This window comes from Engystomops pustulosus, unplaced genomic scaffold (assembly GCF_040894005.1).
Source record: "Engystomops pustulosus unplaced genomic scaffold, aEngPut4.maternal MAT_SCAFFOLD_110, whole genome shotgun sequence".
NCBI classification, from domain to species: domain Eukaryota; kingdom Metazoa; phylum Chordata; class Amphibia; order Anura; family Leptodactylidae; genus Engystomops; species Engystomops pustulosus.
Genome location: NW_027284992.1, coordinates 162327 through 234415, shown reverse-complemented (window position 1 = coordinate 234415; position 72089 = coordinate 162327). Strand labels below are relative to the sequence as shown.

Here is a 72089-nt window from a genome sequence, read left to right as displayed (position 1 = left end):
GGCCTCTCGGGGTATATATTATATATAGCAGTGTATACGGCGTGCTGACGGCCTTTCGGGGTATATATTATATATAGCAGTGTATACGGCGTGCTGACGGCCTCTCGGTGTATATATTATATATAGCAGTGTATACGGCGTGCTGACGGCCTCTCGGGGTATATATTATATATAGCAGTGTATACGGCGTGCTGACAGCCTCTCGGGGTATATATTATATATTGCAGTGTATACGGCGTGCTGACGACCTCTCGGGGTATATATTATATATTGCAGTGTATACGGCGTGCTGAAGGCCTCTCGGGGTATATATTATATATAGCAGTGTATACGGCGTGCTGACGGCCTTTCGGGGTATATATTATATATAGCAGTGTATACGGCGTGCTGACGGCCTCTCGGTGTATATATTATATATAGCAGTGTATACGGCGTGCTGACGGCCTCTCGGGGTATATATTATATATAGCAGTGTATACGGCGTGCTGACGGCCTCTCGGGGTATATATTATATATAGCAGTGTATACGGCGTGCTGACAGCCTCTCGGGGTATATATTATATATAGCAGTGTATACGGCGTGCTGACAGCCTCTCGGTGTATATATTATATATAGCAGTGTATACGGCGTGCTGACAGCCTCTCGGGGTATATATTATATATAGCAGTGTATACGGCGTGCTGGCGGCCTCTCGGTGTATATATTATATATAGCAGTGTATACGGCGTGCTGACGGCCTCTCTGGGTATATATTATATATAGCAGTGTATACGGCGTGCTGACGACCTCTCGGTGTATATATTATATATTGCAGTGTATACGGCGTGCTGACGGCCTCTCGGAGTATATATTATATATTGCAGTGTATACAGCGTGCTGACAGCCTCTCGGGGTATATATTATATATAGCAGTGTATACGGCGTGCTGACGGCCTCTCGGGGTATATATTATATATAGCAGTGTATACGGCGTGCTGACGGCCTCTCGGGGTATATATTATATATAGCAGTGTATACGGCGTGCTGACGACCTCTCGGGGTATATATTATATATAGCAGTGTATACGGCGTGCTGACGACCTCTCGGGGTATATATTATATATAGCAGTGTATACGGCGTGCTGACGGCCTCTCGGGGTATATATTATATATAGCAGTGTATACGGCGTGCTGACGACCTCTCGGGGTATATATTATATATAGCAGTGTATACGGCGTGCTGACGGCCTCTCGGGGTATATATTATAAATAGCAGTGTATACGGCGTGCTGACGGCCTCTCGGGGTATATATTATATATAGCAGTGTATACGGCGTGCTGACGGCCTCTCGGGGTATATATTATATATAGCAGTGTATACGGCGTGCTGACGGCCTCTCGGGGTATATATTATATATAGCAGTGTATACGGCGTGCTGACAGCCTCTCGGTGTATATATTATATATTGCAGTGTATACAGCGTGCTGACAGCCTCTCGGGGTATATATTATATATAGCAGTGTATACGGCGTGCTGACGGCCTCTCGGGGTATATATTATATATTGCAGTGTATACAGCGTGCTGACAGCCTCTCGGGGTATATATTATATATAGCAGTGTATACGGCGTGCTGACGACCTCTCGGGGTATATATTATATATAGCAGTGTATACGGCGTGCTGACGACCTCTCGGTGTATATATTATATATAGCAGTGTATACGGCGTGCTGACGGCCTCTCGGGGTATATATTATATATAGCAGTGTATACGGCGTGCTGACGGCCTCTCGGGGTATATATTATATATAGCAGTGTATACGGCCTCTCGGGGTATATATTATATATTGCAGTGTATACGGCGTGCTGACGGCCTCTCGGGGTATATATTATATATTGCAGTGTATACGGCGTGCTGACAGCCTCTCGGGGTATATATTATATATTGCAGTGTATACGGCGTGCTGACGACCTCTCGGGGTATATATTATATATAGCAGTGTATACGGCGTGCTGACGGCCTCTCGGGGTATATATTATATATAGCAGTGTATACGGCGTGCTGACAGCCTCTCGGAGTATATATTATATATTGCAGTGTATACGGCGTGCTGACGGCCTCTCGGGGTATATATTATATATTGCAGTGTATACGGCGTGCTGATGACCTCTCGGGGTATATATTATATATAGCAGTGTATACGGCGTGCTGACAGCCTCTCGGGGTATATATTATATATAGCAGTGTATACGGCGTGCTGACAGCCTCTCGGGGTATATATATATATAGCAGTGTATACGGCGTGCTGACGGCCTCTCGGGGTATATATTATATATAGCAGTGTATACGGCGTGCTGACAGCCTCTCGGGGTATATATTACATATTGCAGTGTATATGGCGTGCTGACGGTCTCTCGGGGTATATATTATATATTGCAGTGTATACGGCGTGCTGACAGCCTCTCGGGGTATATATTATATATAGCAGTGTATACGGCGTGCTGACGGTCTCTCGGGGTATATATTATATATAGCAGTGTATACGGCGTGCTGACGGTCTCTCGGTGTATATATTATATATAGCAGTGTATACGGCGTGCTGACAGCCTCTCGGGGTATATATTATATATAGCAGTGTATACGGCGTGCTGACGGTCTCTCGGTGTATATATTATATATAGCAGTGTATACGGCGTGCTGACAGCCTCTCGGGGTATATATTATATATAGCAGTGTATACGGCGTGCTGACGGCCTCTCGGGGTGTATATTATATATTGCAGTGTATACGGCGTGCTGACAGCCTCTCGGGGTATATATTATATATTGCAGTGTATACGGCGTGCTGACAGCCTCTCGGGGTATATATTATATATTGCAGTGTATACGGGGTGCTGACGGCCTCTCGGAGTATATATTATATATTGCAGTGTATACGGCGTGCTGACGGCCTCTCGGGGTATATATTATATATAGCAGTGTATACGGCGTGCTGACGGCCTCTCGGGGTATATATTATATATAGCAGTGTATACGGCGTGCTGACGGCCTCTCGGGGTATATATTATATATAGCAGTGTATACGGCGTGCTGACGGCCTCTCGGGGTATATATTATATATAGCAGTGTATACGGCGTGCTGAAGGCCTCTCGGGGTATATATTATATATAGCAGTGTATACGGCGTGCTGAAGGCCTCTCGGGGTATATATTATATATTGCAGTGTATACGGCATGCTGACAGCCTCTCGGGGTATATATTATATATAGCAGTGTATACGGCGTGCTGACGGCCTCTCGGGGTATATATTATATATAGCAGTGTATACAGCGTGCTGACGGCCTCTCGGGGTATATATTATATATAGCAGTGTATACGGCGTGCTGACAGCCTCTCGGGGTATATATTATATATAGCAGTGTATACGGCGTGCTGACAGCCTCTCGGGGTATATATTATATATAGCAGTGTATACGGCGTGCTGACGGCCTCTCGGGGTATATATTATATATAGCAGTGTATACGGCGTGCTGACGGCCTCTCGGAGTATATATTATATATAGCAGTGTATACGGCGTGCTGACAGCCTCTCGGGGTATATATTATATATTGCAGTGTATACGGCGTGCTGACAGCCTCTCGGGGTATATATTATATATTGCAGTGTATACGGCGTGCTGACGGCCTCTCGGGGTATATATTATATATAGCAGTGTATACGGCGTGCTGACGACCTCTCGGGGTATATATTATATATTGCAGTGTATACAGCGTGCTGACGGCCTCTCGGGGTATATATTATATATTGCAGTGTATACGGCGTGCTGACGGCCTCTCGGGGTATATATTATATATAGCAGTGTATACGGCGTGCTGACAGCCTCTCGGGGTATATATTATATATTGCAGTGTATACGGCGTGCTGACGGCCTCTCGGGGTATATATTATATATAGCAGTGTATACGGCGTGCTGACGGCCTCTCGGGGTATATATTATATATAGCAGTGTATACGGCGTGCTGACGGCCTCTCGGGGTATATATTATATATAGCAGTGTATACGGCGTGCTGACGGCCTCTCGGGGTATATATTATATATAGCAGTGTATACGGCGTGCTGACAGCCTCTCGGGGTATATATTATATATAGCAGTGTATACGGCGTGCTGACGGCCTCTCGGGGTATATATTATATATAGCAGTGTATACAGCGTGCTGACGGCCTCTCGGGGTATATATTATATATAGCAGTGTATACAGCGTGCTGACGGCCTCTCGGGGTATATATTATATATAGCAGTGTATACGGCGTGCTGACAGCCTCTCGGGGTATATATTATATATAGCAGTGTATACGGCGTGCTGACAGCCTCTCGGGGTATATATTATATATAGCAGTGTATACGGCGTGCTGACGGCCTCTCGGGGTATATATTATATATAGCAGTGTATACGGCGTGCTGACGGCCTCTCGGGGTATATATTATATATAGCAGTGTATACGGCGTGCTGACGGCCTCTCGGGGTATATATTATATATAGCAGTGTATACGGCGTGCTGACGGCCTCTCGGGGTATATATTATATATTGCAGTGTATACGGCGTGCTGACGGCCTCTCGGGGTATATATTATATATAGCAGTGTATACGGCGTGCTGACAGCCTCTCGGGGTATATATTATATATAGCAGTGTATACGGCGTGCTGACAGCCTCTCGGGGTATATATTATATATAGCAGTGTATACGGCGTGCTGACGGCCTCTCGGGGTATATATTATATATAGCAGTGTATACGGCGTGCTGACAGCCTCTCGGGGTATATATTATATATAGCAGTGTATACAGCGTGCTGACAGCCTCTCGGGGTATATATTATATATAGCAGTGTATACGGCGTGCTGACGGCCTTTCGGGGTATATATTATATATAGCAGTGTATACGGCGTGCTGGCAGCCTCTCGGGGTATATATTATATATAGCAGTGTATACGGCGTGCTGACGGCCTCTCGGGGTATATATTATATATAGCAGTGTATACGGCGTGCTGACGGCCTCTCGGGGTATATATTATATATAGCAGTGTATACGGCGTGCTGACGGCCTCTCGGGGTATATATTATATATAGCAGTGTATACAGCGTGCTGACAGCCTCTCGGGGTATATATTATATATAGCAGTGTATACAGCGTGCTGACAGCCTCTCGGGGTATATATTATATATAGCAGTGTATACGGCGTGCTGACGGCCTCTCGGGGTATATATTATATATAGCAGTGTATACGGCGTGCTGAAGGCCTCTCGGGGTATATATTATATATAGCAGTGTATACGGCGTGCTGACGGCCTTTCGGGGTATATATTATATATAGCAGTGTATACGGCGTGCTGACGGTCTCTCGGGGTATATATTATATATTGCAGTGTATACGGCGTGCTGGCAGCCTCTCGGGGTATATATTATATATAGCAGTGTATACGGCGTGCTGACGGCCTCTCGGGGTATATATTATATATAGCAGTGTATACGGCGTGCTGACGGTCTCTCGGGGTATATATTATATATAGCAGTGTATACGGCGTGCTGACGGTCTCTCGGGGTATATATTATATATTGCAGTGTATACGGCGTGCTGGCAGCCTCTCGGGGTATATATTATATATAGCAGTGTATACGGCGTGCTGACGGCCTCTCGGGGTATATATTATATATAGCAGTGTATACGGCGTGCTGACAGCCTCTCGGTGTATATATTATATATTGCAGTGTATACGGCGTGCTGACGGCCTCTCGGGGTATATATTATATATAGCAGTGTATACGGCGTGCTGACGGCCTCTCGGGGTATATATTATATATAGCAGTGTATACGGCGTGCTGACGGCCTCTCGGGGTATATATTATATATAGCAGTGTATACGGGGTGCTGACAGCCTCTCGGGATATATATTATATATAGCAGTGTATACGGCGTGCTGACAGCCTCTCGGGGTATATATTATATATAGCAGTGTATACGGCGTGCTGACGGCCTCTCGGGGTATATATTATATATAGCAGTGTATACGGCGTGCTGACGGCCTCTCGGGGTATATATTATATATAGCAGTGTATACGGCGTGCTGACGGCCTCTCGGGGTATATATTATATATAGCAGTGTATACGGCGTGCTGACAGCCTCTCGGGGTATATATTATATATAGCAGTGTATACGGCGTGCTGACAGCCTCTCGGTGTATATATTATATATAGCAGTGTATACGGCGTGCTGACAGCCTCTCGGGGTATATATTATATATAGCAGTGTATACGGCGTGCTGGCGGCCTCTCGGTGTATATATTATATATAGCAGTGTATACGGCGTGCTGACGGCCTCTCTGGGTATATATTATATATAGCAGTGTATACGGCGTGCTGACGACCTCTCGGTGTATATATTATATATTGCAGTGTATACGGCGTGCTGACGGCCTCTCGGAGTATATATTATATATTGCAGTGTATACAGCGTGCTGACAGCCTCTCGGGGTATATATTATATATAGCAGTGTATACGGCGTGCTGACGACCTCTCGGAGTATATATTATATATAGCAGTGTATACGGCGTGCTGACGACCTCTCGGGGTATATATTATATATAGCAGTGTATACGGCGTGCTGACGACCTCTCGGGGTATATATTATATATAGCAGTGTATACGGCGTGCTGACGGCCTCTCGGGGTATATATTATATATAGCAGTGTATACGGCGTGCTGACGACCTCTCGGGGTATATATTATATATAGCAGTGTATACGGCGTGCTGACGACCTCTCGGGGTATATATTATATATAGCAGTGTATACGGCGTGCTGACGACCTCTCGGGGTATATATTATATATAGCAGTGTATACGGCGTGCTGACAGCCTCTCGGGGTATATATTATATATAGCAGTGTATACGGAGTGCTGACGGCCTCTCGGGGTATATATTATATATAGCAGTGTATACGGCGTGCTGACGGCCTCTCGGGGTATATATTATATATAGCAGTGTATACGGAGTGCTGACGGCCTCTCGGGGTATATATTATATATAGCAGTGTATACGGAGTGCTGACGGCCTCTCGGGGTATATATTATATATAGCAGTGTATACGGCGTGCTGACGGCCTCTCGGGGTATATATTATATATAGCAGTGTATACGGCGTGCTGACGGCCTCTCGGGGTATATATTATATATAGCAGTGTATACGGCGTGCTGACAGCCTCTCGGGGTATATATTATATATAGCAGTGTATACGGCGTGCTGACGGCCTCTCGGGGTATATATTATATATAGCAGTGTATACGGCGTGCTGACGGCCTCTCGGGGTATATATTATATATAGCAGTGTATACGGCGTGCTGACGGCCTCTCGGGGTATATATTATATATAGCAGTGTATACGGCGTGCTGACGGCCTCTCGGGGTATATATTATATATAGCAGTGTATACGGCGTGCTGACGGCCTCTCGGGGTATATATTATATATAGCAGTGTATACGGCGTGCTGACGGCCTCTCGGGGTATATATTATATATAGCAGTGTATACGGCGTGCTGACGGCCTCTCGGGGTATATATTATATATAGCAGTGTATACGGCGTGCTGACGGCCTCTCGGGGTATATATTATATATAGCAGTGTATACGGCGTGCTGACGGCCTCTCGGGGTATATATTATATATAGCAGTGTATACGGCGTGCTGACAGCCTCTCGGTGTATATATTATATATTGCAGTGTATACAGCGTGCTGACAGCCTCTCGGGGTATATATTATATATAGCAGTGTATACGGCGTGCTGACGACCTCTCGGGGTATATATTATATATAGCAGTGTATACGGCGTGCTGACGGCCTCTCGGGGTATATATTATATATTGCAGTGTATACAGCGTGCTGACAGCCTCTCGGGGTATATATTATTTATAGCAGTGTATACGGCGTGCTGACGGCCTCTCGGGGTATATATTATATATAGCAGTGTATACGGCGTGCTGACAGCCTCTCGGGGTATATATTATATATAGCAGTGTATATGGCGTGCTGACGGCCTCTCGGAGTATATATTATATATAGCAGTGTATACAGCGTGCTGACGGCCTCTCGGAGTATATATTATATATTGCAGTGTATACGGCGTGCTGACGGCCTCTCGGTGTATATATTATATATAGCAGTGTATACGGCGTGCTGACAGCCTCTCGGGGTATATATTATATATAGCAGTGTATACGGCGTGCTGACAGCCTCTCGGGGTATATATTATATATAGCAGTGTATACGGCGTGCTGACGACCTCTCGGGGTATATATTATATATAGCAGTGTATACGGCGTGCTGACGACCTCTCGGGGTATATATTATATATAGCAGTGTATACGGCGTGCTGACGGCCTCTCGGGGTATATATTATATATAGCAGTGTATACGGCGTGCTGACGGCCTCTCGGGGTATATATTATATATAGCAGTGTATACGGCGTGCTGACAGCCTCTCGGGGTATATATTATATATTGCAGTGTATACGGCGTGCTGACGACCTCTCGGGGTATATATTATATATAGCAGTGTATACGGCGTGCTGACGGCCTCTCGGGGTATATATTATATATAGCAGTGTATACGGCGTGCTGACAGCCTCTCGGAGTATATATTATATATTGCAGTGTATACGGCGTGCTGACGGCCTCTCGGGGTATATATTATATATTGCAGTGTATACGGCGTGCTGACGGCCTCTCGGGGTATATATTATATATTGCAGTGTATACGGCGTGCTGACGGCCTCTCGGGGTATATATTATATATAGCAGTGTATACGGCGTGCTGACGGCCTCTCGGGGTATATATTATATATAGCAGTGTATACGGCGTGCTGACGGCCTCTCGGGGTATATATTATATATAGCAGTGTATACGGCGTGCTGACGGCCTCTCGGGGTATATATTATATATAGCAGTGTATACGGCGTGCTGACGGCCTCTCGGGGTATATATTATATATAGCAGTGTATACGGCGTGCTGACAGCCTCTCGGGGTATATATTATATATAGCAGTGTATACGGCGTGCTGACGGCCTCTCGGGGTATATATTATATATAGCAGTGTATACGGCGTGCTGACGGCCTCTCGGGGTATATATTATATATAGCAGTGTATACGGCGTGCTGACAGCCTCTCGGGGTATATATTATATATAGCAGTGTATACGGAGTGCTGACAGCCTCTCGGGGTATATATTATATATAGCAGTGTATACGGCGTGCTGACGGCCTCTCGGAGTATATATTATATATTGCAGTGTATACGGCGTGCTGACGGCCTCTCGGGGTATATATTATATATAGCAGTGTATACGGCGTGCTGACGGCCTCTCGGGGTATATATTATATATAGCAGTGTATACGGCGTGCTGACGGCCTCTCGGGGTATATATTATATATAGCAGTGTATACGGCGTGCTGACAGCCTCTCGGGGTATATATTATATATAGCAGTGTATACGGCGTGCTGACAGCCTCTCGGGGTATATATTATATATAGCAGTGTATACGGCGTGCTGACAGCCTCTCGGGGTATATATTATATATAGCAGAGTATACGGCGTGCTGACGGCCTCTCGGGGTATATATTATATATAGCAGAGTATACGGCGTGCTGACGGCCTCTCGGGGTATATATTATATATAGCAGAGTATACGGCGTGCTGACGGCCTCTCGGGGTATATATTATATATAGCAGTGTATACGGCGTGCTGACGGCCTCTCGGTGTATATATTATATATAGCAGTGTATACAGCGTGCTGACGACCTCTCGGGGTATATATTATATATAGCAGTGTATACGGCGTGCTGACGGCCTCTCGGGGTATATATTATATATAGCAGAGTATACGGCGTGCTGACAGCCTCTCGGTGTATATATTATATATAGCAGTGTATACGGCGTGCTGACGGCCTCTCGGGGTATATATTATATATAGCAGTGTATACGGCGTGCTGACAGCCTCTCGGGGTATATATTATATATAGCAGTGTATACGGCGTGCTGACAGCCTCTCGGGGTATATATTATATATAGCAGTGTATACGGCGTGCTGACGGCCTCTCGGGGTATATATTATATATAGCAGTGTATACGGCCTCTCGGGGTATATATTATATATTGCAGTGTATACGGCGTGCTGACGGCCTCTCGGGGTATATATTATATATAGCAGAGTATACGGCGTGCTGACAGCCTCTCGGTGTATATATTATATATAGCAGTGTATACGGCGTGCTGACGGCCTCTCGGGGTATATATTATATATAGCAGTGTATACGGCGTGCTGACGGCCTCTCGGGGTATATATTATATATAGCAGTGTATACGGCGTGCTGACGGCCTCTCGGTGTATATATTATATATAGCAGTGTATACGGCGTGCTGACGGCCTCTCGGTGTATATATTATATATAGCAGTGTATACAGCGTGCTGACGACCTCTCGGGGTATATATTATATATAGCAGTGTATACGGCGTGCTGACGGCCTCTCGGGGTATATATTATATATTGCAGTGTATACGGCGTGCTGACGGCCTCTCGGGGTATATATTATATATAGCAGTGTATACGGCGTGCTGACAGCCTCTCGGTGTATATATTATATATAGCAGTGTATACGGCGTGCTGACGGCCTCTCGGGGTATATATTATATATAGCAGTGTATACGGCGTGCTGACGACCTCTCGGGGTATATATTATATATAGCAGTGTATACGGCGTGCTGACGGCCTCTCGGGGTATATATTATATATAGCAGTGTATACGGCGTGCTGACGGCCTCTCGGTGTATATATTATATATAGCAGTGTATACAGCGTGCTGACAGCCTCTCGGGGTATATATTATATATAGCAGTGTATACGGCGTGCTGACAGCCTCTCGGGGTATATATTATATATAGCAGTGTATACGGCGTGCTGACAGCCTCTCGGGGTATATATTATATATAGCAGTGTATACGGCGTGCTGACGGCCTCTCGGTGTATATATTATATATAGCAGTGTATACAGCGTGCTGACAGCCTCTCGGGGTATATATTATATATAGCAGTGTATACGGCGTGCTGACAGCCTCTCGGGGTATATATTATATATAGCAGTGTATACGGCGTGCTGACAGCCTCTCGGGGTATATATTATATATAGCAGTGTATACGGCGTGCTGACGGCCTCTCGGTGTATATATTATATATAGCAGTGTATACAGCGTGCTGACGACCTCTCGGGGTATATATTATATATAGCAGTGTATACGGCGTGCTGACGGCCTCTCGGGGTATATATTATATATAGCAGAGTATACGGCGTGCTGACAGCCTCTCGGTGTATATATTATATATAGCAGTGTATACGGCGTGCTGACGGCCTCTCGGGGTATATATTATATATAGCAGTGTATACGGCGTGCTGACAGCCTCTCGGGGTATATATTATATATAGCAGTGTATACGGCGTGCTGACAGCCTCTCGGGGTATATATTATATATAGCAGTGTATACGGCGTGCTGACGGCCTCTCGGGGTATATATTATATATAGCAGTGTATACGGCCTCTCGGGGTATATATTATATATTGCAGTGTATACGGCGTGCTGACGGCCTCTCGGGGTATATATTATATATAGCAGTGTATACGGCGTGCTGACAGCCTCTCGGGGTATATATTATATATAGCAGTGTATACGGCGTGCTGACAGCCTCTCGGTGTATATATTATATATAGCAGTGTATACGGCGTGCTGACGGCCTCTCGGGGTATATATTATATATAGCAGTGTATACGGCGTGCTGACGGCCTCTCGGTGTATATATTATATATAGCAGTGTATACGGCGTGCTGACGGCCTCTCGGTGTATATATTATATATAGCAGTGGATACGGCGTGCTGACGGCCTCTCGGGGTATATATTATATATAGCAGTGTATACGGCCTCTCGGGGTATATATTATATATTGCAGTGTATACGGCGTGCTGACGGCCTCTCGGGGTATATATTATATATTGCAGTGTATACGGCGTGCTGACGGCCTCTCGGGGTATATATTATATATAGCAGTGTATACGGCGTGCTGGCGGCCTCTCGGTGTATATATTATATATAGCAGTGTATACGGCGTGCTGACAGCCTCTCGGGGTATATATTATATATAGCAGTGTATACGGCCTCTCGGGGTATATATTATATATAGCAGTGTATACGGCCTCTCGGGGTATATATTATATATAGCAGTGTATACGGCGTGCTGACGGCCTCTCGGGGTATATATTATATATAGCAGTGTATAGGGCGTGCTGACGGCCTCTCGGGGTATATATTATATATAGCAGTGTATACGGCGTGCTGACGGCCTCTCGGTGTATATATTATATATAGCAGTGTATACGGCGTGCTGACGGCCTCTCGGGTGTATATTATATATAGCAGTGTATACGGCGTGCTGACAGCCTCTCGGGGTATATATTATATATAGCAGTGTATACGGCGTGCTGACGGCCTCTCGGTGTATATATTATATATAGCAGTGTATACGGCGTGCTGACGACCTCTCGGTGTATATATTATATATAGCAGTGTATACGGCGTGCTGACAGCCTCTCGGGGTATATATTATATATAGCAGTGTATACGGCGTGCTGACGGCCTCTCGGGGTATATATTATATATAGCAGTGTATACAGCGTGCTGACGGCCTCTCGGGGTATATATTATATATAGCAGTGTATACGGCGTGCTGACGGCCTCTCGGGGTATATATTATATATAGCAGTGTATACAGCGTGCTGACGGCCTCTCGGGGTATATATTATATATAGCAGTGTATACGGCGTGCTGACGGCCTCTCGGTGTATATATTATATATAGCAGTGTATACGGCGTGCTGACGGCCTCTCGGGTGTATATTATATATAGCAGTGTATACGGCGTGCTGACAGCCTCTCGGGGTATATATTATATATCGCAGTGTATACGGCGTGCTGACGGCCTCTCGGTGTATATATTATATATAGCAGTGTATACGGCGTGCTGACGGCCTCTCGGTGTATATATTATATATAGCAGTGTATACGGCGTGCTGACGACCTCTCGGTGTATATATTATATATAGCAGTGTATACGGCGTGCTGACAGCCTCTCGGGGTATATATTATATATAGCAGTGTATACGGCGTGCTGACGGCCTCTCGGTGTATATATTATATATAGCAGTGTATACGGCGTGCTGACGGCCTCTCGGTGTATATATTATATATAGCAGTGTATACGGCGTGCTGACAGCCTCTCGGGGTATATATTATATATAGCAGTGTATACGGCGTGCTGACGGCCTCTCGGGGTATATATTATATATTGCAGTGTATACGGCGTGCTGACAGCCTCTCGGGGTATATATTATATATAGCAGTGTATACGGCGTGCTGACGGCCTCTCGGGGTATATATTATATATAGCAGTGTATACGGCGTGCTGACGGCCTCTCGGGGTATATATTATATATAGCAGTGTATACGGCGTGCTGACGGCCTCTCGGGGTATATATTATATATAGCAGTGTATACGGCGTGCTGACAGCCTCTCGGGGTATATATTATATATAGCAGTGTATACGGCGTGCTGACGGCCTCTCGGGGTATATATTATATATAGCAGTGTATACGGCGTGCTGACGGCCTCTCGGGGTATATATTATATATAGCAGTGTATACGGCGTGCTGACGGCCTCTCGGTGTATATATTATATATAGCAGTGTATACGGCGTGCTGACGGCCTCTCGGGGTGTATATTATATATAGCAGTGTATACGGCGTGCTGACAGCCTCTCGGGGTATATATTATATATAGCAGTGTATACGGCGTGCTGACAGCCTCTCGGTGTATATATTATATATTGCAGTGTATACGGCGTGCTGACAGCCTCTCGGGGTATATATTATATATAGCAGTGTATACGGCGTGCTGACAGCCTCTCGGGGTATATATTATATATAGCAGTGTATACGGCGTGCTGACGGCCTCTCGGGATATATATTATATATTGCAGTGTATACGGCGTGCTGACGGCCTCTCGGGGTATATATTATATATAGCAGTGTATACGGCGTGCTGACAGCCTCTCGGGGTATATATTATATATAGCAGTGTATACGGCGTGCTGACAGCCTCTCGGGGTATATATTATATATAGCAGTGTATACGGCGTGCTGACAGCCTCTCGGGGTATATATTATATATAGCAGTGTATACGGCGTGCTGACGGCCTCTCGGGGTATATATTATATATAGCAGTGTATACGGCGTGCTGACGGCCTCTCGGGGTATATATTATATATTGCAGTGTATACGGCGTGCTGACGGCCTCTCGGGGTATATATTATATATAGCAGTGTATACGGCGTGCTGACGGCCTCTCGGGGTATATATTATATATAGCAGTGTATACGGCGTGCTGACAGCCTCTCGGGGTATATATTATATATTGCAGTGTATACGGCGTGCTGACAGCCTCTCGGGGTATATATTATATATAGCAGTGTATACGGCGTGCTGACGACCTCTCGGGGTATATATTATATATTGCAGTGTATACGGCGTGCTGACGGCCTCTCGGGGTATATATTATATATAGCAGTGTATACGGCGTGCTGACGGCCTCTCGGAGTATATATTATATATAGCAGTGTATACGGCGTGCTGACGGCCTCTCGGGGTATATATTATATATAGCAGTGTATACGGCGTGCTGACAGCCTCTCGGGGTATATATTATATATAGCAGTGTATACGGCGTGCTGACAGCCTCTCGGGGTATATATTATATATAGCAGTGTATACGGCGTGCTGACGGCCTCTCGGGGTATATATTATATATAGCAGTGTATACAGCGTGCTGACGGCCTCTCGGGGTATATATTATATATTGCAGTGTATACGGCCTCTCGGGGTATATATTATATATTGCAGTGTATACGGCCTCTCGGGGTATATATTATATATAGCAGTGTATACGGCGTGCTGACAGCCTCTCGGGGTATATATTATATATAGCAGTGTATACGGCGTGCTGACGGCCTCTCGGGGTATATATTATATATAGCAGTGTATACGGCGTGCTGACGGCCTCTCGGAGTATATATTATATATAGCAGTGTATACGGCGTGCTGACGGCCTCTCGGGGTATATATTATATATAGCAGTGTATACGGCGTGCTGACGGCCTCTCGGAGTATATATTATATATTGCAGTGTATACGGCGTGCTGACAGCCTCTCGGGGTATATATTATATATAGCAGTGTATACGGCGTGCTGACGACCTCTCGGGGTATATATTATATATAGCAGTGTATACGGCGTGCTGACGGCCTCTCGGAGTATATATTATATATAGCAGTGTATACGGCGTGCTGACAGCCTCTCGGGGTATATATTATTTATAGCAGTGTATACGGCGTGCTGACGGCCTCTCGGGGTATATATTATATATAGCAGTGTATACAGCGTGCTGACGGCCTCTCGGGGTATATATTATATATAGCAGTGTATACGGCGTGCTGACGGCCTCTCGGAGTATATATTATATATAGCAGTGTATACGGCGTGCTGACAGCCTCTCGGGGTATATATTATTTATAGCAGTGTATACGGCGTGCTGACGGCCTCTCGGGGTATATATTATATATAGCAGTGTATACAGCGTGCTGACGACCTCTCGGGATATATATTATATATTGCAGTGTATACGGCGTGCTGACAGCCTCTCGGGGTATATATTATATATAGCAGTGTATACGGCGTGCTGACGACCTCTCGGGGTATATATTATATATAGCAGTGCATACGGCGTGCTGACGGCCTCTCGGGGTATATATTATATATTGCAGTGTATACGGCGTGCTGACAGCCTCTCGGGGTATATATTATATATTGTAGTGTATACGGCGTGCTGACGGCCTCTCGGGGTATATATTATATATCGCAGTGTATACGGCGTGCTGACGGCCTCTCGGTGTATATATTATATATAGCAGTGTATACAGCGTGCTGACAGCCTCTCGGGGTATATATTATATATAGCAGTGTATACGGCGTGCTGACGGCCTCTCGGGGTATATATTATATATTGCAGTGTATACGGCGTGCTGACAGCCTCTCGGGGTATATATTATATATAGCAGTGTATACGGCGTGCTGACGGCCTCTCGGTGTATATATTATATATAGCAGTGTATACAGCGTGCTGACGGCCTCTCGGGGTATATATTATATATTGCAGTGTATACGGCGTGCTGACGGCCTCTCGGGGTATATATTATATATAGCAGTGTATACAGCGTGCTGACGGCCTCTCGGGGTATATATTATATATAGCAGTGTATACGGCGTGCTGACGGCCTCTCGGGATATATATTATATATAGCAGTGTATACGGCGTGCTGATGACCTCTCGGGGTATATATTATATATTGCAGTGTATACGGCGTGCTGACGGCCTCTCGGGGTATATATTATATATAGCAGTGTATACGGCGTGCTGACGGCCTCTCGGGGTGTATATTATATATTGCAGTGTATACGGCGTGCTGACAGCCTCTCGGGGTATATATTATATATAGCAGTGTATACGGCGTGCTGACGGCCTCTCGGGGTGTATATTATATATTGCAGTGTATACGGCGTGCTGACGGCCTCTCGGGGTATATATTATATATAGCAGTGTATACAGCGTGCTGACAGCCTCTCGGGATATATATTATATATAGCAGTGTATACGGCGTGCTGACGGCCTCTCGGGGTATATATTATATATATAGCAGTGTATACGGCGTGCTGACAGCCTCTCGGGGTATATATTATATATAGCAGTGTATACGGCGTGCTGACGGCCTCTCGGGGTATATATTATATATAGCAGTGTATACGGCGTGCTGACGGCCTCTCGGGGTATATATTATATATAGCAGTGTATACGGCGTGCTGACGGCCTCTCGGGGTATATATTATATATAGCAGTGTATACGGCGTGCTGACGGCCTCTCGGGGTATATATTATATATAGCAGTGTATACGGCGTGCTGACGGCCTCTCGGGGTATATATTATATATAGCAGTGTATACGGCGTGCTGACGACCTCTCGGGGTATATATTATATATAGCAGTGTATACGGCGTGCTGACGGCCTCTCGGAGTATATATTATATATTGCAGTGTATACAGCGTGCTGACAGCCTCTCGGGGTATATATTATATATAGCAGTGTATACGGCGTGCTGACAGCCTCTCGGGGTATATATTATATATAGCAGTGTATACGGCGTGCTGACAGCCTCTCGGGGTATATATTATATATAGCAGTGTATACAGCGTGCTGACGGCCTCTCGGGGTATATATTATATATAGCAGTGTATACGGCGTGCTGACAGCCTCTCGGTGTATATATTATATATAGCAGTGTATACGGCGTGCTGACAGCCTCTCGGGATATATATTATATATAGCAGTGTATACGGCGTGCTGACGGCCTCTCGGGGTATATATTATATATAGCAGTGTATACGGCGTGCTGACAGCCTCTCGGGGTATATATTATATATAGCAGTGTATACGGCGTGCTGACGGCCTCTCGGGGTATATATTATATATAGCAGTGTATACGGCGTGCTGACGGCCTCTCGGGGTATATATTATATATAGCAGTGTATACGGCGTGCTGACAGCCTCTCGGTGTATATATTATATATTGTAGTGTATACGGCGTGCTGACGGCCTCTCGGGGTATATATTATATATAGCAGTGTATACGGCGTGCTGACAGCCTCTCGGGGTATATATTATATATTGCAGTGTATACGGCGTGCTGACGGCCTCTCGGGGTGTATATTATATATAGCAGTGTATACAGCGTGCTGACGGCCTCTCGGGGTGTATATTATATATTGCAGTGTATACGGCGTGCTGACAGCCTCTCGGGGTATATATTATATATAGCAGTGTATACAGCGTGCTGACAGCCTCTCGGGGTATATATTATATATAGCAGTGTATACGGCGTGCTGACGGCCTCTCGGTGTATATATTATATATAGCAGTGTATACGGAGTGCTGACAGCCTCTCGGGGTATATATTATATATTGCAGTGTATACGGCGTGCTGACGGCCTCTCGGGGTATATATTATATATTGCAGTGTATACGGCGTGCTGACGGCCTCTCGGGGTATATATTATATATAGCAGTGTATACAGCGTGCTGACGGCCTCTCGGGGTATATATTATATATTGCAGTGTATACGGCGTGCTGACGGCCTCTCGGGGTATATATTATATATAGCAGTGTATACAGCGTGCTGACGGCCTCTCGGGGTATATATTATATATAGCAGTGTATACGGAGTGCTGACAGCCTCTCGGGGTATATATTATATATTGCAGTGTATACAGCGTGCTGACGGCCTCTCGGGGTATATATTATATATAGCAGTGTATACGGCGTGCTGACGGCCTCTCGGGGTATATATTATATATAGCAGTGTATACGGCGTGCTGACGGCCTCTCGGGGTATATATTATATATAGCAGTGTATACGGCGTGCTGACAGCCTCTCGGGGTATATATTATATATAGCAGTGTATACGGCGTGCTGACAGCCTCTCGGGGTATATATTATATATAGCAGTGTATACGGCGTGCTGACGGCCTCTCGGGGTATATATTATATATAGCAGTGTATACGGCGTGCTGACGGCCTCTCGGGGTATATATTATATATAGCAGTGTATACGGCGTGCTGACAGCCTCTCGGGGTATATATTATATATAGCAGTGTATACGGCGTGCTGACGGTCTCTCGGGGTATATATTATATATAGCAGTGTATACGGCGTGCTGACGGCCTCTCGGGGTATATATTATATATAGCAGTGTATACGGCGTGCTGACGGCCTCTCGGGGTATATATTATATATAGCAGTGTATACGGCGTGCTGACGGCCTCTCGGGGTATATATTATATATTGCAGTGTATACGGCGTGCTGACAGCCTCTCGGGGTATATATTATATATTGCAGTGTATACGGCGTGCTGACGGCCTCTCGGGGTATATATTATATATAGCAGTGTATACGGCGTGCTGACGGCCTCTCGGGGTATATATTATATATAGCAGTGTATACGGCGTGCTGACAGCCTCTCGGGGTATATATTATATATAGCAGTGTATACGGCGTGCTGACAGCCTCTCGGGGTATATATTATATATAGCAGTGTATACGGCGTGCTGACAGCCTCTCGGGGTATATATTATATATTGCAGTGTATACGGCATGCTGACAGCCTCTCGGGGTATATATTATATATAGCAGTGTATACGGCGTGCTGACGGCCTCTCGGGGTATATATTATATATAGCAGTGTATACAGCGTGCTGACAGCCTCTCGGGGTATATATTATATATTGCAGTGTATACGGCGTGCTGACGGCCTCTCGGGGTATATATTATATATAGCAGTGTATACGGCGTGCTGACGGCCTCTCGGGGTATATATTATATATAGCAGTGTATACGGCGTGCTGACGGCCTCTCGGGGTATATATTATATATAGCAGTGTATACGGCGTGCTGACGGCCTCTCGGGGTATATATTATATATAGCAGTGTATACGGCGTGCTGACGGCCTCTCGGGGTATATATTATATATAGCAGTGTATACGGCGTGCTGACAGCCTCTCGGGGTATATATTATATATAGCAGTGTATACGGCGTGCTGACGGCCTCTCGGAGTATATATTATATATAGCAGTGTATACGGCGTGCTCACGGCCTCTCGGGGTATATATTATATATTGCAGTGTATACGGCGTGCTGACGGTCTCTCGGGGTATATATTATATATAGCAGTGTATACGGCGTGCTGACGGCCTCTCGGGGTATATATTATATATAGCAGTGTATACGGCGTGCTGACGGCCTCTCGGGGTATATATTATATATAGCAGTGTATACGGCGTGCTGACGGCCTCTCGGGGTATATATTATATATTGCAGTGTATACGGCGTGCTGACAGCCTCTAGGGGTATATATTATATATTGCAGTGTATACAGCGTGCTGACGGCCTCTCGGGGTATATATTATATATTGCAGTGTATACGGCCTCTCGGGGTATATATTATATATAGCAGTGTATACGGCGTGCTGACAGCCTCTCGGTGTATATATTATATATAGCAGTGTATACGGCGTGCTGACAGCCTCTCGGGGTATATATTATATATAGCAGTGTATACGGCGTGCTGACGGCCTCTCGGGGTATATATTATATATAGCAGTGTATACGGCGTGCTGACGGCCTCTCGGTGTATATATTATATATAGCAGTGTATACGGCGTGCTGACGGCCTCTCGGGGTATATATTATATATAGCAGTGTATACGGCGTGCTGACGGCCTCTCGGGGTATATATTATATATAGCAGTGTATACGGCGTGCTGACAGCCTCTCGGGGTATATATTATATATAGCAGTGTATACGGCGTGCTGACAGCCTCTCGGGGTATATATTATATATAGCAGTGTATACGGCGTGCTGACGGCCTCTCGGGGTATATATTATATATAGCAGTGTATACGGCGTGCTGACGGCCTCTCGGGGTATATATTATATATAGCAGTGTATACGGCGTGCTGACGGCCTCTCGGGGTATATATTATATATAGCAGTGTATACGGCGTGCTGACGGCCTCTCGGGGTATATATTATATATAGCAGTGTATACGGCGTGCTGACAGCCTCTCGGGGTATATATTATATATAGCAGTGTATACGGCGTGCTGACAGTCTCTCGGGGTATATATTATATATAGCAGTGTATACGGCGTGCTGACGGCCTCTCGGGGTATATATTATATATAGCAGTGTATACAGCGTGCTGACAGCCTCTCGGGGTATATATTATATATAGCAGTGTATACAGCGTGCTGACAGCCTCTCGGGGTATATATTATATATAGCAGTGTATACGGCGTGCTGACAGCCTCTCGGGGTATATATTATATATAGCAGTGTATACGGCATGCTGACGGCCTCTCGGGGTATATATTATATATAGCAGTGTATACGGCGTGCTGACGGCCTCTCGGGGTATATATTATATATAGCAGTGTATACGGCGTGCTGATGACCTCTCGGGGTATATATTATATATTGCAGTGTATACGGCGTGCTGACGACCTCTCGGTGTATATATTATATAAAGCAGTGTATACAGCGTGCTGACGACCTCTCGGGGTATATATTATATATAGCAGTGTATACGGCGTGCTGACGGCCTCTCGGGGTATATATTATATATAGCAGTGTATACGGCGTGCTGACGGCCTCTCGGGGTATATATTATATATAGCAGTGTATACGGCGTGCTGACGGCCTCTCGGGGTATATATTATATATAGCAGTGTATACGGCGTGCTGACGGCCTCTCGGGGTATATATTATATATAGCAGTGTATACGGCGTGCTGACGGCCTCTCGGGGTATATATTATATATTGCAGTGTATACGGCGTGCTGACAGCCTCTCGGTGTATATATTATATATAGCAGTGTATACGGCGTGCTGACGGCCTCTCGGGGTATATATTATATATAGCAGTGTATACGGCGTGCTGACAGCCTCTCGGGGTATATATTATATATAGCAGTGTATACAGCGAGCTCACGGCCTCTCGGGGTATATATTATATATTGTAGTGTATACGGCGTGCTGACGGCCTCTCGGGGTATATATTATATATTGTAGTGTATACGGCGTGCTGACGGCCTCTCGGGGTATATATTATATATAGCAGTGTATACGGCGTGCTGACGGCCTCTCGGGGTATATATTATATATTGCAGTGTATACGGCGTGCTGACAGCCTCTCGGGGTATATATTATATATTGCAGTGTATACGGCGTGCTGACGGCCTCTCGGGGTATATATTATATATTGCAGTGTATACGGCGTGCTGACGGCCTCTCGGGGTATATATTATATATAGCAGTGTATACGGCGTGCTGACGGCCTCTCGGGGTATATATTATATATAGCAGTGTATACGGCGTGCTGACGGCCTCTCGGGGTATATATTATATATAGCAGTGTATATGGCGTGCTGACGACCTCTCGGGATATATATTATATATAGCAGTGTATACGGCGTGCTGACGGCCTCTCGGGGTATATATTATATATAGCAGTGTATACGGCGTGCTGACGGCCTCTCGGGGTATATATTATATATAGCAGTGTATACGGCGTGCTGACGGCCTCTCGGGGTATATATTATATATAGCAGTGTATACGGCGTGCTGGCGGCCTCTCGGGGTATATATTATATATAGCAGTGTATACGGCGTGCTGACAGCCTCTCGGGGTATATATTATATATAGCAGTGTATACGGCGTGCTGACAGCCTCTCGGGGTATATATTATATATAGCAGTGTATACGGCGTGCTGACAGCCTCTCGGGGTATATATTATATATAGCAGTGTATACGGCGTGCTGACAGCCTCTCGGGGTATATATTATATATTGCAGTGTATACGGCGTGCTGACGGCCTCTCGGGGTATATATTATATATAGCAGTGTATACGGCGTGCTGACGGCCTCTCGGGGTATATATTATATATAGCAGTGTATACGGCGTGCTGACGGCCTCTCGGGGTATATATTATATATAGCAGTGTATACGGCGTGCTGACGGCCTCTCGGGGTATATATTATATATAGCAGTGTATACGGCGTGCTGACGGCCTCTCGGGGTATATATTATATATAGCAGTGTATACGGCGTGCTGACAGCCTCTCGGGGTATATATTATATATAGCAGTGTATACGGCGTGCTGACGGCCTCTCGGAGTATATATTATATATAGCAGTGTATACGGCGTGCTCACGGCCTCTCGGGGTATATATTATATATTGTAGTGTATACGGCGTGCTGACGGTCTCTCGGGGTATATATTATATATTGCAGTGTATACGGCGTGCTGACGGTCTCTCGGGGTATATATTATATATAGCAGTGTATACGGCGTGCTGACGGCCTCTCGGGGTATATATTATATATAGCAGTGTATACGGCGTGCTGACGGCCTCTCGGGGTATATATTATATATAGCAGTGTATACGGCGTGCTGACGGCCTCTCGGGGTATATATTATATATTGCAGTGTATACGGCGTGCTGACAGCCTCTCGGGGTATATATTATATATAGCAGTGTATACGGCGTGCTGACAGCCTCTAGGGGTATATATTATATATTGCAGTGTATACAGCGTGCTGACGGCCTCTCGGGGTATATATTATATATTGCAGTGTATACGGCCTCTCGGGGTATATATTATATATAGCAGTGTATACGGCGTGCTGACAGCCTCTCGGTGTATATATTATATATAGCAGTGTATACGGCGTGCTGACAGCCTCTCGGGGTATATATTATATATAGCAGTGTATACGGCGTGCTGACGGCCTCTCGGGGTATATATTATATATAGCAGTGTATACGGCGTGCTGACGGCCTCTCGGTGTATATATTATATATAGCAGTGTATACGGCGTGCTGACGGCCTCTCGGGGTATATATTATATATAGCAGTGTATACGGCGTGCTGACGGCCTCTCGGGGTATATATTATATATTGCAGTGTATACGGCGTGCTGACGGCCTCTCGGTGTATATATTATATATAGCAGTGTATACGGCGTGCTGACAGCCTCTCGGGGTATATATTATATATAGCAGTGTATACGGCGTGCTGACAGCCTCTCGGGGTATATATTATATATAGCAGTGTATACGGCGTGCTGACGGCCTCTCGGGGTATATATTATATATAGCAGTGTATACGGCGTGCTGACGGCCTCTCGGGGTATATATTATATATAGCAGTGTATACGGCGTGCTGACGGCCTCTCGGGGTATATATTATATATAGCAGTGTATACGGCGTGCTGACGGCCTCTCGGGGTATATATTATATATAGCAGTGTATACGGCGTGCTGACAGCCTCTCGGGGTATATATTATATATAGCAGTGTATACGGCGTGCTGACAGTCTCTCGGGGTATATATTATATATAGCAGTGTATACGGCGTGCTGACGACCTCTCGGAGTATATATTATATATAGCAGTGTATACGGCGTGCTGACAGCCTCTCGGGGTATATATTATATATAGCAGTGTATACAGCGTGCTGACGGCCTCTCGGGGTATATATTATATATTGCAGTGTATACGGCGTGCTGACAGCCTCTCGGGGTATATATTATATATTGCAGTGTATACGGCGTGCTGACGGCCTCTCGGTGTATATATTATATATAGCAGTGTATACAGCGTGCTGACGGCCTCTCGGGGTATATATTATATATTGCAGTGTATACGGCGTGCTGACAGCCTCTCGGGGTATATATTATATATTGCAGTGTATACGGCGTGCTGACGGCCTCTCGGGGTATATATTATATATAGCAGTGTATACGGCGTGCTGACGGCCTCTCGGGGTATATATTATATATAGCAGTGTATACGGCGTGCTGACGGCCTCTCGGGGTATATATTATATATAGCAGTGTATACGGCGTGCTGACGGCCTCTCGGGGTATATATTATATATAGCAGTGTATACGGCGTGCTGACGGTCTCTCGGTGTATATATTATATATAGCAGTGTATACAGCGTGCTGACGGCCTCTCGGGGTATATATTATATATAGCAGTGTATACAGCGTGCTGACAGCCTCTCGGGGTATATATTATATATAGCAGTGTATACGGCGTGCTGACGGCCTCTCGGGGTATATATTATATATAGCAGTGTATACGGCGTGCTGACGGCCTCTCGGGGTATATATTATATATAGCAGTGTATACAGCGTGCTGACAGCCTCTCGGGGTATATATTATATATAGCAGTGTATACGGCGTGCTGACAGCCTCTCGGGGTATATATTATATATAGCAGTGTATACGGCATGCTGACGGCCTCTCGGGGTATATATTATATATTGCAGTGTATACGGCGTGCTGACAGCCTCTCGGGGTATATATTATATATAGCAGTGTATACGGCGTGCTGACGACCTCTCGGGGTATATATTATATATTGTAGTGTATACGGCGTGCTAGCGGCCTCTCGGGGTATATATTATATATAGCAGTGTATACGGCGTGCTGACGGCCTCTCGGGGTATATATTATATATAGCAGTGTATACAGCGTGCTGACAGCCTCTCGGTGTATATATTATATATAGCAGTGTATACGGCGTGCTGACAGCCTCTCGGGGTATATATTATATATAGCAGTGTATACGGCATGCTGACGGCCTCTCGGGGTATATATTATATATAGCAGTGTATACGGCGTGCTGACGGCCTCTCGGGGTATATATTATATATAGCAGTGTATACGGCGTGCTGACGGTCTCTCGGTGTATATATTATATATAGCAGTGTATACAGCGTGCTGACGGCCTCTCGGGGTATATATTATATATAGCAGTGTATACAGCGTGCTGACAGCCTCTCGGGGTATATATTATATATAGCAGTGTATACGGCGTGCTGACGGCCTCTCGGGGTATATATTATATATAGCAGTGTATACGGCGTGCTGACGGCCTCTCGGGGTATATATTATATATAGCAGTGTATACAGCGTGCTGACAGCCTCTCGGGGTATATATTATATATAGCAGTGTATACGGCGTGCTGACAGCCTCTCGGGGTATATATTATATATAGCAGTGTATACGGCATGCTGACGGCCTCTCGGGGTATATATTATATATTGCAGTGTATACGGCGTGCTGACAGCCTCTCGGGGTATATATTATATATAGCAGTGTATACGGCGTGCTGACGACCTCTCGGGGTATATATTATATATTGTAGTGTATACGGCGTGCTGACGGCCTCTCGGGGTATATATTATATATAGCAGTGTATACAGCGTGCTGACAGCCTCTCGGTGTATATATTATATATAGCAGTGTATACGGCGTGCTGACAGCCTCTCGGGGTATATATTATATATAGCAGTGTATACGGCATGCTGACGGCCTCTCGGGGTATATATTATATATAGCAGTGTATACGGCGTGCTGACAGCCTCTCGGGGTATATATTATATATAGCAGTGTATACGGCGTGCTGACAGCCTCTCGGTGTATATATTATATATAGCAGTGTATACGGCGTGCTGACAGCCTCTCGGGGTATATATTATATATAGCAGTGTATACGGCATGCTGACGGCCTCTCGGGGTATATATTATATATAGCAGTGTATACGGCGTGCTGACGGCCTCTCGGGGTATATATTATATATAGCAGTGTATACGGCGTGCTGATGACCTCTCGGGGTATATATTATATATTGCAGTGTATACGGCGTGCTGACGACCTCTCGGTGTATATATTATATAAAGCAGTGTATACAGCGTGCTGACGACCTCTCGGGGTATATATTATATATAGCAGTGTATACGGCGTGCTGACGGCCTCTCGGGGTATATATTATATATAGCAGTGTATACGGCGTGCTGACGGCCTCTCGGGGTATATATTATATATAGCAGTGTATACAGCGTGCTGACAGCCTCTCGGGGTATATATTATATATAGCAGTGTATACGGCGTGCTGACGGCCTCTCGGGGTATATATTATATATAGCAGTGTATACGGCGTGCTGACGGCCTCTCGGGGTATATATTATATATAGCAGTGTATACGGCGTGCTGACGGCCTCTCGGGGTATATATTATATATTGCAGTGTATACGGCGTGCTGACAGCCTCTCGGTGTATATATTATATATAGCAGTGTATACGGCGTGCTGACGGCCTCTCGGGGTATATATTATATATAGCAGTGTATACGGCGTGCTGACAGCCTCTCGGGGTATATATTATATATAGCAGTGTATACAGCGAGCTCACGGCCTCTCGGGGTATATATTATATATTGTAGTGTATACGGCGTGCTGACGGCCTCTCGGGGTATATATTATATATTGTAGTGTATACGGCGTGCTGACGGCCTCTCGGGGTATATATTATATATAGCAGTGTATACGGCGTGCTGACGGCCTCTCGGGGTATATATTATATATTGCAGTGTATACGGCGTGCTGACAGCCTCTCGGGGTATATATTATATATTGCAGTGTATACGGCGTGCTGACGGCCTCTCGGGGTATATATTATATATTGCAGTGTATACGGCGTGCTGACGGCCTCTCGGGGTATATATTATATATAGCAGTGTATACGGCGTGCTGACGGCCTCTCGGGGTATATATTATATATAGCAGTGTATACGGCGTGCTGACGGCCTCTCGGGGTATATATTATATATAGCAGTGTATATGGCGTGCTGACGACCTCTCGGGATATATATTATATATAGCAGTGTATACGGCGTGCTGACAGCCTCTCGGGGTATATATTATATATAGCAGTGTATACGGCGTGCTGACAGCCTCTCGGGGTATATATTATATATAGCAGTGTATACGGCGTGCTGACAGCCTCTCGGGGTATATATTATATATAGCAGTGTATACGGCGTGCTGACAGCCTCTCGGGGTATATATTATATATTGCAGTGTATACGGCGTGCTGACGGCCTCTCGGGGTATATATTATATATAGCAGTGTATACGGCGTGCTGACGGCCTCTCGGGGTATATATTATATATAGCAGTGTATACGGCGTGCTGACGGCCTCTCGGGGTATATATTATATATAGCAGTGTATACGGCGTGCTGACGGCCTCTCGGGGTATATATTATATATAGCAGTGTATACGGCGTGCTGACGGCCTCTCGGGGTATATATTATATATAGCAGTGTATACGGCGTGCTGACAGCCTCTCGGGGTATATATTATATATAGCAGTGTATACGGCGTGCTGACGGCCTCTCGGAGTATATATTATATATAGCAGTGTATACGGCGTGCTCACGGCCTCTCGGGGTATATATTATATATTGTAGTGTATACGGCGTGCTGACGGTCTCTCGGGGTATATATTATATATTGCAGTGTATACGGCGTGCTGACGGTCTCTCGGGGTATATATTATATATAGCAGTGTATACGGCGTGCTGACGGCCTCTCGGGGTATATATTATATATAGCAGTGTATACGGCGTGCTGACGGCCTCTCGGGGTATATATTATATATTGCAGTGTATACGGCGTGCTGACAGCCTCTAGGGGTATATATTATATATTGCAGTGTATACAGCGTGCTGACGGCCTCTCGGGGTATATATTATATATTGCAGTGTATACGGCCTCTCGGGGTATATATTATATATAGCAGTGTATACGGCGTGCTGACAGCCTCTCGGTGTATATATTATATATAGCAGTGTATACGGCGTGCTGACAGCCTCTCGGGGTATATATTATATATAGCAGTGTATACGGCGTGCTGACGGCCTCTCGGGGTATATATTATATATAGCAGTGTATACGGCGTGCTGACGGCCTCTCGGTGTATATATTATATATAGCAGTGTATACGGCGTGCTGACGGCCTCTCGGGGTATATATTATATATAGCAGTGTATACGGCGTGCTGACAGTCTCTCGGGGTATATATTATATATAGCAGTGTATACGGCGTGCTGATGGCCTCTCGGGGTATATATTATATATTGCAGTGTATACGGCGTGCTGACGGCCTCTCGGGGTATATATTATATATAGCAGTGTATACGGCGTGCTGACAGCCTCTCGGGGTATATATTATATATAGCAGTGTATACGGCGTGCTGACAGCCTCTCGGGGTATATATTATATATAGCAGTGTATACGGCGTGCTGACGGCCTCTCGGGGTATATATTATATATAGCAGTGTATACGGCGTGCTGACGGCCTCTCGGGGTATATATTATATATAGCAGTGTATACGGCGTGCTGACGGCCTCTCGGGGTATATATTATATATAGCAGTGTATACGGCGTGCTGACGGCCTCTCGGGGTATATATTATATATAGCAGTGTATACGGCGTGCTGACAGCCTCTCGGGGTATATATTATATATAGCAGTGTATACGGCGTGCTGACAGTCTCTCGGGGTATATATTATATATAGCAGTGTATACGGCGTGCTGACGACCTCTCGGAGTATATATTATATATAGCAGTGTATACGGCGTGCTGACAGCCTCTCGGGGTATATATTATATATAGCAGTGTATACAGCGTGCTGACGGCCTCTCGGGGTATATATTATATATTGCAGTGTATACGGCGTGCTGACAGCCTCTCGGGGTATATATTATATATTGCAGTGTATACGGCGTGCTGACGGCCTCTCGGTGTATATATTATATATAGCAGTGTATACAGCGTGCTGACGGCCTCTCGGGGTATATATTATATATTGCAGTGTATACGGCGTGCTGACAGCCTCTCGGGGTATATATTATATATTGCAGTGTATACGGCGTGCTGACGGCCTCTCGGGGTATATATTATATATAGCAGTGTATACGGCGTGCTGACGGCCTCTCGGGGTATATATTATATATAGCAGTGTATACGGCGTGCTGACGGCCTCTCGGGGTATATATTATATATAGCAGTGTATACGGCGTGCTGACGGCCTCTCGGGGTATATATTATATATAGCAGTGTATACGGCGTGCTGACGGTCTCTCGGTGTATATATTATATATAGCAGTGTATACAGCGTGCTGACGGCCTCTCGGGGTATATATTATATATAGCAGGGTATACAGCGTGCTGACAGCCTCTCGGGGTATATATTATATATAGCAGTGTATACGGCGTGCTGACGGCCTCTCGGGGTATATATTATATATAGCAGTGTATACGGCGTGCTGACGGCCTCTCGGGGTATATATTATATATAGCAGTGTATACAGCGTGCTGACAGCCTCTCGGGGTATATATTATATATAGCAGTGTATACGGCGTGCTGACAGCCTCTCGGGGTATATATTATATATAGCAGTGTATACGGCGTGCTGACGGCCTCTCGGGGTATATATTATATATAGCAGTGTATACGGCGTGCTGACGACCTCTCGGGGTATATATTATATATTGCAGTGTATACGGCGTGCTGACAGCCTCTCGGTGTATATATTATATATAGCAGTGTATACGGCGTGCCGACGGCCTCTCGGGGTATATATTATATATAGCAGTGTATACGGCGTGCTGACGGCCTCTCGGGTATATATTATATATAGCAGTGTATACGGCGTGCTGGCGGCCTCTCGGGGTATATATTATATATTGCAGTGTATACGGCGTGCTGACGACCTCTCGGGGTATATATTATATATAGCAGTGTATACGGCGTGCTGACGACCTCTCGGGGTATATATTATATATAGCAGTGTATACAGCGTGCTGACGGCCTCTCGGTGTATATATTATATATTGCAGTGTATACGGCGTGCTGACGGCCTCTCGGTGTATATATTATATATTGCAGTGTATACGGCGTGCTGACGGCCTCTCGGGGTATATATTATATATAGCAGTGTATACGGCGTGCTGACGGCCTCTCGGGGTATATATTATATATAGCAGTGTATACGGCATGCTGACGGCCTCTCGGGGTATATATTATATATTGCAGTGTATACGGCGTGCTGACAGCCTCTCGGGGTATATATTATATATAGCAGTGTATACGGCGTGCTGACGACCTCTCGGGGTATATATTATATATTGTAGTGTATACGGCGTGCTGACGGCCTCTCGGGGTATATATTATATATAGCAGTGTATACAGCGTGCTGACAGCCTCTCGGTGTATATATTATATATAGCAGTGTATACGGCGTGCTGACAGCCTCTCGGGGTATATATTATATATAGCAGTGTATACGGCATGCTGACGGCCTCTCGGGGTATATATTATATATAGCAGTGTATACGGCGTGCTGACAGCCTCTCGGGGTATATATTATATATAGCAGTGTATACGGCGTGCTGACAGCCTCTCGGTGTATATATTATATATAGCAGTGTATACGGCGTGCTGACAGCCTCTCGGGGTATATATTATATATAGCAGTGTATACGGCATGCTGACGGCCTCTCGGGGTATATATTATATATAGCAGTGTATACGGCGTGCTGACGGCCTCTCGGGGTATATATTATATATAGCAGTGTATACGGCGTGCTGATGACCTCTCGGGGTATATATTATATATTGCAGTGTATACGGCGTGCTGACGACCTCTCGGTGTATATATTATATAAAGCAGTGTATACAGCGTGCTGACGACCTCTCGGGGTATATATTATATATAGCAGTGTATACGGCGTGCTGACGGCCTCTCGGGGTATATATTATATATAGCAGTGTATACGGCGTGCTGACGGCCTCTCGGGGTATATATTATATATAGCAGTGTATACGGCGTGCTGACGGCCTCTCGGGGTATATATTATATATAGCAGTGTATACGGCGTGCTGACGGCCTCTCGGGGTATATATTATATATTGCAGTGTATACGGCGTGCTGACAGCCTCTCGGTGTATATATTATATATAGCAGTGTATACGGCGTGCTGACGGCCTCTCGGGGTATATATTATATATAGCAGTGTATACGGCGTGCTGACAGCCTCTCGGGGTATATATTATATATAGCAGTGTATACAGCGAGCTCACGGCCTCTCGGGGTATATATTATATATTGTAGTGTATACGGCGTGCTGACGGCCTCTCGGGGTATATATTATATATTGTAGTGTATACGGCGTGCTGACGGCCTCTCGGGGTATATATTATATATAGCAGTGTATACGGCGTGCTGACGGCCTCTCGGGGTATATATTATATATTGCAGTGTATACGGCGTGCTGACAGCCTCTCGGGGTATATATTATATATTGCAGTGTATACGGCGTGCTGACGGCCTCTCGGGGTATATATTATATATTGCAGTGTATACGGCGTGCTGACGGCCTCTCGGGGTATATATTATATATAGCAGTGTATACGGCGTGCTGACGGCCTCTCGGGGTATATATTATATATAGCAGTGTATACGGCGTGCTGACGGCCTCTCGGGGTATATATTATATATAGCAGTGTATATGGCGTGCTGACGACCTCTCGGGATATATATTATATATAGCAGTGTATACGGCGTGCTGACAGCCTCTCGGGGTATATATTATATATAGCAGTGTATACGGCGTGCTGACAGCCTCTCGGGGTATATATTATATATAGCAGTGTATACGGCGTGCTCACGGCCTCTCGGGGTATATATTATATATTGTAGTGTATACGGCGTGCTGACGGCCTCTCGGGGTATATATTATATATAGCAGTGTATACGGCGTGCTGACGGCCTCTCGGGGTATATATTATATATTGCAGTGTATACGGCGTGCTGACAGCCTCTAGGGGTATAAATTATATATTGCAGTGTATACAGCGTGCTGACGGCCTCTCGGGGTATATATTATATATTGCAGTGTATACGGCCTCTCGGGGTATATATTATATATAGCAGTGTATACGGCGTGCTGACAGCCTCTCGGGGTATATATTATATATAGCAGTGTATACGGCGTGCTGACGGCCTCTCGGGGTATATATTATATATAGCAGTGTATACGGCGTGCTGACAGCCTCTCGGGGTATATATTATATATAGCAGTGTATACGGCGTGCTGACGGCCTCTCGGGGTATATATTATATATAGCAGTGTATACGGCGTGCTGACAGCCTCTCGGGGTATATATTATATATAGCAGTGTATACGGCGTGCTGACGGCCTCTCGGAGTATATATTATATATAGCAGTGTATACGGCGTGCTGACGGCCTCTCGGGGTATATATTATATATAGCAGTGTATACGGCCTCTCGGGGTATATATTATATATTGCAGTGTATACGGCGTGCTGACGGCCTCTCGGGGTATATATTATATATAGCAGTGTATACGGCGTGCTGACAGCCTCTCGGGGTATATATTATATATAGCAGTGTATACGGCGTGCTGACGGCCTCTCGGGGTATATATTATATATAGCAGTGTATACGGCGTGCTGACAGCCTCTCGGGGTATATATTATATATAGCAGTGTATACGGCGTGCTGACAGCCTCTCGGTGTATATATTATATATAGCAGTGTATACGGCGTGCTGACAGCCTCTCGGGGTATATATTATATATAGCAGTGTATACGGCGTGCTGACGGCCTCTCGGGGTATATATTATATATTGCAGTGTATACGGCGTGCTGACGGCCTCTCGGGGTATATATTATATATAGCAGTGTATACGGCCTCTCGGGGTATATATTATATATAGCAGTGTATACGGCGTGCTGACGGCCTCTCGGGGTATATATTATATATAGCAGTGTATACGGCGTGCTGACAGCCTCTCGGGGTATATATTATATATAGCAGTGTATACGGCGTGCTGACGGCCTCTCGGGGTATATATTATATATAGCAGTGTATACGGCGTGCTGACGGCCTCTCGGGGTATATATTATATATTGCAGTGTATACGGCGTGCTGACGGCCTCTCGGGGTATATATTATATATGGCAGTGTATACGGCGTGCTGACAGCCTCTCGGGGTATATATTATATATAGCAGTGTATACGGCGTGCTGACGGCCTCTCGGGGTATATATTATATATAGCAGTGTATACGGCGTGCTGACGGCCTCTCGGGGTATATATTATATATAGCAGTGTATACGGCGTGCTGACGGCCTCTCGGGGTATATATTATATATAGCAGTGTATACGGCGTGCTGACGGCCTCTCGGGGTATATATTATATATTGCAGTGTATACAGCGTGCTGACGGCCTCTCGGGGTATATATTATATATAGCAGTGTATACAGCGTGCTGACAGCCTCTCGGGGTATATATTATATATAGCAGTGTATACGGCGTGCTGACAGCCTCTCGGGGTATATATTATATATAGCAGTGTATACGGCGTGCTGACGGCCTCTCGGGGTATATATTATATATAGCAGTGTATATAGCGTGCTGACGGCCTCTCGGGGTATATATTATATATTGCAGTGTATACGGCGTGCTGACAGCCTCTCGGGGTATATATTATATATAGCAGTGTATACGGCGTGCTGACGGCCTCTCGGGGTATATATTATATATAGCAGTGTATACGGCGTGCTGACGGCCTCTCGGGGTATATATTATATATTGCAGTGTATACAGCGTGCTGACGGCCTCTCGGGGTATATATTATATATAGCAGTGTATACGGCGTGCTGACAGCCTCTCGGGGTATATATTATATATAGCAGTGTATACGGCGTGCTGACGGCCTCTCGGGGTGTATATTATATATTGCAGTGTATACGGCGTGCTGACGGCCTCTCGGGGTATATATTATATATAGCAGTGTATACGGCGTGCTGACGGCCTCTCGGGGTATATATTATATATAGCAGTGTATACGGCGTGCTGACGGCCTCTCGGGGTATATATTATATATAGCAGTGTATACGGCGTGCTGACAGCCTCTCGGGTATATATTATATATAGCAGTGTATACGGCGTGCTGACGGCCTCTCGGGTATATATTATATATTGCAGTGTATACGGCGTGCTGACGGCCTCTCGGGGTATATATTATATATAGCAGTGTATACGGCGTGCTGACGGCCTCTCGGGGTATATATTATATATAGCAGTGTATACGGCGTGCTGACAGCCTCTCGGGGTATATATTATATATAGCAGTGTATACGGCGTGCTGACGGTCTCTCGGGGTATATATTATATATTGCAGTGTATACGGCGTGCTGACAGCCTCTCGGGGTATATATTATATATTGCAGTGTATACGGCGTGCTGACAGCCTCTCGGGGTATATATTATATATAGCAGTGTATACAGCGTGCTGACGGCCTCTCGGGGTATATATTATATATAGCAGTGTATACGGCGTGCTGACGGCCTCTCGGGGTATATATTATATATAGCAGTGTATACGGCGTGCTGACGGCCTCTCGGGGTATATATTATATATTGCAGTGTATACGGCGTGCTGACGGCCTCTCGGGGTATATATTATATATGGCAGTGTATACGGCGTGCTGACAGCCTCTCGGGGTATATATTATATATAGCAGTGTATACGGCGTGCTGACGGCCTCTCGGGGTATATATTATATATAGCAGTGTATACGGCGTGCTGACGGCCTCTCGGGGTATATATTATATATAGCAGTGTATACGGCGTGCTGACGGCCTCTCGGGGTATATATTATATATAGCAGTGTATACGGCGTGCTGACGGCCTCTCGGGGTATATATTATATATTGCAGTGTATACGGCGTGCTGACGGCCTCTCGGGGTATATATTATATATAGCAGTGTATACAGCGTGCTGACAGCCTCTCGGGGTATATATTATATATAGCAGTGTATACAGCGTGCTGACGGCCTCTCGGGGTATATATTATATATAGCAGTGTATACGGCGTGCTGACAGCCTCTCGGGGTATATATTATATATAGCAGTGTATACGGCGTGCTGACGGCCTCTCGGGGTGTATATTATATATTGCAGTGTATACGGCGTGCTGACGGCCTCTCGGGGTATATATTATATATAGCAGTGTATACGGCGTGCTGACGGCCTCTCGGGGTATATATTATATATAGCAGTGTATACGGCGTGCTGACGGCCTCTCGGGGTATATATTATATATAGCAGTGTATACGGCGTGCTGACAGCCTCTCGGGTATATATTATATATAGCAGTGTATACGGCGTGCTGACGGCCTCTCGGGTATATATTATATATTGCAGTGTATACGGCGTGCTGACGGCCTCTCGGGGTATATATTATATATAGCAGTGTATACGGCGTGCTGACGGCCTCTCGGGGTATATATTATATATAGCAGTGTATACGGCGTGCTGACGGCCTCTCGGGGTATATATTATATATAGCAGTGTATACGGCGTGCTGACAGCCTCTCGGGGTATATATTATATATAGCAGTGTATACGGCGTGCTGACGGTCTCTCGGGGTATATATTATATATTGCAGTGTATACGGCGTGCTGACAGCCTCTCGGGGTATATATTATATATTGCAGTGTATACGGCGTGCTGACAGCCTCTCGGGGTATATATTATATATAGCAGTGTATACAGCGTGCTGACGGCCTCTCGGGGTATATATTATATATAGCAGTGTATACGGCGTGCTGACGGCCTCTCGGGGTATATATTATATATTGCAGTGTATACGGCGTGCTGACGGCCTCTCGGGGTATATATTATATATTGCAGTGTATACGGCGTGCTGACGACCTCTCGGGGTATATATTATATATAGCAGTGTATACAGCGTGCTGACGGCCTCTCGGGGTATATATTATATATAGCAGTGTATACGGCGTGCTGACGGCCTCTCGGGGTACATATTATATATAGCAGTGTATACGGCGTGCTGACGGCCTCTCGGGGTATATATTATATATAGCAGTGTATACGGCGTGCTGACGGCCTCTCGGTGTATATATTATATATAGCAGTGTATACGGCGTGCTGACGGCCTCTCGGGGTATATATTATATATAGCAGTGTATACGGCGTGCTGACGGCCTCTCGGGGTATATATTATATATAGCAGTGTCTACAGCGTGCTGGCGGCCTCTCGGGGTATATATTATATATAGCAGTGTATACGGCTAGCTGACGACCTCTCGGGGTATATATTATATATTGCAGTGTATACGGCGTGCTGACGACCTCTCGGGGTATATATTATATATAGCAGTGTATACGGCGTGCTGACGGCCTCTCGGGGTATATATTATATATATAGCAGTGTATACGGCGTGCTGATGGCCTCTCGGGGTATATATTATATATAGCAGTGTATACGGCATGCTGGCGGCCTCTCGGGGTATATATTATATATAGCAGTGTATACGGCTAGCTGACGACCTCTCGGGGTATATATTATATATTGCAGTGTATACGGCGTGCTGACGACCTCTCGGGGTATATATTATATATAGCAGTGTATACGGCGTGCTGATGGCCTCTCGGGGTATATATTATATATAGCAGTGTATACGGCATGCTGACAGCCTCTCGGGGTATATATTATATATTGCAGTGTATACGGCGTGCTGACGGCCTCTCGGGGTATATATTGCAGTGTATACGGCGTGCTGACGGCCTCTCGGGGTATATATTATATATCGCAGCTTTTATCTGACACAAGACTCGATGTAACGAGACATTTATGAAGTTTCTTTATTGTATTTACAGACATTATAAGACGTTTCCATTACCAGCTCCAACACATCCGGACGTCAGGAATGAAGACGATCACCTGCAGAGAGAACGACACTGGATCAGTACATTATAGAGCAGCGCTGCACAGTCCTGTATGGATCAGGACATTATAGCCCAGAGATGCTATAGGCAGCAGGTCGGATCCTTGCATCACTAGTCTCAATGTGATGAGTGTATCAGAGCGTTTACTAGACATCAAGGACACTTCAGAGACTCTAGTCAAGGTGTCATCACATACACGTCAGTCACAGGGGCACAATATCCATCCCTAATCTCATTGTGTCCGGCCGTGGCCTCACCTCGTGTCCTCTGCATCCACGCAGCGTCCAGCTCCTCCCAGCGCAGCCGCTACAACAAGAGAAGAGGTTATAACCTGGCGTAGAGCGCGGCCAGACGTCATGGTGGGGGATGGGCCGTCAGTGCGCTGCGGTGGTGACATCACATGGAGTCAGACAATGAGCGTCATCATGGAGGAGACCACATGGAGGGGACGAGCAGCGAGCTCAGGGTGACGGCCGCTTACCAGCTCAGGATGACGGCCCCGGAGAACCACCTGCCAGAAGAGAAACAGTCACGCGGGGAAGGGGGGGGGGGGGGGGGGGGGGGGGGAGGGAGCAGGACAGATGCTTAGAGCCACTCACCTGCCGCCGCAGCAATCCAGGCAGGATGCACCTAGAAAAAAAAAAATATCACAAGTTACTAGGAATCACTTCCATAGGGTCCCGAAATAACCACGCGCAAGAGGTTCCCCGGAGCCCCCCATACACAGCACTGGACTCCACACAAGACCAGTGACCTCTCAGACATGACCCCTGACCCCGACCATCATGTGCATCACTTCTACAAGTTTGCTGTGAGGTCTGGATGAGAGAAGAGCCACGGCGAGAGTTATACCCAGGGCGAGATGCTATAGGCAGCAGGTCGGATCCTTGCATCACTAGTCTCAGTGTGATGAGTGTATCAGAGCGTTTACTAGACATCAAGGACACTTCAGAGACTCTAGTCAAGGTGTCATCACATACACGTCAGTCACAGGGGCACAATATCCATCCCTAATCTCATTGTGTCCGGCCGTGGCCTCACCTCGTGTCCTCTGCATCCCACGCAGCGTCCAGCTCCTCCCAGCGCAGCCGCTACAACAAGAGAAGAGGTTATAACCTGGCGTAGAGCGCGGCCAGACGTCATGGTGGGGGATGGGCCGTCAGTGCGCTGCGGTGGTGACATCACATGGAGAGTCAGACAATGAGCGTCATCATGGAGGAGACCACAAGGAGGGGACGAGCAGCGAGCTCAGGGTGACGGCCGCTTACCAGCTCAGGATGACGGCCCCGGAGAACCACCTGCAAGAAGAGAAACAGTCACACGGGGAAGGAAGAGTCAGGGGAGCAACAAGGCCCCGCCCAGTCACTTCACTAGGGAGTCATGGGTGGCCACCCAGGCCTGAGGCTTACATACACATGCAGTCTCCCTGCACCGCATAGAAGCCGCAGCCCGTGTGCAGGGAGGGGGGGGGAGGCGGAGGGAGCAGGACAGGAGGCCGCAGCCCATGTGCATGAGGGGAGGGAGCAGGACAGGAAGCCGCAGCCCGTGTGCAGGGAGGGGAGGGAGCAGGACAGGAAGCCGCAGCCCGTGTGCAGGGAGGGGAGGGAGCAGGACAGGAAGCCGCAGCCCGTGTGCAAGGGGGGGGGGGGAGCAGGACAGGAGACCGCAGCCCATGTGCAGGAGGGGAGGGAGCAGGACAGGAAGCCGCAGCCCGTGTGCAGGAGGGGAGGGAGCAGGACGGGAGGACTCCAAGCATCAGTGATATATAATGCAATGATTCCCCGTTTCCCCAATGAAAGGCAGCGCTGAAGTAGAATCATGATGACAGGGAGGTGCCGCTATTTTGTAGAGAAGCCGGGATTCCTTGCATCACTGATGCTTAGAGTCCCTTCCCCATGAACATACGGCATCATAAAGATGTGTACAGCACAGACCCCCATGGAGAGGGGGAGCCCCCGACTACCTCCCCCGGGGTCCCGGCACATCAGGAGTTACCCTCCCCCATGCACCGGAGCGCGGGGTCTCAGTGTTACTATAACACGCAGCGCACATTACAGGCTGCGGGTGACTGACTGGGACAAGCTCCTCCCTGCTGACTCCAAATATGCAAATCAAACAGCAAGTGACCACCTCCCAACTTCATACAGAGCCCAGGGCCCACGATAGACTTACAGGGGCCCCACACAGAAGTGACGGAACCGAGTGTCTGCGGAGCCGGCTAGTGATAACGCCATGCTGATGACGCCATGCTAATGAGCCGGCTCACCCCGCCCCCACCTCCTGTAATCTGACACTACCGAGTTATGTGGAGGACTGCAGCTCCCGATTACACATGTAACAGGGAACCCCCTCTCCCATCAGGAGAACAGACAGACCCCACATTCTCATCACTGAGACTTCCATGACACCTCCAGCACTGACCGCCATCCACCTGAAATGCTGCAGTCCTCCCCCCCGTGCACGAGTGGTACAGTCTAGTCAGTCACGTGATACCACGGGGCCAATCAGCACAAGTTGTATGCAGCAAAGCACAAATATGAAAATTGGACTGACGGTTTGGAGCGCATCACGTGACCGACATTAAACGTTATCAGTCCCGTCCTATACACTTACCATTAGAGGCAAAGATGGCGCCGCTCCCGCCCGGAGGCCGCACGTCCGCAGCCGCTTCACACCGACCACTCATCATGGAACCGAGAGAACCAGCGATGGCGCGACGGCCTCTTATATAGGACTGTAAAGGCCCCCGGGCCGAGCCGTCCACAGCACTGCCTGCTCGCACATCGTGGAGAGTCTAAACCGGCAGTACAATAGACAGGCCTGGTTGGCAGACACGTAAAGGGTCCTCACAGATCTGTCTGCCAACCAGAGGGCGCTCGGCACCGGAAGTAGAATCCCTGACGTTGGCGCCTTTGGAGAAGAAGGATAAGCAGTGAGGTAAGAGGGAGACGACCCCGGGCGGTATCCGCGCCATCCTGTCATGGAGCTGTCACCCCAGGCTGTGCCGTGCACCGGGGGCATCCGCCAGGGTCATGTGCCTCATATTTCTGTCACAGGAGCGGGAAAACAATATGGAGGCGCCCGGGCTTCTATTCATTCACTGTCCTCCTCATTATCCTCCATATCCCCACCACATCCGCCATATCACCCCCCATATCCTCTGTATCCGCCATATCACCCCCCATATCCTCTGTATCCGCCGTACCCCCCCCCATATCCTCTGTATCCGCCATATCCTCTGTATCCGCCATATCCTCTGTATCCGCCATATCCTCTGTATCCGCCATATCACCCGCCATATCCTCTGTATCCGCCATATCACCCCCCATATCCTCTGTATCCGCCATATCTCCCCCATATCCTCTGTATCCGCCATATCTCCCCCCATATCCTCTGTATCCGCCGTATCCCCACCACATCCGCTGTATCCGCCGTATCCCCACCACATCCGCTGTATCCGCCGTATCCCCACCACATCCGCTGTATCCGCCGTATCCCCACCACATCCGCTGTATCCGCCGTATCCCCCCATATCCTCTGTATCCACCATATCCCCCCCATATCTTCTGTATCTGCCATATCCCCCCCCATGTCCTCTGTATCCGCCATATCCCCCCCATATCCTCTGTATCCGCCATATCCCCCCCATATCCTCTGTATCCACCATATCCTCTGTATCCGCCATATCCCCCCCCATATCCCCTGTATCCGCCGTATCCCCCCCATATCCTCTGTATCCACCGTATCCCCCCCATATCCTCTGTATCCACCGTATCCCCACCATATCCCCTGTATCCACCATATCCCCTGTATCCACCATATCCCCTGTATCCACCGTATCCCCCCCATATCCTCTGTATCCACCGTATCCCCACCATATCCCCTGTATCCACCATATCCCCTGTATCCACCATATCCCCTGTATCCGCCATATCCCCCCCATATCCTCTGTATCCACCGTATCCCCCCCATATCCTCTGTATCCACCATATCCTCTGTATCCGCCATATCCCCCCCCATATCCTCTGTATCCGCCATATCCCCCCCCATATCCCCTGTATCCGCCATATCCCCCATATCCTCTGTATCCGCCGTATCCCCCCCCATATCCTCTGTATCCGCCGTATCCCCCCCATATCCTCTGTATCCGCCATATCCCCCCCCATATCCCCTGTATCCGCCGTATCCCCCCATATCCTCTGTATCCGCCATATCCCCCCCCGTATCCGCCGTATCCCCCCCATATCCTCTGTATCCGCCGTATCCCCCCCATATCCTCTGTATCCGCCGTATCCCCCCCATATCCGCCGTATCCCCCCCATATCCTCTGTATCCGCCGTATCCCCCCCATATCCTCTGTATCCGCCGTATCCCCCCATATCCTCTGTATCCGCCGTATCCCCCCCATATCCTCTGTATCCGCCGTATCCCCCCCATATCCTCTGTTTCCGCCGTATCCCCCCCATATCCTCTGTTTCCGCCGTATCCCCCCCATATCCTCTGTTTCCGCCGTATCCCCCCATATCCTCTGTATTCCGCCGTATCCCCCCCCCCATATCCTCTGTATCCGCCGTATCCCCCCCCCATATCCTCTGTATCCGCCGTATCCCCCCCCCATATCCTCTGTATCCGCCGTATCCCCCCCCCCATATCCTCTGTATCCGCCGTATCCCCCCCCCCATATCCTCTGTATCCGCCGTATCCCCCCCCCCCATATCCTCTGTATCCGCCGTATCCCCCCCCCCATATCCTCTGTATCCGCCGTATCCCCCCCCCCATATCCTCTGTATCCGCCGTATCCCCCCCCCCATATCCTCTGTATCCGCCGTATCCCCCCCCCCATATCCTCTGTATCCGCCGTATCCCCCCCCCCATATCCTCTGTATCCGCCGTATCCCCCCCCCCATATCCTCTGTATCCGCCGTATCCCCCCCCCCATATCCTCTGTATCCGCCGTATCCCCCCCCCCCATATCCTCTGTATCCGCCGTATCCCCCCCCCCCATATCCTCTGTATCCGCCGTATCCCCCCCCCCCCATATCCTCTGTATCCGCCGTATCCCCCCCCCATATCCTCTGTATCCGCCATATCCCCCCCCATATCCTCTGTATCCGCCATATCCTCTGTATCCGCCATATCCCCCCCCATATCCTCTGTATCCGCCATATCCCCCCCATATCCCCTGTATCCGCCATATCCTCTGTATCCGCCATATCCTCTGTATCCGCCATATCCTCTGTATCCGCCATATCCTCTGTATCCGCCATATCCTCTGTATCCGCCGTATCCTCTGTATCCGCCGTATCCGCCGTATCCGCCGTATCCGCCATATCCTCTGTATCCGCCATATCCTCTGTATCCGCCATATCCCCCCCATATCATCTGTATCCGCCATATCCCCCCTCCATATCCTCTGTATCCGCCGTATCCTCTGTATCCGCCGTATCCTCTGTATCCTCTGTATCCGCCGTATCCGCCGTATCCTCTGTATCCGCCGTATCCTCTGTATCCGCTGTATCCCCCCCATATCCTCTGTATCCGCCATATCCCCCCCCCATATCCTCTGTATCCGCCGTATCTCCCCCCCCTCCATATCCTCTTTATCCGCCGTATCCCCCCCCCCCCATATCCTCTGTATCCGCCCCCGTATCCTCTGTATCCCCCCCCTTATACCTTATAATTTGCCTGCTGCTCTATATCAAGGGCCCCGTCTCCCCTCGGGCCCCCTTGGGTTATCTCTGTGTCACACGATGCGACATTCAGGTCTATATTGTTGTGCCCTTCACATTTGGGTAGATTTCGGGTGAGGGGTGCGCTGATTCTTGGGGGCGGTGTCTCTCTCCGCGCTGCAGGGATTTACCGGAATCCTCTATCCTAGATCCCATCGCACTATGGCAGAGACCGATGTGGACAACGAGCTGCTGGACTATGAAGACGATGAGGTGGACACCCAGGCCGGGGGCGACGCTCCAGACATCACCCCCAAGAAGGAGATGAAGGGGTCCTACGTGTCCATCCACAGCTCCGGATTCCGGGATTTCCTCCTCAAGCCCGAGCTGCTCCGAGCCATCGTGGACTGCGGGTTCGAGCATCCGTCCGAAGGTGAGAGGCGGAGTGATGTCCAGGAAAAGCTCTACTTACCTCTACACTGCACACTACTTACCTCTATCACACTGCACACTACTTACCTCTATCACACTGCACACTACTTACCTCTATCACACTGCACTACTTACCTCTATCACACTGCACACTACTTGCCTCTATCACACTGCACACTACTTGCCTCTATCACACTGCACACTACTTGCCTCTATCACACTGCACACTACTTACCTCTATCACACTGCACACTACTTACCTCTATCACACTGCACACTACTTACCTCTATCACACTGCACACTACTTACCTCTATCACACTGCACACTACTTACCTCTATCACACTGCACACTACTTACCTCTATCACACTGCACTACTTACCTCTATCACACTGCACACTACTTACCTCTATCACACTGCACACTACTTACCTCTATCACACTGCACACTACTTACCTCTATCACACTGCACACTACTTACCTCTATCACACTGCACACTACTTGCCTCTATCACACTGCACACTACTTACCTCTATCACACTGCACTACTTACCTCTATCACACTGCACACTACTTACCTCTATCACACTGCACTACTTACCTCTATCACACTGCACACTACTTGCCTCTATCACACTGCACACTACTTGCCTCTATCACACTGCACACTACTTACCTCTATCACACTGCACACTACTTGCCTCTATCACACTGCACTACTTACCTCTATCACACTGCACACTACTTACCTCTATCACACTGCACACTACTTACCTCTATCACACTGCACACTACTTGCCTCTATCACACTGCACACTACTTGCCTCTATCACACTGCACACTACTTACCTCTATCACACTGCACACTACTTGCCTCTATCACACTGCACACTACTTGCCTCTATCACACTGCACACTACTTACCTCTATCGCACTGCACACTACTTACCTCTATCGCACTGCACACTACTTACCTCTATCGCACTGCACACTACTTACCTCTATCGCACTGCACACTGCTTACCTCTATCGCACTGCACACTGCTTACCTCTGTCACACTGCACACTGCTTACCTCTGTCACACTGCACACTGCTTGCCTCTGTCACACTGCACACTACTTGCCTCTATCGCGCTGCACACTGCTTACCTCTATCACACTGCACACTACTTGCCTCTATCGCACTGCACACTGCTTACCTCTATCGCACTGCACACTGCTTACCTCTATCGCACTGCACACTACTTACCTCTATCGCACTGCACACTACTTACCTCTATCGCACTGCACACTACTTACCTCTATCGCACTGCACACTACTTACCTCTATCGCACTGCACACTACTTACCTCTATCGCACTGCACACTACTTGCCTCTATCGCGCTGCACACTACTTGCCTCCATCGCGCTGCACACTACTTACCTCTATCACACTCGCCTCTCTCGCAGTACAACACGAGTGCATCCCACAAGCGATCCTGGGTATGGACATTCTGTGTCAGGCGAAGTCCGGGATGGGGAAGACGGCCGTGTTTGTCCTGGCCACGTTACAGCAGCTGGAACCTATCACAGGACAGGTAATGGCCACCTACCTACTCCTCCCCCTCCCCTCTACAGAACATGGGAGCTGTCATCTGTGATTATTGCGCCTCTTGTTATTGTCCAGGTTTCTGTGCTCGTCATGTGTCACACCAGAGAACTGGCCTTCCAGATCAGCAAAGAGTATGAGCGCTTCTCCAAGTACATGCCCACCGTGAAGGTAAGTGCCTCGGCTCACTCAGACCACTAAACCACCACCACCACCCCCAGGTCAGGTCCCGCCCCCCCCCTGTTTATATAGAAACTCCCCCAAAGTCGGGCAAATATGACTCTTCTCAACCCATTTTCACATGAGATGAGTCAAGAAGTTGAGTGTTTGTTTCTAGGTGCTATAGAACAGGAGATTCTGGAATAACACGACCCCTGCAGATTCACGAGTCGTGTGCGCTACAGACAAAGGCTTGGACTGCGTCTCCCGCTGCCGGGGGCTCTCGTTCTGTAGCTCAAAACCGTGAACTTGTTGGGATCTGGAAGATGAAATTCTTATCTTAAGTGGTTTCTTATGTTGACATGAGATGTTTCCAGGTGCTATAAAACATAAGATAGATGAACTGCAACCACTAAACTTGACTCGTCTCGTGTGAAGATGGGGTGAGAAGAGTCGTATTTGCCTGATTTTGGGGGGATTTTTTTCCCCCTATAGTTAAAAGGGTGAGATTTCACAAGAGGTAATTTTCAGAACATTTCATCCCCGATCTGAGGGGCTGGTGACAGGTTCCCTTTAATGTCTGGGGTATTTGCAGCACAGTTCTGTATGTACAATTCTAGCTTTTCACTATAAGCGAGGAAAGAGGCAGAGGAGATAATAAACCGCTGCTCCACGGGGTCTGAGGCTGCAGGGGCAAAGTCTATCATCAGTGGGAGGTCTGAGCGGAGATGAAGGGGGACTATACCATGATTGGGGGCACATGGCAGCCATTAGGAGGGTGATGCCAAGGTGCTGGCTCCACCCCTGGGCTGCGGCTCCACCCCTGGGCTGCGGCTCCGCCCCTGATGATTTTCTTCATATTGAAGCAGTTGAATCGGTAAGATCATGTGACCCTCATCCATCCCCTCTTGTCCCACTAGGTGGCAGTGTTTTTTGGTGGTCTTTCCATTAAGAAGGATGAGGAGACGCTAAAGAAGAGCTGCCCCCATATTGTGGTGGGGACCCCGGGCCGAATCCTGGCGCTGGCAAGAAACAAGAACCTGAATCTGAAACACATCAAACACTTCATCTTAGACGAGTGCGACAAGATGTTAGAACAGCTCGGTGAGTGAGAGGCGTGCGACCTCCCGGGATTGACCCTTTCCCTGCTGGTGCTGAATTGTGCATTTATCTCTTCCGCATCCGCAGACATGCGCAGAGATGTTCAAGAAATCTTCCGCATGACCCCTCACGAGAAGCAGGTCATGATGTTCAGCGCCACCCTGAGCAAGGAGATCCGGCCCGTCTGCCGCAAGTTCATGCAAGATGTAATAACCAACTCTTCACATCCCTCCTCCTCCTGCATCATCCCTGCAGCAGCCCCGGCCTGAACCGCATCTGCAAGCCAAGGGCCGGGGTCTATCCGCAGTCCAGACCTGACATAGGGGCTTAGCCCATACACACGGCAGCAAAGTGTCACACAACAAGTTCTAAGCAACTTTGGGCACAAACCTCACGGCTTTCCTTATGTTAGTTATAAGGATGAAACGGGAAAAGTGTCTCCCCAGTGCATGACCCAGACCCCAGCTCAGGTCCCTGCGTGATGCTACACACAGTTACTGACACTGCACATATATCGCCCCAGTGTGATACAGCGCCGACATCACGGCCGCCATGACACACCAAGCGGATAGCACGGCCGCCATGACACACCAAGCGGATAGCACGGCCGCCATGACACACCAAGCGGATAACACGGCCGCCATGACACACCAAGCGGATAGCACGGCCGCCATGACACACCAAGCGGATAGCACGGCCGCCATGACACACCAAGCGGATAGCACGGCCGCCATGACACACCAAGCGGATAGCACGGCCGCCATGACACACCAAGCGGATAGCACGGCCGCCATGACACACCAAGCGGATAGCACGGCCGCCATGACACGCAGCCTCTGACACCAGTATATACATGACACTAGTAAGTCTCCTCCTGCACCGCCGCCCGTGACTTATACACAACACCTTTTTTTTTTTCCTTTTTCTTGCTGCTATAGCGCGTTCTCCACTATTTTGCAGCACTTTGCTTTTTGGCCTCACTAAGGGTCAGTTTTTTTTATTGACCCTTTACTTTTTATATTTAATGAGACAAATTTTCTCACGTTTTTGACTTGTCTCAGTTTTACAACTTTTGCTTTTTGCACTATAGTACAATGACTGTAATCCAGCGTCCGGGGTGGGGGGTGGGGGGGATAGTGTCCGGTTTGTGTATTATTAGGGTCTGGTGCTGCTGGATTACAGTGATTGCACTGTAGCATCTTCCCTGCTCCCGGATGAATGCCGAGCGGTGGCTTTTTTTCCCAATACAATAGTTTTTTATGGGAATTTTTTGCATTGAATAGACCGGGGGGGGGGTGGGGGGCGGATGTACAAGTTGTCTGGGGTTATCCGTCTGCTGTCAGGGCGGGCGCCTTGTAGGGGATAAATGTCTCTGGGGTGTAACCAGGCGGCTCCTCCGTCTGGGTCAGGGTTTGGGGTGATGGACGGATGTTGCACTTCTATGGGGCTGCAGCGTTTGCCCCAGGGCTGCGTTCATGCGGGGTCTTCTATGGGGAGTAGCAGTCGTGACCCCCACAGCGATGATGATTCCTGTTTCTATAGTGATGGGAGTGTTTAGGGTCCCGTGCTGGTGGAGACCTCGGGGCGGATGTGTGGGCACAGGTATCAGCATGTTCCAGTGCTGAGGACGGTGATATCCGGGAGGAGCCATGTACAGGGTTTGGGACTGTTCTCTGTATCGGTATATTATAGAGCAGCGGGGGCAGTCTGGCGCAGGATCCATCCTCCTTCCATGTGTGAATGTCCTGTATGTGTCTGTTCGATGTCTAGAGCTGAGTGATATTTAGCCCCATCTGCTGCGTGATGTCCAGGGACATGTATTTGTTATCCCTTCATGATTACTGGGGGCGATGCAAATCTCTCCTTATCAGGATCTGCGGGGTCCCAGATGGTAGCCCCCCCCCCCCCCCAGCATCATAAAGGGATCTCAATGATCAGTCATAACTTGTTTAAATGCTGAATACTTATCTGTATACTGTATAATGGGGCTATGTCCTATCTGCAGGCAGCATGTTATAGAGCAGGAGGAGCTGAGCATATTATACATGGTGTCCTATCTGCAGGTAGCATGTTATAGAGCAGGAGGAGCTGAGCATATTATACATGGTGTCCTATCTGCAGGCAGCATGTTATAGAGCAGGAGGAGCTGAGCATATTATACATAGTGTCCTATCTGCAGGCAGCATGTTATAGAGCAGGAGGAGCTGAGCATATTATACATGGTGTCCTATCTGCAGGCAGCATGTTATAGAGCAGGAGGGGCTGAGCAGATTGTACATAGTGTCCTATCTGCAGGCAGCATGTTATAGAGCAGGAGGAGCTGAGCATATTATACATGGTGTCTGCAAATTGTACATAGTGTTCAGAGAGCCCACCAGTCCCGCTCGCAACCAACCCCCCCCTCCCCGCAGAAAGCCCGCCAGTCCCACTCAACCCCCCTGGCCCGCCCGCAGAGAGCCCGCCCGCCAGGCCCGCTCGGCCCGCCCGCAGAGAGCCCGCCCGCCAGGCCCGCTCGGCCCGCCCGCAGAGAGCCCGCCCGCCAGTCCCGCTCGGCCCGCCCGCAGAGAGCCCGCCCGCCAGTCCCGCTCGGCCGCCCGCAGAGAGCCCGCTCGGCCCGCCCGCAGAGAGCGGGGGGGGGGGGGGGCTATTGTGTATCCTGTGGGTAAGTGATGTATAAGAATCTATGTGTGACCTCATCTCAGCCTGAGAAGCCCCTCATCATAGGACGCCCCCTCAGAGATGCACGGGCGGCCCCTTACTGTTTAACCCTTAATCTCCCACCCCCTCCTCCTGTAGCCAATGGAAATCTTTGTGGACGACGAGACCAAGCTGACCCTGCACGGCCTGCAGCAGTACTACGTCAAGCTCAAGGACAACGAGAAAAACCGCAAACTTTTTGACCTCCTGGACTTGTTGGAGTTTAATCAGGTAAATTATAGGGGACCCTCATTAGCGCCCCCTACGGCTGGGTGGTGTCATCCTCCCAGGGAAGCTATAATATCGCAGTTATTAGGCAGGAGGATTTTGACATTGATGCCTCAGATCTACATCTTCTTGTATCTGCTATCCATGGTCTGCTCTGATTAAAATCAACTTTTTAAATTTTGCTAATTAGCCAGAAGGGCTCCTGGGGGTGTTATCAGAGCCTCTCCATGCTGTAGCTTCTTGGGCTGTTACACTGCAGGGAGCCAGGAAAGAGTTACAGCCAGTGAAGCTGTAGCACGGAGGGGCTCAGGTAACTTCCCCTTCCACCCTCGAGAGCCCTTCTGCCTCATTAGTAAAATTTTAAACATTGATTTTAGAAGGAGGAGGTCATGGATAATAAATATGAGGTCTTTGTATTGGGTCACATCAGGGGTTGTGAATCGTTTTGGGATCCAACCCTGGACCATAAAGTAAAATGTACTCGCAGTGTTTATTGTATGTGCAGCCAGATACAGGGCCGGAAGGGGAAGCGTGTAGGTGTTCGGGTCTGGTCTGTGCTCCAGCATGCGGTGCGACCCATCCTTGCGCTTGCTGGGTCCTGCGGTGCTGGTTTCTCCTGCTGGGCTGTGCTGCAGCATGTGGTGCGACCCGTTCGTGCGCTTGCTGGATCCCGCTGTGCCGGTTTCTCCTGCTGGGCTGTGCTGCAGCATGCGGTGCAACCCATCAGAGCGCTTGCTGGATCCCGCGGTGCCGGTTTCTCCTGCTGGTCTGTGCTCCAGCATGCGGTGCGACCCATCCGTGCACTTGCTGGGTCCCGCGGTTCTGGTTTCTCCTGCTGGGCTGTATTGCAGCATGCGGTGCAAACCATCCGTGCGCTTGCTGGTCCGCAGTGCCGGTTTCTCCTGCTGGTCTGTGCTCCAGCATACGGTGCGACCCGTCCGTGCACTTGCTGGGTCCCGGTTTCTCCTGCTGGGCTGTGCTGCAGCATACGGTGCGACCCGTTCGTGCACTTGCTGGGTCCCGCGGTGCCGGTTTCTCCTGCTGGTCTGTGCTGCAGCATACGGTGCGACCCGTCCGTGCACTTGCTGGGTCCGGTTTCTCCTGCTGGGCTGTGCTGCAGCATACGGTGCGACCCGTTCGTGCACTTGCTTGGTCCCGCGGTGCCGTTTCCTCCTGCTGGGCTGTGCTGCAGCATACGGTGCGACCCGTTCGTGCACTTGCTTGGTCCGCGGTGCCGGTTCCTCCTGCTGGTCTGTGCTGCAGCATACGGTGCGACCCGTTCGTGCACTTGCTTGGTCCCGCGGTGCCGGTTCCTCCTGCTGGTCTGTGCTGCAGCATACGGTGCGACCCGTTCGTGCACTTGCTGGGTCCCGGTTTCTCCTGCTGGGCTGTGCTGCAGCATACGGTGCGACCCGTCCGTGCCACTTGCTGGGTCCCGGTTTTCTCCTGCTGGGCTGTGCTGCAGCATACGGTGCGACCCGTTCGTGCACTTGCTGGGTCCCGCGGTGCCGGTTTCTCCTGCTGGTCTGTGCTGCAGCATACGGTGCGACCCGTTCGTGCACTTGCTTGGTCCCGGCGGTGCCGGTTCCTCCTGCTGGGCTGTGCTGCAGCATACGGTGCGACCCGTTCGTGCATTGCTTGGTCCCGCGGTGCCGGTTCCTCCTGCTGGGCTGTGCTGCAGCATACGGTGCGACCCGTTCGTGCACTTGCTTGGTCCCGCGGTGCCGGTTCCTCCTGCTGGGCTGTGCTGCAGCATACGGTGCGACCCGTTCGTGCACTTGCTTGGTCCCGCGGTGCCGGTTCCTCCTGCTGGGCTGTGACCCCTGTGATGCTCGTTGCAGGTCGTCATCTTTGTCAAGTCGGTTCAGCGCTGCATCGCTCTGGCCCAGCTCCTGGTGGAACAGAACTTCCCAGCCATCGCCATCCACCGCGGGATGCAGCAGGAGGAGAGGTAGAGAGCGGCTGCCGGAGCTGAGGAGGTAGGTAGGTAACACAAGGTGGATCCTGACTCCCCTCTTATTCCCCAGACTCTCCCGGTACCAGCAGTTCAAGACTTCCAGCGCAGGATCCTGGTGGCCACTAATCTGTTTGGTCGCGGGATGGACATTTGAAAGAGTGAACATTGCCTTTAACTATGACATGCCAGAGGACTCGGATACCTACCTGCACCGGGTATGTACACGCCCTGGGGTCACAGGGATGGTGCTCCGCCCCCTCGGCACCTGTGACGTTCTGCTTGTTGCCCTCAGGTGGCCCGGGCCGGCCGCTTTGGTACCAAGGGTCTCGCCATCACGTTTGTCTCTGATGAGGGAGATGCAAAAATCCTCATGAGGTTCAAGATCGCTCGAGGTGAACATCAGCGAACCCCCGACGAGATCGACATCTCCTCCTACAGTAAGTGCCACGCGGCCACGGCCGGAGATGCGCCGTCTCAGTGCACCAATCCCAACCACTGCGGGAGGTGACACTGGGACCTATAGATGCCAGAAGTGCCAGACATGACGATGATCCAGATCTTCTCCATCAATGGCCGCCTTCTGTTTAATGTTCTGCTAGTAAGCCTGAAGTGTGTTACCAGAGCCCTCAGTACTGTAGCTTCACAGGCTGTTACAATGAGCATGAACCTGTTCTACTTGTTATAATCGCCTGTAAAGCAACAACACAGAGAGGCTCTGGTAACATCCCCCACAGCTCTTACACCTACATAACTGTAACGGCTGAGATGTAAGGAGCTTAACCAGAGTCACGGGCTCTGGTCACATGACAAGCACTTACCTCTCCTCCTGGGCCTTGGACATGAACCCTCTGCGCCTCATGCCCCATATACAGGTGTAAAGGTGGCAGGACCTCTGCAGTCCCAGCATTGCTTGTATAGGACCTCCAGGTCCTGCTCCCCGATGTGAGTGACCCCCGTGTAGCGGCCACTTCTCACGCCTTGTGTTTCCCCCTCACAGTTGAACAGACGCGGTGAGGACGAGTCTCCTGACAGATTGGGATGAGACGTCGCCCACTCCCCAGTGATAAGAAGGAAAGGTGAAGCCCCCGGCAGCGCAGCCCGTGCCCCCTCCCCCGTCATTCCACTATGAAGTGTTTGTGGTTCTGGTTGTAGTTTATTTAATTTCCGTTTTATAAAGTGAGAATGAAAATATTTTCTTTTTAATTACAAGTCGTGAATTTAGTGACTTTCCTGCTCCATTAAATAAACTCTTGTGTTTCCTCCGAGATTTGTCCCTACAAGTTTTATCCACAGGGAAGTGATGATCAGTGGCCCCACATCACTGAGCTCTTCTCTCCCCCCCCCCCCCATCACTGAGCCTACAGCGCCCCCTGCAGGCCAGCCAATAGAAATCACTTCCTGCCCGGATATAGTACAGGAAGAGGAGTCCGTGTACAGTCGGGGTCCGCACTCTGTAGGACCATAGAGGCTGCTGCAGCTCAGGATGAGCATGTGGGGCACGGATTGCTGGGACCCCCAGCCGTGATGATGTTATACTCTGTGGGGTCTTCAGGTGTCACTTGTGCAGTTCTGCGACTCTGATCCACATCCGGAGATGACGCAGCAGCAGGAATCAACTAGTATTTTATGGATATTCTTAATGCGTTTCCTGGACTGTGATAAGTGAGTAGCTCCCGCTCGCCCTCTCTAGACCCCACCTGTGCGGGGAGCTCCCTCTCGCTCTCTCTAGACCCCCACCTATGCGGGGAGCTCCCTCTCGCCCTCTCTAGACCCCACCTGTGCGGGGAGCTCCCGCTCGCCCTCTCTAGACCCCCACCTGTGCGGGGAGCTCCTCTCTCTAGAAGCCCCACCTGTGCGGGGAGCTCCCTCTCGCTCTCTCTAGAGCCCCACCTGTGCGGGGAGCTCCCTCTCGCCCTCTCTAGACCCCCACCTGTGCGGGGAGCTCCCTCTCGCTCTCTCTAGAGCCCCACCTGTGCGGGGAGCTCCCGCTCGCCCTCTCTAGACCCCACCTGTGCGGGGAGCTCCCGCTCGCCCTCTCTAGACCCCCACCTATGCGGGGAGCTCCCTCTCGCTCTCTCTAGAGCCCCACCTGTGCGGGGAGCTCCCTCTCGCTCTCTCTAGAGCCCCACCTGTGCGGGGAGCTCCCGCTCGCCCTCTCTAGACCCCACCTGTGCGGGGAGCTCCCGCTCGCCCTCTCTAGACCCCCACCTATGCGGGGAGCTCCCTCTCGCTCTCTCGACCCCCACCTATGCGGGGAGCTCCCTCTCGCTCTCTCCGACCCCCACCTATGCGGGGAGCTCCCTCTCGCTCTCTCTAGAGCCCCACCTGTGCGGGGAGCTCCCGCTCGCCCTCTCTAGACCCCACCTGTGCGGGGAGCTCCCGCTCGCCCTCTCTAGACCCCCACCTATGCGGGGAGCTCCCTCTGCTCTCTCTAGACCCCCACCTATGCGGGAAGCTCCCGCTCGCTCTCTCTAGACCCCCACCTGTGCGGGGAGCTCCCTCTCGCCCTCTCTAGACCCCCACCTGTGCGGGAGCTCCCTCGCCCTCTCTAGACCCCCACCTGTGCGGGGAGCTCCCTCTCGCCCTCTCTAGACCCCCACCTGTGCGGGGAGCTCCCTCTCTAGACCCCCACCTGTGCGGGGAGCTCCCTCTCGCCCTCTCTAGACCCCCACCTGTGCGGGGAGCTCCCTCTCGCCCTCTCTAGACCCCCACCTGTGCGGGGAGCTCCCTCTCGCCCTCTCTAGACCCCACCTGTGCGGGGAGCTCCCTCTCGCCCTCTCTAGACCCCACCTGTGCGGGAGCTCCCGCTCGCTCTCTCTAGACCCCCACCTGTGCGGGGAGCTCCCGCTCGCTCTCTCTAGGCTCCTGCTCGCTCTCTCTAGACCCCCACCTGTGCGGGGAGCTCCCGCTCTCTATATAACATCTAGAATTGGGCGTCCTAGTGAATAAAGTTTGGTAAACACTAGGACCAGCATCCGGTAATCAAGTCCAGCACTAATCCTGTCCTGCTGAGCCGCAGTGTAGTCACAAGTCCAGCACATCTGTAGGATTGGGTTCTTCTTACCCCTCTGACAGCGCCTGCACGTACCAGTCCGGGACCACCAACTGCTCAGAAACTTCCTCCACCGTGTACGAGACGTCCCGACCCGGCTCCCAGGAGAAGACGTAGACGACCCTGAGAGGGAGAAGAAACCAGATAAATCCAGGGATCCTGGCACCAGAACCAGATACAAGAGGGGATTCTAGAAGGACTTCTTCCCCGTCTGGAGAAAATTACTTTTACAGGTAAAAAAAAGTCATGGAAATTGAGAAGAGTCAAGTTTAGAGGCTACAGGGAAGTGTCACTTGAGATGCCCCTTGGTTTTATAGAACAAAGAAATGTTCTGCCGGTGTCATTAACGATGAGAATCTCAGCTTCCTATCACATGCTGGACTGAGCTACAGGCGGGTGAAGAGAGGGGTCACAGGCTGCATAGTGCAGCAAACACCCGCAGGCTTCATAGTGCGGGTAAAGAGAGGGGTCACAGGCTTCATAGTGCAGGTAACACCCGCAGGCGAGTAAAGAGAGGGGTCACAGGCTTCATAGTGCAGGTAACACCCGCAGGCAGGTAAAGAGAGGGGTCACAGGCTTCATAGTGCAGCCAACACCCGCAGGCAGGTAAAGAGAGGGGTCACAGGCTTCATGGTGCAGCAAACACCCGCAGGCGGGTAAAGAGAGGGGTCACAGGCTTCATAGTGCAGGTAACACCCGCAGGCAGGTAAAGAGAGGGGTCACAGGCTTCATAGTGCAGCAAACACCCGCAGGCAGGTAAAGAGAGGGGTCACAGGCTTCATAGTGCAGCAAACACCCGCAGGCAGGTAAAGAGAGGGGTCACAGGCTTCATAGGGCAGGTAACACCCGCAGGCGGGTAAAGAGAGGGGTCACAGACTTCATAGTGCAGGTAACACCCACAGGCAGGTAAAGAGAGGGGTCACAGGCTTCATAGTGCAGCAAACACCCGCAGGCGGGTAAAGAGAGGTGTCACAGGCTTCATAGTGCAGGTAACACCCGCAGGCAGGTAAAGAGAGGGGTCACAGGCTTCATAGTGCAGGTAACACCCGCAGGCGGGTAAAGAGAGGGGTCACAGGCTTCATAGTGCAGGTAACACCCGCAGGCGGGTAAAGAGAGGGGTCACAGGCTTCATAGGGCAGCAAACACCCGCAGGCGGGTAAAGAGACGGGTCACAGGCTTCATAGGGCAGCAAACACCCGCAGGCGGATAAAGAGGGGTCACAGGCTTCATGGTGCAGCAAACACCCGCAGGCGGGTAAAGAGAGGGGTCACAGGCGGGTAAAGAGAGGGGTCACAGGCTTCATAGTGCAGGTAACACCTGCAGGCAGGTAAAGAGAGGGGTCACAGGCTTCATGGTGCAGCAAACACCCGCAGGCGGGTAAAGAGAGGGGTCACAGGCTTCATAGTGCAGGTAACACCTGCAGGCAGGTAAAGAGAGGGGTCACAGGCTTCATGGTGCAGCAAACACCCGCAGGCGGGTAAAGAGAGGGGTCACAGGCTTCATGGTGCAGCAAACACCCGCAGGCGGGTAAAGAGAGGGGTCACAGGCTTCATGGTGCAGCAAACACCCGCAGGCGGGTAAAGAGAGGGGTCACAGGCTTCATGGTGCAGCAAACACCCGCAGGCGGGTAAAGAGAGGGGTCACAGGCTTCATGGTGCAGCAAACACCCGCAGGCGGGTAAGGAGAGGGGTCACAGGCTTCATGGTGCAGCAAACACCCGCAGGCGGGTAAAGAGAGGGGTCACAGGCTTCATGGTGCAGCAAACACCCGCAGGCGGGTAAAGAGAGGGGTCACAGGCTTCATGGTGCAGCAAACACCCGCAGGCGGGTAAGGAGAGGGGTCACAGGCTTCATAGTGCAGCAAACACCCGCAGGCGGGTAAAGGAAGGGCTCCGGAGTCAGTCTCTGTCCTAGAGATGATTGCCAGGCGCCAATTATTGTGGTTAATAGAGAGACAACAAAGGATTCGCTCTCCGTTCCCTTTCAAAGGATAAATAACCGTCCGCTACGTGACGCCACGCGTGGAGGGATTCATTCCGGACCCTCGGCATCAGTAAGTGGCCACCGCGTTTCCCCCATAACATACAGATAGAATATTAGGGACCCCCAGGGACTTTCCCGGCACATGGAGCGGCTGATAATAACCATTGATCCCGGATATTTATTTTATTTTCCCAATAATTCATCCAGAATTTTGTAGATAATTTCAGTTGCGTTTTATATCCGCAGAGATTTATCGCGTTTCTATGTCCCTCCGCTGTTACTATTGGACAATATTTCCGTCTTTGTTACATCATTCAGTTCTCTTGATAAAGGGGCGTCGCTGTGTTATTAAGACCATTACTATCTGAGTGCGCCCCTGATTGGGCCACATGTGGCGACACTACACAGGGGGTCTCCTTCTGGACCACCCGATGTGCCGCACAACCTTCACCATTACACCATACTCCATTAGCGCTGTACAATGTGCGTCCTATATCCAGCGACTTACCTGGGGTCATCAGTGGTCGCCACCTTCTTGATGTGAGCGAGGAAGGCGTCGCAGAAGTTCATACACACAGCGGGGTCCCAGCTCTGCCGGTCCCGCTACACAAAGGACAAGCACATGTTATAGTGACATCACAGGGGTGACGACCTACATGACCCCTGACCCCTCACATTACCCGGACCAGATGAGGGATCTCAGACGTCTTGAACTTCTTTAGAGACACGATTCTTCCTTGTAGATCCCGGAAACCAGCGATGATGAGGGGATGCCGAGCAGGAAGGACTGGGACCACCAACTTCAAGAGCTTATACCTGGGGGGAGAGAAGACCCTCATCTCCTGCACAGCGATTGTGTGTATGGCAGCGGGCGTGTGTATATATACGGCAGGGGGCGCATAGCGTGTGTGTGTGGTATACACGGCAGGGGGCGCGTAGGCGTGTGTGTGTATACACGGCAGGGGGCGCGTAGCGTGTGTGTGTATACACGGCAGGGGGCGCGTAGCGTGTGTGTGTATACACGGCAGGGGGCGCGTAGCGTGTGTGTGTATACACGGCAGGGGGCGCGTAGCGTGTGTGTGTGTATACACGGCAGGGGGCGCGTAGCGTGTGTGTGTGTATACACGGCAGGGCGCGTAGCGTGTGTGTGTATACACGGCAGGGGGCGCGTAGCGTGTGTGTGTATACACGGCATGGGGGCGCGTAGCGTGTGTGTGTATACACGGCAGGGGGCGCGTAGCGTGTGTGTGTATACACGGCAGGGGGCGCGTAGCGCGTGTGTGTGTATACACGGCAGGGGGCGCGTAGCGTGTGTGTGTATACACGGCAGGGGGCGCGTAGCGTGTGTGTGTATACACGGCAGGGGGGCGCGTAGCGTGTGTGTGTATATACGGCAGGGGGCGCGTAGCGTGTGTGTGTATATACGGCAGGGGGCGCGTAGCGTGTGTGTGTATATACGGCAGGGGGCGCGTAGCGTGTGTGTGTAATATACGGCAGGGGGCGCGTAGCGTGTGTGTGTATATACGGCAGGGGGCGCGTAGCGTGTGTATATATACGGCAGGGGGCGTGTAGCGTGCGTATATATATATATACGGCAGGGGGCGTGCGTGTGCGTGTATATATATATATATATATATATATATATATATATATATACGGCAGGGGGGGCGTGTAGCGTGTGTGTATATATATATACGGCAGGGGGCGTGTAGCGTGTGTGTATATATATATACGGCAGGGGCGTGTGTGTATATATATATACGGCAGGGGGCGTGTGTGTGTATATATATATATATATATATAATATATATATATACGGCAGGGGGCGGCGCGCATATATACGGCAGGGGGCGCGCATATATTACGGCAGGGGGCGCGCATATATACGGCAGGGGGCGCGCATATATACGGCAGGGGGCGCGCATATATACGGCAGGGGCGCGCATATATACGGCAGGGGGCGCGCATATATACGCAGGGGGCGCGCATATATACGGCAGGGGGGCGCGCATATATACGGCAGGGGGCGCGCATATATACGGCAGGGGGCGCGCATATATACGGCAGGGGGCGCGCATATATACGGCAGGGGGCGCGCATATATACGGCAGGGGGCGCGCATATATACGGCAGGGGGCGCGCATTGGGGGGCGCATATATACGGCAGGGGGCGCGCATATATACGGCAGGGGGCGCGCATATATACGGCAGGGGGCGCGCATATATACGGCAGGGGGGCGCGCATATATACGGCAGGGGGCGCGCATATATACGGCAGGGGGCGCGCGCATATATACGGCAGGGGGCGCGCATATATACGGCAGGGGGCGCGCATATATACGGCAGGGGGCGCGCATATATACGGCAGGGGGCGCGCATATTACGGCAGGGGGCGCGCATATATACGGCAGGGGGCGCGCATATATACGGCAGGGGGGGCGCGCATATATACGGCAGGGGGCGCGCATATATACGGCAGGGGGCGCGCATATATACGGCAGGGGCGCGCATATATACGGCAGGGGGCGCGCATATATACGGCAGGGGGCGCGCATATATACGGCAGGGGGCGCGCATATATACGGCAGGGGGCGCGCATATATACGGCAGGGGGCGCGCATATATACGGCAGGGGGCGCGCATATATACGGCAGGGGGCGCGCATATATACGGCAGGGGGCGCGCATATATACGGCAGGGGGCGCGCATATATACGGCAGGGGGCGCGCATATATACGGCAGGGGGCGCGCATATATACGGCAGGGGGCGCGCATATATACGGCAGGGGCGCGCATATATACGGCAGGGGGCGCGCATATATACGGCAGGGGGCGCGCATATATACGGCAGGGGGCGCGCATATATACGGCAGGGGGCGCGCATATATACGGCAGGGGGCGCGCATATATACGGCAGGGGGCGCGCATATATACGGCAGGGGGCGCGCATATATACGGCAGGGGGCGCGCATATATACGCAGGGGGCGCGCATATATACGGCAGGGGGCGCGCATATATACGGCAGGGGGCGCGCATATATACGGCAGGGGGCGCGCATATATACGGCAGGGGGCGCGCATATATACGGCAGGGGGCGCGCATATATACGGCAGGGGGCGCGCATATATACGGCAGGGGGCGCGCATATATACGGCAGGGGGCGCGCATATATACGGCAGGGGGCGCGCATATATACGGCAGGGGGCGCGCATATATACGGCAGGGGGCGCGCATATATACGGCAGGGGGCGCGCATATATACGGCAGGGGGCGCGCATATATACGGCAGGGGGCGCGCATATATACGGCAGGGGGCGCGCATATATACGGCAGGGGGCGCGCATATATACGGCAGGGGCGCGCATATATACGGCAGGGGGCGCGCATATATACGGCAGGGGGCGCGCAGCGTGTGTGTATATATATACGGCAGGGGGCGCGTAGCGTGTGTATATATACGGCAGGGGGCGCGTAGCGTGTGTGTATATATATACGGCAGGGGGCGCGTAGCGTGTGTATATATACGGCAGGGGGCGCGCAGCGTGTTGTGTATATACGGCAGGGGGCGCGCAGCGTGTGTGTGTATATACGGCAGGGGGCGCGCAGCGTGTGTGTGTATATACGGCAGGGGGCGCGCAGCGTGTGTGTGTATATACGGCAGGGGGCGTGCAGCGTGTGTGTGTGTGTGTATATATATATATATACGGCAGGGGGCGTGCAGCGTGTGTATGTGTATATATACGGCAGGGGGCGTGCAGCGTGTGTGTATATATACGGCAGGGGGCGTGCAGCGTGTGTGTATATATACGCAGGGGGCGTGCAGCGTGTGTGTATATATACGGCAGGGGGCGTGCAGCGTGTGTGTATATATACGGCAGGGGGCGTGCAGCGTGTGTGTGTATATACGGCAGGGGGCGTGCAGCGTGTGTGTGTATATACGGCAGGGGGCGTGCAGCGTGTGTGTGTATATACGGCAGGGGCGTGCAGCGTGTGTGTGTATATACGGCAGGGGGCGTGCAGCGTGTGTGTGTATATACGCGCGTGCAGGGTGGTGTGTGTATACGGCAGGGGGCGTGCAGCGTGTGTGTATATATACGGCAGGGGGCGTGCAGCGTGTGTGTATATATACGGCAGGGGGCGTGCAGCGTGTGTGTATATATACGGCAGGGGGCGTGCAGCGTGTGTGTATATATACGGCAGGGGGCGTGCAGCGTGTGTGTATATATACGGCAGGGGGCGTGCAGCGTGTGTGTATATATACGGCAGGGGGCGTGCAGCGTGTGTGTATATATACGGCAGGGGGCGTGCAGCGTGTGTGTATATATACGGCAGGGGGCGTGCAGCGTGTGTGTATATATACGGCAGGGGGCGTGCAGCGTGTGTGTATATATACGGCAGGGGGCGTGCAGCGTGTGTGTATATATACGGCAGGGGGCGTGCAGCGTGTGTGTATATATACGGCAGGGGGCGTGCAGCGTGTGTGTATATATACGGCAGGGGGGTGCAGCGTGTGTGTATATATACGGCAGGGGCGTGCAGCGTGTGTGTATATATACGGCAGGGGCGTGCAGCGTGTGTGTATATATACGGCAGGGGCGTGCAGCGTGTGTGTATATATACGGCAGCGGGCGTGTAGCGTGTGTGTATATATATACGGCAGGGGGCGTGTAGCGTGTGTGTGTATATATATACGGCAGGGGGCGTGTAGCGTTGTGTGTGTGTATATATTATACGGCAGCGGCGTGTAGGCGTGTGTGTATATACGGCAGAGGGCGTGACTGGCACCTGCGGAAGCTGCGCTCCTGATGTGGGCTCCGTATCTGGGCGCTGGTCTTCAGCTCTACGTAACAGGACGGGGATGAGGAATTGGCGCTGTTTGGGTCGGTGCAGTCCACTTCCCCGGACACCAGGAACGTGTGAGACGCCAGGCGGCCGAGCAGGACGCTGCAGAACCCTCGTTGGTGTTCACGACTTGGGACGGGCACGGGGCGGCATCAGGGGAATCTGGGGAAATAATCATCAGACGTGACTGGTGGCGCCCACTAGTGGTGAGGTAAGGGAGGACGACCTACCACTGGCTCCGGGTGTCCTCACCCCTGACCCCAGGACACATTTTGGACATATTTTGTTTAGGATCAAAATCCGATAGTTTAGGCAAAAAAGGGAATCTATAGAGATGAGGCTTCAGTTACGTCACCATGGCGATTCCGCGCACCTCCGATACGTAATCATCTTCATGGTGTTCCTCCTCCTCGGACCGGGAGCCGGTGATGTCACCCGGCTCTTCTCACGCAGCCGGATGTGACACATTGCAGCTCTGCTAGATTCCCTGAATCTGTCCAAAATCTGTCCCGGGGTCAGTGGTGAGGAGCCTGGAGGGGGGTGAGGGGACACCCGGAGACAGTGGTAGGTTTAACCCCTTCCCACCGATGTCCTGCTGGAGCCGTGTACTGGAAAGCGGGAAAAAAAAACCTCCAAATGATTGTGTTTGCAGGGGGCTCCTCCTCCTCCCCGATCGCACTACAGTATATGGTGGTTGTGCTGAAGATCTGTTACAGTGTGCCAGCAGGTGCACAGCAGACACTTACCTGCACACATGTAGCTCTCAAACTTGTAGCCGGAGTACTTGAGCTTCTCCTGCTCCGGGCTCTGCTCCTTCCTCTTCCTGAACGCCAGCGCAGTCTCCTCTCGCTGATGTACAGGGTGCCCCTGAACAGGGTGACAGCCAGGATCCAGCCCTCTTGGGTTTCGTACGGGGTGCACAGGACCTTGGTGAGGTGACCGCGCCACGTGACAAAGTCCCGGTCCACTGGTCTGCAGACAGAAAGGTGATCAGACTCCAAACCTGGAGGTTTTCCTTAAAGGGATCGTCCACCATAACAAGTGAGAAGACGCCACACACAGCATTAAAGCATTTCAGAACAGACGGAAAACTGGACCCATCACTTATAAAGGGGTCACAGAGACCCCCACCAATCCACAGGACCCCAAGAGAACAGGGGTCAGATGATGGAGCAGCCCGTGCATGTGCCATAAGCTGCTCCAGTCATCTCAGGCTGAACGGTGGTACATGAGACCCCAATCTCCTGACCCATGGGGCCCCACCAGTCAGCCAGCCTCGGCCGTGTCCTGCTGTGACTGGGACTGTCAGGTTATGGCTGTGTCTGGCGTCTTCTCCAGTGACCTCCCGGTCCGTACACTCAGGACTCCGGGGTCCACCAGGCCGAGGCCTCAGACACAGAATATTTTCGGAATGGATCCTGCGCCTGCACCCACCTGTGACTCCCTGCACGAGGCCCCGGTTCTCCTTCACCCAGGTGAGAATGTGCACAAGTCCCTCTTTCTCGTCTTCGTTGCGTCGCACGTAGCGATCCTCGTATCCGTCCATCAGGTCCCATCCCGGGGAAGCTCCTCCTCCTCCGCTCATCCCTGCTGGAAGACTAAGATAGCGCAGCCGGCGGGCATCGCCATGGTAACCTCGCCTCTCATCCAGGGAGAAGGAGCCCAGCTCGGAGGGCAGCCTGTAGAAGGGGAAGGAGCCCTGGTGGCAGGAGGGAAGCGTCTTCAGAGATGGCGGAGGGAGATGCGGCCTCTTCAGCTGCGGTGAATCTGCGGCGTCCTGGTCGCGGCTTCTTTTATGTGTTGTCACTAAAACAGACAGAATAATAGTATAACCCCCATCGTCTCCACATCTTACTCTCCCTAAGACCACCCCCAGCGGATAGAGCGGCCTGGAGACGAGCCAATAATCCCCTGGAGACCCCCCTCCGGCCCATGGGGTCACACTGGAGCAGACTGTGGGACGTCACCAAACAGGCGCAGCCAATCCCGCCCCCCCCCCATGGGGTCCACAGGCGCAGCCAATGCCGCCCCCCCCCGCCCAAGGGGTCCACAGGCGCAGCCAATGCCGCCCCCCCCCCCCGCCCATGGGGTCCACAGGCGCAGCCAATGCCGGCCCCCCCCCCCCCGCCCATGGGGTCCACAGGCGCAGCCAATGCCGCCCCCCCCCCCGCCCATGGGGTCCACAGGCGCAGCCAATCCACAGAAACGACTCTCTCCAAGTTCTCAGGAGCCGAGGTCCGGACTCATCTCCCGCAGGCTGCACCCCGGAGCGAGGAGGAGGATCATGTGTGACACCCCGGGCCCCCCGCCATGTGTGACACCCCGGGCCCCCGCCATGTGTGACACCCGGGCCCCCCGCCATGTGTGACACCCCGGCCCCCCGCCATGTGTGACACCCCGGGCCCCCCGCCATGTGTGACACCCCGGGCCCCCCGCCATGTGTGACACCCCGGGCCCCCGCCATGTGTGACACCCCGGGCCGCAGTGTCCGCCTCCTCACCTCCTCCGTCTCCTCGCGGCTGCTGCTCGGTGTCAGACATTTTTTCTCCTCTGTCTCTTTAAGAAACGCGATGACCTGCTCGGTGTCAGACATTTTTTCTCCTCTGTCTCTTTAAGAAACGCGATGACGTTTATCACATGCGCCGAAATGTAAGACGTCACTAGAGGGCGAATCCCGCGTCACAGATGCCCAGGACTCAGCACAGCCTGACTGGAGAAGGATTTGGTCTCCGGGAAAATGGCCGCCGGGTAACTCCGGCCCGGATGTGTACAAGTCTGGCTTGTACGGAGAGACGGGATCAGAGCAGGTAAGTGACAGGAGTGTGACAGGTAAGTGTCCCCACACAGGGGCATCACGAGAGAGGAAGCATAGACTGCAGATTATTGTCTCACCCCTACAGACGCCCTCCTGTGTCACCCCAACAACTGCAGACGCCCCCCCCCGTGTCACCCCAACAACTGCAGATGCCCCCCCGTGTCACTCCAACAACTGCAGATGCCCCCCCGGGTCACTCCAACAACTGCAGATGCCCCCCGTGTCACCCCAACAACTGCAGACGCCCCCCGTGTCACCCCAACAACTGCAGACGCCCCCCGTGTCACCCCAATAACTGCAGATGCCCCCCGTGTCACCCCAACAACTGCAGACGCCCCCCGCATCACCTCAACAACCACAGATGCCCCCCCCCCCCGTGTCACCCCAACAACTGCAGACGCCCCCCGTGTCACCCCAACAACTGCAGACGCCCCCCGTGTCACCCCAACAACTGCAGACGCCCCCCTGTGTCACCGCAACAACTGCAGACGCCCCCCTGTGTCACCCCAACAACTGCAGACGCCCCCCTGTGTCACCCCAACAACTGCAGACGCCCCCCCGTGTCACCCCAACAACTGCAGACGCCCTCCTGTGTCACCCCAACAACTGCAGACGTCCCCCCTGGTGCCACCCCAACAACTGCAGACGCCCCCCTGTGCCACCCCAACAACTGCAGACGCCCCCCTGTGTCACCGCAACAACTGCAGACGCCCCCCTGTGTCACCGCAACAACTGCAGACGCCCCCAGTGTCACCCCAACAAACTGCAGACGCCCCCCCTGTGTCACCCCAACAACTGCAGACGCCCCCCCTGTGTCACCCCAACACCTGCAGACGCCCCCCTGTGTCACCCCAACAACTGCAGACGCCCCCCCTGTGTCACCCCAACAACTGCAGACGCCCCCCCTGTGTCACCCCAACAACTGCAGACGCCCCCCCTGTGTCACCGCAACAACTGCAGACCCCCCCCCCCGTGTCACCCCAACAACTGCAGACGCCCCCCCCCGTGTCACCCCAACAACTGCAGACGCCCTCCTGTGTCACCCCAACAACTGCAGACGTCCCCCCTGTGTCACCCCAACAACTGCAGACGCCCCCCCCCCCGTGTCACCCCAAACAACTGCAGACGCCCCCTGTGTCACCCCAACAACTGCAGACGCCCCCCTGTGTCACCCCAACAACTGCAGACGTCCCCCCTGTGTCACCCCAACAACTGCAGACGCCCCCAGTGTCACCCCAACAACTGCAGACGCCCCCCCTGTGTCACCCCAACAACTGCAGACGTCCTCCTGTGTCACCCCAACAACTGCAGACGCCCCCCCCCGTGTCACCCCAACAACTGCAGACGCCCCCCCCCCCGTGTCACCCCAACAACTGCAGACGACCCCCCCCCCACCGTGTCACCCCAACAACTGCAGACGCCCCACCGTGTCACCCCAACAACTGCAGACGCCCCACCGTGTCACCTCAACAACTGCAGACGCCCCCGTGTCACACCAACAACTGCAGACGTCCCCCCGTGTCACCCCAACAACTGCAGATGCCCCCCCGTGTCACCCCAACAACTGCAGACACCCCCCCCCCCGTGTCACCCCAACAACTGCAGACGCTCCCCCCCCACCGTGTCACCCCAACAACTGCAGACGCCCCCCCGTGTCACCCCAACAACTGCAGACGCCCCCCCCCCGTGTCACCCCAACAACTGCAGACGCCCCCCCCCCACCGCGTCACCTCAACAACTGGCCGCTCTGGGGGGGGATTTGCCAGTATTACTCGGGGGGGGGGGGTCGGGCTGTACCAGTAACACTCTGGGGAAGTGGGGGGGCTGGTTGTGCCAGTATTACTCTGGGCGCGCTGTGCCGGTATTACTCTGGGGGGGGGGGGGGGGGGTGCTGTGTCGGTATTACTCTGGGGGGGGGGGGGGGCTGTGCCAGCATTACTCTGGGGGGCGCTGTGCCAGTATTACTCTGGGGGGGGCTGTGCCGGTATTACTCTGGGGGGGGGGGCTGTGCCGGTATTACTCTGGGGGGGGGGGGGCTGTGCCGGTATTACTCTGGGGGGGGGGGGGCTGTGCCGGTATTACTCTGGGGGGGGGGCTGTGCCGGTATTACTCTGGGGGGCTGTGCCGGTATTACTCGGGGGGGGGGGGCGCTGTGCCGGTATTACTCTGGGGGGGGGCTGTGCCGGTATTACTCTGGGGGGGGGGGGGGGTGTGCCAGTATTACTCTGGGGGGGGGGGGGCTGGGCCGGTATTACTCTGTGGGGGGGGGGGGGCGGCTGTGCCGGTATTACTCTGGGGGGGGGCTGTGACGGTATTACTCTGGGGGGGGCGCTGGGCCGGTATTACTCTGGTGGGGGGGGGGGGGCTGTGCCGGTATTACTCTGGGGGGTGTGTGTGCCAGTATTACTCTGGGGGGGGGGGGGGCTGTGCCGGTATACTCTGTGGGGGGGGGGGGCTGTGCCGGTATTACTCTGGGGGGCTGTGCCGGTATTCTCTGGGGGGGGGGGCTGTGCCGGTATTACTCTGTGGGGGGGGGGGCTGTGCCGGTATTACTCTGTGGGGGGGGGGGCTGTGCCGGTATTACTCTGTGGGGGGGGGGGGGGGGGGGCTGTGCCGGTATACTCTGTGGGGGTCGGGCTGTACCAGTAACACTCTGGGGGAAGTGGGGGGCTGGTTGTGCCAGTATTACTCTGGGGGGCTCTGTGCCGGTATTACTCTGGGGGGGGGGGGTGCTGTGTCGGGTATTACTCTGGGGGTGGGGGGGGGCTGTGCCAGCATTACTCTGGGGGGCGCTGTGCCAGTATTACTCTGGGGGGGGCTGTGCCGGTATTACTCTGGGGGGGGCTGTGCCGGTATTACTCTGGGGGGGCTGTGCCGGTATTACTCTGGGGGGGGGGGGGCTGTGCCGGTATTACTCGGGGGGGGGGGCTGTGCCGGTATTACTCTGGGGGGGCTGTGCCGGTATTACTCTGGGGGGGGGGGGGGCGCTGTGCCGGTATTACTCTGGGGGGGGGGGGGGGCTGTGCCGGTATTACTCTGGGGGGGGGGGTGTGCCAGTATTACTCTGGGGGGGGGGGCTGTGCCGGTATTACTCTGTGTGGGGGGGGGGGGGGGGGCGCTGTGCCGGTATTACTCTGGGGGGGGGGCTGTGACGGTATTACTCTGGGGGGTGTGTGCCAGTATTACTCTGGGGGGGCTGTGCCGGTATTACTCTGGGGGGGGGGGCGCTGTGCGGTATTACTCTGGGGGGGGGGGGGCTGTGCGGTATTACTCTGGGGGGGGGGGGTGTGTGCCAGTATTACTCTGGGGGGGGGGGGGCTGTGCCGGTATTACTCTGGGGGGGCTGTGCCGGTATTACTCTGGGGGGGGGGGCGCTGTGCCCGGTATTACTCTGGGGGGGGGGCTGTGCCGGTATTACTCTGGGGGGGGGGTGTGCCAGTATTACTCTGGGGGGGGCTGTGCCGGTATTACTCTGTGGGGGGGGGGGGGGCGCTGTGCCCGGTATTACTCTGGGGGGGGGGGCTGTGACGGTATTACTCTGGGGGGGCGCTGTGCCGGTATTACTCTGGTGGGGGGGGGGGGGGCTGTGCCGGTATTACTCTGGGGGGTGTGTGTGCCAGTATTACTCTGGGGGGGGGGGGCTGTGCCAGTATTACTCTGGGGGGGGGGGCTGTGCCAGTATTACTCTGGGGGGGGGGGGCTGTGCCGGTATTACTCTGTGGGGGGGGGGGGGGCTGTGGCAGTATTACTCTCTGGGGGGGGGGGGGGGCTGTGCCGGTATTACCTCTGTGGGGGGGGGGGGGGGCTGTGCCAGTATTACTCTCTGGGGGGGGGCTGTGCCGGTATTACTGCGGGGGGGGGGGGGCTGTGACGGTTTCTCTGGTGGGGGGGGCGCGCGGTATTACTTGTGGGGGGGGGGCTGTGACGGTATTACTCTGGTGGGGGGGGGGGGCTGTGCCGTATTACTCTTGGGGGGGGGGGCTTGTGCCAGGTATTTCTCTGTGGGGGGGGGGGGCTGTGCCAGTAGTACTCTCTGGGGGGGGGGCTGTGCGGTATTACTCGTGGGGGGGGGGCTGTGCCAGTATTACTCTCTGGGGGGGGGCTGTGCCGGTATTACTCTGTGGGGGGGGGGGGGGGCTGTGCGGTATTACTCTGTGGGGGGGGGGGGGCTGTGCCGGTATTACTCTGGGGGGGGGGCTGTGCCGGTATTACTCTGGTGGGGGGGGCGTGTGCCGGTATTACTCTGGGGGGGGGGCTGTGACGTTATTACTCTGGGGGGGGCGCTGTGCCGTATTACTCTGTGGGGGGGGGGGGCTGTGCGGTATTACTCTGGGGGGGGGGGGCTGTGCCGGTATTACTCTGGGGGGGGGGGGTGTGCCAGTATTACTCTGGGGGGGGGGCTGTGCCGGTATTACTCTGTGTGTGGGGGGGTTGCTGTGCCGGTATATTACTCTGGGGGGGGGGGCTGTGACGGTATTACTCTGGGGGGGGCGCTGTGCCGGTATTACTCTGGGGGGTGTGTGTGCCAGTATTACTCTGGGGGGCTGTGCCGGTATTACTCTGGGGGGGGGGGGGCGCTGTGCAGGTATTACTCTGGGGGGGGGGGGCCTGTGCCGGTATTACTCTGGGGGGGGGGGGGTGTGCCAGTATTACTCTGGGGGGGGGGGGGGCTGTGCCGGTATTACTCTGGGGGGCTGTGCCGGTATTACTCTGGGGGGGGGGGGCGCTGTGCCAGTATTACTCTGGGGGGGGGGCTGTGCCGGTATTACTCTGGGGGGGGGGCTGTGCCGGTATTACTCTGGGGGGGGGGTGTGTGCCAGTATTACTCTGGGGGGGGGGGCTGTGCCGGTATTACTCTGTGGGGGGGGGGGGGCGCTGTGCCGGTATTACTCTGGGGGGGGGGCTGTGACGGTATTACTCTGGGGGGGCGCTGTGCCGGTATTACTCTGGTGGGGGGGGGGGGGCTGTGCCGGTATTACTCTGGGGGGTGTGTGTGCCAGTATTACTCTGGGGGGGGGGGCTGTGCCGGTATTACTCTGGGGGGGGGGGGGCTGTGCGGTATTACTCTGTGGGGGGGGGGGGCTGTGCCAGTATTACTCTCTGGGGGGGGGGGCTGTGCCGGTATTACTCTGTGGGGGGGGGGGGGCGCTGTGCCGGTATTACTCTGGGGGGGGGGGGGCTGTGCCGGTATTACTCTGGGGGGGGGGGGCTGTGCCGGTATTACTCTGTGGGGGGGGGGGGGCTGTGCCAGTATTACTCTCTGGGGGGGGGGGGGCTGTGCCGGTATTACTTTGTGGGGGGGGGGGGCTGTGGCCGGTATTACTCTGTGGGGGGGGGGGCTGTGCCGGTATTACTCTGGGGGGGGGGGGGCTGTGCCGGTATTACTCTGGGGGGGGGCTGTGACGGTATTACTCTGTGGGGGGGGGCGCTGTGCCGGTATTACTCTGTGGGGGGGGGGGGCGGTGCCAGTATTACTCTGTGGGGGGGGGGGGGGGCTGTGCCAGTATTACTCTCTGGGGGGGGGGGGGGGGGTGCCGGTATTACTCTGTGGGGGGGGGGCTGTGCCCAGTATTACTCTCTGGGGGGGGGGGCTGTGCCGGTATTACTCTGTGGGGGGGGGGGGGGGCTGTGCCGGTATTACTCTGTGGGGGGGGGGCTGTGCCGGATTACTCTGGGGGGGGGGGGCTGTGCCGGTATTACTCTGGTGGGGGGGGCGCTGTGCCGGTATTACTCTGGGGGGGGGCTGTGACGGTATTACTCTGGTGGGGGGGGGGCGCTGTGCCGGTATTACTCTGTGGGGGGGGGGCTGTGCCGGTATTACTCTGTGGGGGGGGGGGGCTGTGCCGGTATTACTCTGTGGGGGGGGGGGGGCTGTGCCGGTATTACTCTGGGGGGGGGTGCCAGTATCACTCTGGGGGGGGGGTGTGGGGGGGGTGTGCCAGTATTACTCTGTGGGGGGGGGGGGGCTGTGCCGGTATTACTCTGTGGGGTGGGGGGGCTGTGCCGGTATTACTCTGGGGGGGGGCTGTGCGGTATTACTCTGGTGGGGGGGCGCTGTGCCGGTATTACTCTGGGGGGGGGCTGTGACGGTATTACTCTGGTGGGGGGGGGGCGCTGTGCCGGTATTACTCTGTGGGGGGGGGGGCTGTGCCGGTATTACTCTGTGGGGGGGGGGGGCTGTGCCGGTATTACTCTGTGGGGGGGGGGGGCTGTGCCGGTATTACTCTGGGGGGGGGTGCCAGTCTACTCTGGGGGGGGGGTGTGGGGGGGTGTGCCAGTATTACTCTGGGGGGCGCTGGATCGGGGTGTTATCAGGACGTGTTCACACTGTGCACTTGGCTTGGTGTCGGGTACTGATCACCGCTGCAGATTTGCTCTTACCTGTAGGGTCTGTAATGGCGGCCATATTTGTTGTCACCCAGCTTTCCCAGGCGCTGATAAATCTCACAACACTCAGTAATATCCTTTCATTGTTTCTTGCAGAAAGCCCCCCCCCTTCATGGACCGAAAACGCAAGTTGATCTGTGACCCCTTCACAGTAAAGAAACCGAGGAAGAAAATTCCAAATCTGATGTAAATGTTTATCCATCTCCGTATCCAGGTACCTCTCCGGGGGATATCGGGGGGCCACGAGACGATCCCCCTCTGCTATAACACCGGATGTACATTCCTCACACTGCTGTGCTCTGTGCTCTCTGCCTGTAGTGTTCAGCTAGACGCCTGCTACAGGTGGAGGGGGGGTGAAGCGGGTGGAGGGGGTGAAGCGGGTGGAGAGGGTGGAGGAGGGGAAGCGGGTGGAGGGGATGAAGCGGGGTGGAGGAGGTGAAGCGGGTGGAGGGGGGTGGAGAGGGTGGAGGAGGGGAAGCGGGTGGAGGAGGTGAAGCGGGTGGAGGAGGGGATGCAGCGGGTGGAGGGGGTGAAGCGGGTGGAGGGGATGAAGCGGGGAGAGTGGCGGGGAGGGGATGAAGCGGGTGGAGGGGAGGAAGCGGGTGGAGGGGATGAAGCGGGTGGGGGGATGAAGCGGGTGGAGGAGGTGAAGCTGGTGGAGGCGGGTGAAGCGGGTGGAGGGGATGAAGCGGGTGGAGGGGATGAAGCGGGTGGGAGGGATGAAGCGGGTGGGAGGAGGTGAAGCTGGTGGAGGGTGGAAGCGGGTGGAGGGGATGAAGCGGGTGGAGGGGTGAAGCGGGTGGAGGGGATGAAGCGGGTGGAGGGGGTGAAGCGGGTGGAGGGAATGAAGCGGGTGGAGGGGATGAAGCGGGTGGAGGAGGTGAAGCTGGTGGAGGGGGGTGAAGCGGGTGGAGGGGATGAAGCGGGTGGAGGGGATGAAGCGGGTGGAGGAGGTGAAGCTGGTGGAGGGGGTGAAGCGGGTGGTGGGGATGGAGCAGGTGGAGGGGGTGAAGCGGGTGGAGGGGTGAAGCGGGTGGTGGGATGGAGCAGGTGGAGGGGGTGAAGCGGGTGGAGGGGGTGAAGCGGGTGGTGGAGGGGTGAAGCGGGTGGTGGAGATGGAGCGGGTGGAGGGGTGAAGCGGGTGGAGGGGGTGAAGCGGGTGGTGGAGGGGGTGAAGCGGGTGGAGGGGGTGAAGCGGGTGGTGGGGATGGAGCGGGTGGAGGGGGTGAAGCAGGTGGAGGGGGTGGAGCGGGTGGAGGAGAACTACAGATAATTAAGGAATGAAAGCCGAGTCCTGATTGGTTGCTGTGAGGCCGGTGTCTCCTCCCTCGCACTGTCCACAATCTCCTCCTGTGTCTCCTCAGATTTCACTGAGAATCTCCAGGAAGCCGCGTCCTATCTCTGGGCGCTATTCCCCGCAGACTCTTCAACGACGCCCTCCCCCCCATCTTCCTGAGACATCAACTCTACAGTGTCAGCCGAGACCGCACCGCAGCAGACAGATTCCTGGTGAGTGTATATATTATATCCCTGTACATAGGGGCAGTATTATAGTAGTTATATTCCTGTACATAGGGGCAGTATTATAGTAGTTATATTCCTGTACATAGGGGGCAGTATTATAGTAGTTTATTCCTGTACA

General features: G+C 51.9%; 3 protein-coding genes and 1 long non-coding RNA gene across 5 annotated transcripts in view; 2 read left to right on the top strand and 2 right to left on the bottom strand.

Annotated features, from left to right (window-relative positions):
* Positions 1-37433: 37433 nt before the first annotated feature.
* LOC140107071 (uncharacterized) lies at positions 37434-40294 on the bottom strand. 2 transcript variants are annotated; one of them, XR_011850987.1, is made up of 7 exons: positions 40147-40294; positions 38802-38831; positions 38575-38624; positions 38133-38163; positions 38015-38044; positions 37791-37839; positions 37434-37528 (listed from the first exon to the last, which is right to left on the bottom strand). It is a non-coding gene; the product is annotated as an uncharacterized lncRNA (long non-coding RNA). The 2 variants fall into 2 exon arrangements; XR_011850986.1 differs by having other exon boundaries at positions 37791-38044; positions 40147-40293.
* A 31-nt stretch (positions 40295-40325) lies between these two features.
* Positions 40326-52633, top strand: DDX39B (DExD-box helicase 39B). Its single transcript, XM_072131639.1, is given in 13 exon segments — positions 40326-40470; positions 43412-43635; positions 45088-45215; positions 45305-45397; positions 46306-46489; positions 46574-46692; positions 49283-49414; positions 51253-51362; positions 51439-51458; positions 51461-51519; positions 51521-51583; positions 51661-51805; positions 52366-52633. Coding segments are annotated over 12 exon segments (1281 nt in total). The 5' UTR covers positions 40326-40470; positions 43412-43424; the 3' UTR covers positions 52383-52633.
* Positions 52634-54241: 1608 nt separating this feature from the next.
* On the bottom strand, positions 54242-63892 carry DXO (decapping exoribonuclease). Its single transcript, XM_072131635.1, is given in 12 exon segments — positions 54242-54543; positions 56911-57005; positions 57083-57174; positions 57177-57201; positions 57203-57218; positions 61189-61357; positions 61360-61407; positions 61992-62090; positions 62093-62240; positions 62687-63051; positions 63746-63820; positions 63874-63892. Coding segments are annotated over 11 exon segments (1212 nt in total). The 5' UTR covers positions 63786-63820; positions 63874-63892; the 3' UTR covers positions 54242-54428.
* Positions 63893-70559: 6667 nt separating this feature from the next.
* The window catches only part of WHR1 (winged helix repair factor 1), an 8353-nt gene continuing 6823 nt past the window's right edge, over positions 70560-72089 (top strand). Inside the window, 4 exon segments of the mRNA XM_072131634.1 lie at positions 70560-70605; positions 70608-70661; positions 71812-71862; positions 71865-71956. Coding sequence (XP_071987735.1) covers positions 70560-70605; positions 70608-70661; positions 71812-71862; positions 71865-71956 — 243 coding nt within the window.